This window comes from Acanthopagrus latus, chromosome 11, assembly GCF_904848185.1.
Source record: "Acanthopagrus latus isolate v.2019 chromosome 11, fAcaLat1.1, whole genome shotgun sequence".
NCBI lineage: Eukaryota > Metazoa > Chordata > Actinopteri > Spariformes > Sparidae > Acanthopagrus > Acanthopagrus latus.
In genome coordinates, this window is record NC_051049.1 from 23,814,857 (window position 1) to 23,875,483 (window position 60,627).

General features: G+C 41.7%; 2 protein-coding genes across 7 annotated transcripts; one reads left to right on the top strand and one right to left on the bottom strand.

Annotated features, from left to right (window-relative positions):
* The first annotated feature begins 5,366 nt into the window (after positions 1-5,366).
* LOC119028415 (transmembrane protein 125) lies at positions 5,367-22,630 on the top strand. Of its 6 annotated transcripts, none has more exons than XM_037114351.1 (4): positions 5,367-5,626; positions 12,619-14,129; positions 15,213-15,331; positions 19,665-22,630. In XM_037114351.1, exon 4 carries the CDS (start codon positions 20,004-20,006, stop codon positions 20,697-20,699), a length of 696 nt encoding a protein of 231 aa, XP_036970246.1. In that variant the 5' UTR covers positions 5,367-5,626; positions 12,619-14,129; positions 15,213-15,331; positions 19,665-20,003; the 3' UTR covers positions 20,700-22,630. The 6 variants fall into 6 exon arrangements, with proteins under 6 accessions (XP_036970246.1, XP_036970248.1, XP_036970245.1 ...); XM_037114353.1 differs by having other exon boundaries at positions 15,229-15,331; XM_037114350.1 differs by lacking the exon at positions 15,213-15,331.
* Positions 22,631-25,815: 3,185 nt separating this feature from the next.
* ap1m3 (adaptor related protein complex 1 subunit mu 3) lies at positions 25,816-59,474 on the bottom strand. Its single transcript, XM_037114349.1, has 12 exons — positions 59,249-59,474; positions 52,439-52,595; positions 51,736-51,803; positions 51,072-51,202; positions 43,973-44,120; positions 41,800-41,926; positions 36,583-36,725; positions 34,774-34,845; positions 34,346-34,504; positions 31,592-31,717; positions 30,077-30,152; positions 25,816-27,373 (listed from the first exon to the last, which is right to left on the bottom strand). Exons 1-12 carry the CDS (start codon positions 59,288-59,290, stop codon positions 27,351-27,353), a joined length of 1,272 nt encoding a protein of 423 aa, XP_036970244.1. The 5' UTR covers positions 59,291-59,474; the 3' UTR covers positions 25,816-27,350.
* Positions 59,475-60,627: the final 1,153 nt, after the last annotated feature.

Genomic DNA, 60,627 nt, shown 5'->3' on the forward strand with positions numbered 1-60,627 from the left:
AAATAAACAAGTCTGCTGCTAATGTAACCAAATGATGGACTGTTTTCCTCAGCCGCCCCTCCACTGCAGCCACCTTTACCTCCCTCAGAGAGTTTGTCAGCTGGATCAACAGAGAGACACTGCGCTGAGTGTCAGCACAGGCTTAAAGGGATGAATTCATCATCCGGCAACACTAGCTGCAGATGCAAAAAAACATTAAAGGTACAGTTCACCCCCAAATGTAAGAATATGCAGTTTCCACACCAGCTTTGCTTTTTGTTCACCTAGATTGCTTTGGCGTGCGAGGCGACCTCCTCTGCAGACCTGACTTTCTCCCCTCTTCTTATCTCTCGGTTTGTACCTCCTCGACTCCTTTCCTCGCCTCCTCTCCTCACATCTGAGTCCCTCACACATGAGATGCGGGCGGAGGAGGCCAGGAAGAGACAGGGAGAGAAAGGAGTCGACGCAACAGGCGTTTAACAAAATGAGACGTCCGTCCCTCAGAGCCGTGTACTAAAAGAAGCGTCAATTAAATGTGACGTGTGGCACAGCCGCATAATCTGTCCATTGTTTTTGTCACAGTCTACCACTGTGTCTTATGATCTCCGTCAGATGAGCAAACCAGCCTCCATGACAACTTATATATTTCATTTAATGCGACTCAAATCACGTCATAAATTGGCAAAAATGCTGTCAACATGAGACGCTACACGGACGGGGGAAGAGCAGGAAGTTTAATGGCACATTTGATCATTTAAAATGAGGTACACAACTTATAAATAAAAAAAGGAACACATTTGTAGAAACCCACCTTCACCATGTAATAAATATTTCAGCTATATTTCGCACCTCTTTTGGTGATGGGAGCCCAAAAAAGAAAAAAAAAAGAAAAAAAAAGAAAGAAAACTTTTCAAGAACTGAGATTTATGAGTTTGGCTTGATCCGTGAGTAGACGCACAGTGCTTTTTGTACAGTGATACGGCGGGCGTGTAGTTCAGTAGGAAGAAAATAGCTCCAATGAAACTACTCACAACAAGGTCTGAGGATTATTTTGAGTAACCGGGTCATGATTTCTGGAAAGAGCCATTGCTATTCAGCTTTTCGAACATATTCTTTTGGGCACTTTGAGCACCACAGGCAGAGTGTCACAGTTCAGCAGCTCGCCCCAAACAGTCTCGATGAATAACTAGCACTGCAGATATTTCTGATTTTCTGATGAGCTGTCTCTTCAGCAGTCCATAAGTCATGTTTTGCTGCTAAATCAGAGCGGGAAGTTGCTCTTCAGAGCCCCCTCAAAATCAGACATTCAATCACCACATCCGGCACAAGAGGCAGCGAACTGTCATCCGAGACCCAGACAGAGAGACTGAAGGCCGGGCGCACTTGAAAAGACATACTCCGTGTTGTCCGACCACTTCAGAAGACAAAATTGTTTATGGCTATTGCAAAGAGCCACACTTGAAGGCACGGTGAAGAGCCTGTCATCACAGTGAGGGGTGACGCGATAATAATTTGAGTGTGAGGATAAAGGCGGATATTTCCATGCAGCCTCTCCGAGAAATTCAAGCGTTGTGCTCGTTTGTGCGCGCAAAAAGTGGCGGAAATGTTTAAAGGATGAAAAAAAACCCTGCTCACTGTCTCTGTGCATCCATATTGTAAAGTTGTGAATGGGCAGAATCAGATGTTGTTCTTACATCCAACAAGCAGTTTTGGTACATTTTATATTTAAGGGCATTTAGCGGAAGTGACTTGCAGTAATTCATACATACATTCATACACTGATGCCGTTGGCTGCCATGCAAGGTGCTAATCAGCACATCAGGAGCAGTTTTGGGGTTCAAACTCTTAGCCAAGGACACTTCGACATGCATACCAGGGGAATCAAACCACCGACCTTCTTATATAAAGACTCTGGTTCTACCCCTGAGCCAAAGCTGCCCTGGTAAAGTATACAGACAAGGTCCAGTGTGGCATTTAAGGAGAATTTGAGGTAACTATGGGCAGAAATATAATATAATACCAAAGATTAAGCTTTCATTATCTTGTAAAATCAACTAAAACTAACGTGCAACAAGAAATGTTAACCAACATATGAGATTAAATGAATTTTGATGCGACATTATGATTTTTTTTCCTGCCGTTATCATCTACTCTGGCCTCATACAATCCCCTCGTTACCTTGCATAAAATCACATTATGCTGAAGACCACTCGAAAAATGTTGTAGCCTTTAAGTCCCGACCACTTTCCAACACAAAGTTTCCCTTGGCCATATCTACAGAGAGAGTGAGTCCTCTTCCTCGGGAAATTAGTGTCATGTTTCTGCTGGCCCAGAACACACACCAAACACGGGCTTTTGCATTGTTCAGTCTTTCAGACATTGTGTGCAACATGACCTTTCTGCAAAACTCACAATCCAGAACAAGCATCTAAAAGTGTGTTTTGCCAGTCCAACACACACATGCTCTTTAGCTGCACAACAAACCTGTCAGTGCTCCTGGGACATTCTTGAAATGCTAACAAACATCTTAGGGCCTCTAAAACATGATATAAGACTAAAGTTATTTCAAAAAACACTCACTTCATTTTAACACCATCGTCAGGATTAACATGATTAGTTCACAGTGAGCTGTCAGACAATAAGCGCAAATGGCCGTTCTTTCAAACAGTTCATTTCACAGCTACATTTACATATCAAACATTGTGGGCTGTTTCAAAGACGGACATTAAAAATAGAAATAATAGTAGGGGACAAGCTTAAGATGGTATGGGGCGTAATTAGAGTACTGTAGCAGCTCTATAACACAGCACAGTACACTAAATCTGAGCATGAGTCCATCCTGGTTATGTTAGAGTCTGGTTCCTTTTTCACCCATGGAGTAAAACATATTTAGATCAATTCCACAGGTTTAGGCACTAAAAGCATAAAACAATATTTTTACATTAGCCCAGTTATGGTGCATTTCCAGGCTACAGAGTGAGGATGTGAGGATGTGAGTAAATGGATGTGAGGTACTCTTGGCAGAGCCAAACACATTCAATCAATAACAGCCATTGTGTCAGAGATGCCATGATCGATGTGTTATGCCACAGGGAGGCTATTTATTAGGGCAAACAATTAACTGTGAGGGTATTTTTCAGCAAAAAGTTGAAATGTTTTACATGCTAAGTGTTGGCTACACGCATCGGTGGTCCTGCATGTAGAATGTACAAATACAGACATATAGATCTGCAGCTACAGTTCAGACACATTCTCCTCACACACTATATCCAACACAACTGTACTGATGAGTTCTCTATCTTTGGTCTATAAATAAGACTTCTCTGTCTGCACATGCCACTCTGTGGTAGCACCACAATGTGCAAGTGACTAACTGTGAATGAAGCACTTGATCTAATTTTGGATCGCAGCCCTGGTGAGGATGAAAATATCGAACCTGGAGAAGTGGTGGAGGAGGAAGTGATTCTGAAAATGATCCAGGTTCTCAAGAATCAACAGATGAGGAGGCAATGCAATTGGTTTGAAGTTATTTTGAGGATTAATTAAAAATCATTTGTGAAGACTCATTGTTGTGAGGATTTGTAGCTTGTCCCTGTGTCCTAAAGTACGAATCAGCTTTGATAGCGTCACCTATACGATCATTTTACATGATTTCTTTCCATTTTGCACACAAAACCACAAACAGAAAACAATTGTTAATGGCAGTCCCAATCATCTTGTGCAACTCATGTCTGTTAATGCTCCACCACTATGAACATGTATGCACACCAGGTCCTCTGTGGAGAACAGTTGTGAAACTTTTACAAACTGAGAACTATAGAAATACAATTACGTGATACTAAACATCTTTTGACTTTGGGGGAATATACTTGTTTTAAAACAATTCAGTTTACAGTCATTTTTTAAAGGGGAACTCTGTAGTTTTGGAGATTAGCGAGGTAGTAAAACAGCATAATTAGAGGAAAGTTATCTGCTAGATTTGAAGAAAAGGGATCAAATGCTATTTTGTTAAAACCAAAATCACAGACCTATTTTCAAATCAAGCATGAGTTTGGCACCAAATATGTTACAGCAAGCATCGAGGAGTCAGAGGTCTTTGGTTACACCGCTGAGAACAGGAATATTTCCTCTGGCCCTAAAAAGTTGGCAGATTTAGAAACAGAACAACAGATCATGTGAATAATGTAAATGTGTGAGAAGTAGTTGTCCTTATTATGATGGGTTAAGAATTCCCTCACTGAATGAAATGTCTTTGCACCATCTAGAAATGTTGTGGTGCACGGACGCTTACAGAAGAACTGACTGGTTGTTTCATTTGAATGTTTATAAGTTGGCTACTTTTTTTCTGAAAGCTCGGAGAAAACGTCAAGATGGTATATTTGTTCAGAGCTGTTAGTAGTCCACATGTTGCTGCTCTGGTCTGTGGTCTGTTTGGTGTCTTGTAAGCCTGTTCTGACCGGGCACATCATTTGTGAATGACACGATATTAAAATGAATCAGTCGATCATACAAATGCAGAAACATTTATTTTTCCATAAGTTGATGTTCTCAGAGGAAAACGAGGTCCCCTGAGCACTGTCTGAAGCTAGAAAGGTGGCAGGGTCCGCCACATATGGACAAAGTTTAACAGTATGACATTGTGTTGTCCTTTAAGGTCACTTTATTTTTTCAGTCATGAAAGTCACAAGACCGTTTGTTTATTTAGTTTGTTAAGGCATAAAAAGCAATCCTTTTACAAATATATTTCTCTTCTGATTAAAAGAAACTACAGAGTGCTCCTTTAACAATTACGGAATGAGGAACGCACAGTTTGAATAGCCATGTTGGACACATAGGAGGAAGACATGAATATGACAAAACAATCTCTTTATGCGCTCAGATTTTTGACATCGTGCCCTTCCATGAGCGCTGGGCACGCTCCAGCTGCTGAAGGAGATCACGTGATGTCATCACTACAGGGACCTTGCGCTCGGACCGTTTCGTCGCTTCCAAGGTCAAGAATGAACTCTTTCAATAACACATAAAGTTTCCGTGCGTGTGGACCACATGTTCTGACCTCATTGGTAATAAGCGATTGGTATGAGTCTATCAATAATCACTGTGGGGGGTATTGATGAGCCCCGCGCGCCGACAGATTGCATTTGTTCCGTATTGGGGGAGACCGGATGGGTTAAACCACATCTGCCCAGTAAACAGATGAGCACCCAGCCCGTCGGCGGACATCATAATCACAGAGTGGCTTTTATCTCTCACCCCACACCACGTGTCATATGCTGCGGTTCCCCCCACGGGGCACCCACGGCGGTGCGGAGGTCGATCCACCGGCTCTCTGTCCCCTCCCACCGGCGTCCCCTGGCTGCCGCCGTGCGCCGCGCGGCCACACCTGCATTAAACGGGGGAAGTCCGTCCGGTGGAGAGGCAGAGCGACCGAGCGGAGGCAGGAAGAGGAGCACCTTCAGCCTTCTGCTGCCATCGCATGACTCCGGATCCCGGACTCCTTTATCCGAAAACCAAATGAAGGCGTGCAGCGGTGTGTGTCGAGACTTTTCAACCGCGGACACAGTCTGCTGATCGGGATTAAAGGCGGAATAGATGAGCACGATCGGGACAGAAGAGACCGAGAGAGAGAGAGCAGCTGAGCGCACAGGTAAGATCAGCTGCTGATCAACTACACACACACACACACACACACACACACACACACGCACGCACGAACAATCCGCTCCCCTCTAACTTTTTGGAAATCAAACATTTTCTAAATCTTATTTTCTTTTAAACAGTCTCTTTTTGTTTTCTGTATTTTTATTTTCAACTTTTTGTGCGTCATTTGTAGGCGCTAAACGATCCCTTTATTGGTTATTCCCCATGAAAACAACAGCAAGGAACACAATTTAAATAATACAGAATGTAAAAACAGTTAGCCTGTTATCTGTGAATTATAAGAGCAGAATAATCATTTGTGAATTCATGTAATCTATAATTAGGCGTTATTAAATTGCTGTTATAGCTACAAAATAAACCCCGTTTTTTATCTCTATTAAAAGCTGCTGTGGCATTTTGTATGTTAATGTTTTAATTTTCTGCTGCCAAGTATGTGCTGTTGTCTTTTCCCCCCTTTTATCTATTTTTTAGGCAGGTCATTTTCTTATGTATCCCTGTTTTCTTTCTTACCTTTTTTGTTCTGAGCTGCATCTAACTCAACCATAGATCTCATGACCTTTGTGGCATCCAAAGTTTTGGGATGAAAAGCAACCTCCAGTTTTTTTCAAGGACTTCCCTGAAGGCTCAATTACGACAAATGTTGACAGAAAGTGCAAACACAAAAGCCGCAGTTTGTTCACTCGCTGTCGAATGTTCTTCTTTCCCTCTGTTTCCCTCCAGTGACTGAATACTAAATCAATTTTCTTAAGTATCAAATAAGCTGGCGAGCCTGTGGATTCGGAATCAAAACGCACATCCAAAACACATGCATCCTCAGTGCATCCTCTAAGACTAATCCATGAAACACAGGGTTTGTGTGCTTGTGCTTTGTGTTCCAACTTCGACTTTATTGCTCTGGACTTTCCTCACAGTGAATTGTGATGCCATTAACAACAAGGAAGTAAGACGTGTTGACGCTGGGTCACACCCTAACCTTTGCACCAGGGGGATGACGGTTAACAAGCGCACATAATCTGCCCTGTAGATCATCAATACTCAGGGCTGCCCTCGTACACTGTGAGGTCAGTTTCGCGGCATCGTGGAAAATTCATAAACCACCGGCGAGAGGACGTGTTGTCTGCGTTGGAACGGATCGATGCATGCAGGACCTCCCCTGTGCCTCTTTGTTCACATGGATCCGTTGTAACTAATCTGAAGACCACAGACGAACGGTGGCAGGTCATCCGAAAGCGCAGAGGGGTGACATGCTGTCACTCTCACCACAACAAATAGATCTTTTAAGATGAAGGCTGACTCTTAAAAACAGGTCAGGCTGAAAACAACATGAAGTCCTGAAGTCGACACGGAGCGCCAGTTGAAAGAGCAGGAGGGGGGAAACAAAGATGAAGTGGGTCTGTAGATGAACGTGCAAAGTGGAGTTATATGAGAGCCCTGTATAGGTAAGGTGTGTGTGTGTGCGGCTGTGTGTGGCTGTGTGTGTGTGACATGGATGCCAGACAAAGGGTGGAACAGAGAGTTGGCCAGAATCTTAAATATCCCCGAGAGGCATTTTGTTTCACAGTCAGCAGATACACAGAGTCAGGCATGTAGTGTGTCATTGACAGCAGCTGTACTGACTGTCCGCTCGTGTCCCTGAGCATAAAATGCGTCCACCTACAGCCGAAGCATAATCAATTCAGTTCGACCGATTTGGTGCGGGGAGAGTAGGTGAAAGATTTCGTAGACATTTTTTTTGTGTTGCAGAAAGTCCGTCTCACCTCCGTCCCTTCCTGCCCAGTCCTGGCAGAATGACTCCTGTCCCATCTCGTTCCCGTGTTGCATTTCCCCGTGGCTGCAACCAAACAGGCAACCAGACACCAGAGCAGACAGGAGAGCATCAGAAGTCATTTTAAAAGGATGACAGAATGAGTGACTGACAGGATTCCCCCAAAACTCTTACCTCTAACGCCTACCTGTCTCCAAATGCACAACTTCTCAGGGTCTGCAGCCACGCCAGCAGCTTTGTGTGGCTGTGCTGTGCTGAATGCTAACATTGGTAGGCTAAGCACATTCACAGTGACAATATCGTGCTGATGTTTTGCAGGCTGCCATGTTTGAAATCTAAGTTTTGCTTCTGAGAGAGCGAACATTTGCCAATTAGCACCAAACACAAGGAATGCACGATAAGGATTTTTCTTCAGCAGATACAGACAACCAATGATTACCTCATTTTCATTGCACATTTTTCAATTTCAAAAGAAAGCTCCTTTCCTGACAGCTATAAGTAAAATGTGTAGGATATTTCTCTTCTCCCTGAACTCCTGTGGAACATGTTTTGCAAATTGCATATTGCAATCCTGTTGTATTCCTCTGAAGCTGTAAAAAACATTCAGACGGGCCACCATGTTTTTGGCTCTCTAGTATTCTTCTTTCTTCTTCTTAGTGTTTATTGTTATTATCTACACAACTTTAAAGGTGTGTGGATGCTTTACTTGTTCAGTCAAAGAAAGCATTCGTCTTCAGATTAGCAGCTCGATTGAATTTCATTATGTGCTGTTAAATGTCCTAGTGTTGGGCTGATGTATATCCTGCAGTCCTACTGCACTCAATGTACAGCTGAGGCTGACTTGAAAGTCATTATTTTTGCATGTACAGTATTTAGCTGGTCTACTTCTTAGCCAGGACCAGTTGACAGGCAACTGGGGAGTTACGGGTCTATAGGCCAAGTAACAGTCCAGTACATCACCTCATTTAAATAGCAATTTAGGTCCAGAAAAAGGTGTGTGGGAATTTTTGGGGATTTATTGTCAGGATATAGAAGAATATTCACAATTATGTTTTTACTGTGTATAATCCCTACAGCTAAGAATCATTATGCTTTTGTTACCTTAAAATGAGCCTTTTGTGTCTACAGAGGAAGTGGATCAAAGCAAAAACCAAACAGTGGCCACTGTAGCGGAGGGTGAGGTGAGGAGTGCTCAGCTGCACACAGTGGTTCTTTAAACAAATGAGATGCAACATGTTAATTGGTGAACTATAGAGGGGCTGGCAGGCAGATACCTTTGGACAAAGCCAAGCGAGCTGTGTCATCCCTGTTTGTGCTAAGCTAAGCTCATCAGCTGCTGGTTCCAGCTTCTAGCTTAGTGTACAGTTACAAGAGTGGTATAAATCAATCAGTCAATCAATTAATCAATCAGTCAATCAATCAATAACAAGTAGGTTCTTCCTACTAACATGTTTCTTCCAAATTTAATTTGGAATCAATGCGATAGTTGCTACAATATTTCACTTAAAGCCATAAATGTCGACTTCATGGTGGCCCAAGAGAAAGTCAGTTCTCAGGGGAACATGAATGTCTGTACAAAACTTCACGGCGATCTGTGCGGCTAAAAATAACTGAACCCCCCAGTTTTTCAGCTTAAATGATAAGGTGCTGCTGCAGTATAGAGACATCATTTCAGGTAGTCAACAGGATAAGATAGACAGCCAGACGTCGAGCCAGCCATCTCATTCATTACAACCATTATCACCAGACAGCCCATATCAAATTAGAATATGTGGAATATCACCTCTGAACCCACAAGAGGAAAAGGAGGGTTAAAAAAAAACAAAGACTGGAGGAAAAAAAGAAAAGAGAGCCTCTTTCCCGTCATCAGCAGGAATGAAGCAGAAGGGGACCAGCATGTTAATTGGCGATTTGATTAGCGTTTTAATATTGCAGCTGTGCACGACAGAGGAAAGCAGCCGGCTGGTTTTCCAGAGGTTTTTCTTTTTGAATCAACAGTCACTTCTTCGGTGCAGGGACCAACACAGCTTAGTCATTATGCACGTCATTCAGTTAATTTCCTCCTGACTTACAAAAACGTTGTTTTTTGTTGGTCTTGTTTAAAAATGGAGACTTTTTGATGGATTCAGGAATGTTCAAGACAGTTTGAGTTGGGCCCAGCATTTAAGAGGCCCATTTGGCTGCTGCCACTGCAAAGGGGCTGAATAGGGTCCACAGCCTGTGCTAAACTGAACTAGATTGGGCCGGGCTACATTTTTGTCAACAGCCGTGTGAGAGGAGGAAGCTAATTCAAAAAGAAGGAAATACCATATGCCATATTCGATAACAGATGGAAATTGTGCATTTTCATGAATCACGTTTTGATTATGTGGGCTTATATTGTTACTGTGTATTTGTGTTGAGGGTTGACAATGCTGAGGAATTTTACCGAGCTTGATGAATAGCTGGATTTTCTAATGCTGGGAATGATGGGGGAGCAGATACAGGAGGGAATGAGGGGGTAATGACACCACAATCTCGCTGAGAAAACGGTGTAAACACCACTGCACGAGGGCAGGTGCAGCACATTGTGTGTGTGTGTATGTGTGTGTTTGTGCGTGTGTGTGCTTGCATGCATTATGGCACAGGGGCTTTGAGTCAGACAGCATTACCTGGAGCCAGAGGGGGATCTGTGGCAAAGACAAGTAATCCCCCCCCCCCCCATACATCCGTCTCCCCGACACCGAAAATGCCAGCGCAGACAGCAGACGGGAGAGATAAGAAGTTAGCCAGATAAAGGAGCACTGGTGGTGAGACAGATGAGGAGAGAAGCGAGGTATAGAACAAAGTAAGGAAGGTGTGGGAGGCTGGGGAGATAAGGAGGGAGAACAGATGGGTGTGTGTGTGTGTGTGTGTGTGTATTTGTATGTGGATAAGGTGTCAGGGGGGCAGGTCTTGGCTGGTCGCGGCGGTCGGCGTGATGCTGTGCCATAAGCTGAGAAATGAGCTCGCTCAGAAGGGGTGGAATTAAACCAGGAGCCAGAGAGTGAGAGGGAGGGTTGAAGTGGGTTGAAACAGGGATCAACCAATGTGGCTTTTTCAGGGCCACCACAGGTTATTAACAGTCATGGAGACTGATAACCAATATTTGGAGCCGAAAATCATAACAAACAAAAAACAAAATGCAGAATATCCAGTGATGGAATGTAACTTACCACAGTTTCCTCAAGTTCACTTTTGAGGTACTTGAGTACTTCAGTATCCTGCTCCTTTGCACTTCCACTCCTCTACATGTATTTCAGAACTTACTTTGCAGGTTCAGATTATCACGAGCTGTTAGACTATTACTTGTGACATATAATGAGTCAGATAGTGACGTGGGTGGGACGTTGAGTCCACAGCGTGTTGACCACAGACAGAGAGAAGGTGCTGCACCAGAGCCAAAGTACTGCATTAAAAAAAAAAAAAAACAACATTTATTGTGTTGGCAACAACGATGATTGAAAAATGCAGAACATCTGCAAAACTAATTGGCCAGATCAGTAATTGCCGTCTAATGCTCACAGTGACAACACAGATGTAGAATGTTTGTCCTGTTGATTATTTTAGCATGCTGCTAAGTACAGCTGAGGCTCGGGGAATGTCGTGTGTTTAGATTTGGTCGTAAAGCGAAGTAGTTATAACTTAATGATGGAGCTTAATGAAGAAGTCAGAGGATCCCCAACGTGATTATAATTCATCCTGAGGGGAACATGAATGTCCACATGTCTTGGCAATCCTCCCACAGTTGTCCAGACAGAAATCATGAACTCTATATAAAGATGACTATCACCTCTCCATTTCCTGTCGCTGTATGAAACTGAAGCCAAATGCACTTATAAAAGAAATATATAGTGAGCTCAAAGATGGGACCTTTTCACTCCAATCAGAAGTTTCTAGCTTCCAGGTCTACCTCCTGCTTACGCAGCCCACTGAATACACATAGCAGACTTTATCCATCTGGCCCTGTCCGCGAGTTCTGGCTTGGCCCATAGACTTTATATTAAGAGATATCATACATTTTTAAATCATTCACTTTGGGTCAAGGAAAGGTTTACAAATATGAAATCGCCACGGACCAAACATTGATAATAGAGTCATAACTGACCAGTCCTCCTCTCAACAGTTTTACAGACTCCTCTTGTATGATGGTGGTCTATGGAGAACATGCAATTTTAGTTTTTTTTGGCCTTTGTATGGCTTTACTGACAGGATAGATTGTGATATGACAGGAAACAGGTAGAGAGAGGGGGGGTGACACTGCAGCGAGGACAAAGCTTCTGTACATTGGGACGCCCGCTCTACCGATTGAGCCAAACTGCGCCCAGAAAATGCTATTTTTAGCTGCAATATCGCAAGTGACCACTGTGTAAGATTGAAAACGGACTTGCTTTATTTTACACTTATTGTCTAAACAATGCACCCTCACTGCCTTTACATTCAGTAATCATATTTGTGTCTGGTGTACATACATGTATAGATAGTATCCACTGTACGTGTGCCTTGTCCCTGTTGTCCTATATTTTTGAATCTGTATACTCAAATGACAAATGACAAAAAAATCTTGAGTCTTGAATTTACCATATGTCAGCAAGAACAACATAAAGTGACAGAAACAGTCTTTTGGAAAAAACTCAGTGAGTACTTTGAGTTTTGTGTCTGGCCCACATCCCGTCTGCCAGCTTGGAGGGGGCGGTGTTTATGACCTACATTTCAGCCACCGTAGAGCTTCACTTTTGGGGGCGTTGTCACGTCGCCCGCCTTTATTTAAAGTCGGCGCTCAACAGTTGCAAAGAGATTTCAGCCGAGACCAAAGTGGTGCACTTACCAACAAGTGGTGCCTTCTGTGATGTCCCGCCACCGTCACGTCTGAAAAGAAATCGTCTGTTTGTGACGTCACTGCCAAACGATTTAAATGATTCCACTTGAGGGGCACATCTGTGTGTTCTGTCCCTTCCTAAAGTTTTAGTGGCTTTCATTTTGATCGAGCCTGTAATTCAAATGAATGATACGATGACAGACAAAGGACATACAGTAGTCTCTAGAGATGAAGCGTGTTTGGGATTTGAACAGAGCGATGATGATGCAGCTGGAGGGGTCGAGGTAAGTCCTGCTACAGCGAGCCATAAGGGTGACTTTACAGTACAGTATGTGCAGCTGATGTAAAGACCTTTCTTCCTCTCTTCCTGTCTTAGGTTTTCCCTTGTGATCCCTGACAGAGCGAGGACAGTGACACTGACTCGGCCATTGTCTGCTCGCTGCTTCCTGACAGAGTGAGGCTCCCTGGGTGTCTCTGCTGTCCATTGTGATTGCGGAGAAGAAAGAAAGATTCCAGCTTGTCTGCATAAAGACCCATTCAGCATCATTTCTCTTTGCCAGCCGCACTCGCAACCCCACGAACAGCAAATGAAGTCTCAGCACTATCCCTAGCCGGGAGCCCGTCCCTCCATCCCCAGCCCCCTCTCCTCTAACACCCCCAATCCCTATCCCACTCTCCCCGGGCCCCGGCTTCAGCCTCAGCCCTCTGCCCCATTCGGAGTCCCAGATGACAGCTCCGAAACATCCGTTACCCTCCCACTCCACACGAGCCTCCTTTCCTCTCTCTCCAGCCCCCGTGGCGCTTGGCACCAATGCCCATCACATAGACAGATGGAGCCAACCCTGACCCCTCTCCTCGCCCGTGGGGACGCCAAGAGAATCAACGCCTGACTAGAGGAGGGGGGGGGCGGTGTGTCTGTGTCAGTGTGTGCGTGTGGGGGTGAGACAGGAAGGAGAGCGTAGGAGAGTATTGCTTTGTCACCACGGCAACACATCGCCTTGTCTCCCGTAGACTCCCCTTCAGACCAGCCCAAGGCCCTCGGATAAAAACGCGCACAGCAGGAAATTCAGCAGCAGGACCACTAGGGCCTTTTTTTCCCCCAAAAATTGTGCCCGGTGTATTTTTTGCTTTGGTTACTCGGCAGAGTTGTCTCGTCTCATGTTTGTGTGGAGGGAAGATGTGAGCATTGATACGATTCTGAATAAAGAAAACATCACGTTCGAAGGAAACAGGAAACCACAACAAGACTGATTTTGAAGGGAGGACTGCCCCTCAGTCTAAAGTGTCAGCTTTAGAGTTTTCTGAACACGGCAGAAGTTTCATACTTCACACACACTTCCTCTTACCCCTGGCCTCTGCGGTCTAAATGACAGTAAGAACAACCACAGTCACCTGGCAAATATATATTGACATTTTTACTTGCAAATACTCAGGAGGGATTTTTTTTTTTTTTTACAGCGGGACATCCACTTTTTTTCTCTCTGCTTTCTAAATTGAAGAAAGCAGAAGAAGCTTTTTCCTGACAGCAAAACGGAAATACACGCAGGACTTCCTTGGGCGTGCGTCTATGCCTTTCTCTAAGCTCTAACGTCCTGCATTACCTACTGCTAACTTCTCCAACATCCACCTCATGTCGCAAGGGCATTCACAGTTCGACTGAGAATCCCAGCAAGACCCAAGATTCCAGCTACCCCACGTTTGCTGGATGTTGTTGCCGTCTTCTAACCCACTCTGCTGACCACCGTTCTTGATTAGCATAGAATGTGAGACAACCAATTTTAGGAGAGCCACGAATCAACAATGAAATGAGACACTAATGGTTGGTGAAATGAATTCAGCGGGCTGACATAACAGAGGGGGGAATACCGGAGTCCCAAAGCTACCCAGGTAATTGGAGTGCAGTATAGTGTTTTTTACTCCAAAGCACAGCTCCTCTGGTGACCTTGCAGGCTGAAAACTAAAAGGAGGCACATACAGAAAGAGGAAACGAGAGAAAATGATCCTCGGTGTCCACGGTTTATGATGCTATTATGATATTTCCATTATTTCTCTGGTGCATTTGCATTACACAGACTGTTTGGACGGTTAGTGTCATTCTGTCTTCAGTCACTTTAGGTTCGACGGCGAGGCTGAGCGGCCGGGACATTCTTATTATTCCCGTCACTTAAAAGAAACCCATTTAGGATTATCTTCAGATACAGCACCCGTTTCAAATAAATTGCGATAATGATCATGGGCGCAGCTTTCTATAGCCTCTGTGAGATACTTCAGACAGAGGAATATGCTGATATAGCGTCTGTTTTCGATGGCGAAGTTGCTGTCAGACACAGTCGTCAATCCAAAACTCCATAATTGGGCCAAATGAAGGTATAAAGTAAGGATCATCGGTAATGCTTTTTAATGCGTTCATAGTTTTTAGAGGTATAGCGGATACATGTCAGCGCATATTTTGTGAATAGATGCAAAGAACATTGTGGGAGTTGTGTTAAAATTCACAGCTGAGGTGTGATTATTCGCTGTCTGACGTTATGAACAAGAGGTTTTCGGTGCACAGGTGTAGAGGAGCGAAATGTTTTTATTCTTGACTGATGACGCCCTTAGAATGTGTGACACAATAACAATTGTACGAGTCTAGTGCATGTTACACTCAACGAGATGAGTCTGATAAAATCTAGGCTGTCAGACTGTATGACATCAATTGTCAGATTGTGCGATGAACGCACGCTGAGTCATAGAGATATCATTACAGTCTATATATATTATCAACAGAGCTTTGTGGTCTGAAAATTTAAGCCAGTACTTAAATGTTTCTGATGATGTGCGGGGGGTTTCCTTTAATACAGCATGGCGTTCATTTTGTAAATTATGGTCCCAATTACAATTCAATCAGGAGAGACTGGTGTAGTGTGTGTATGAAGTGTTGTGAAATGTTTATTACAGGAGAGGATATGTAATAATGTGTCTCATCAGAAAGTCTTGATTCAAGGGCGTGTACTCTGAGTAGAAGCAAGAACAATCCCCCACGGAGCCCAGACATTGTGGTGGTGGTGGCTGATGACTCTTCTGAGACAAATGGGCTGATGAAGCTGGTGAGTGTGCGACGACCAGGCGGGGATGGGGAGGTGGAGAGCGCGTGATAAACAGCAGCACGCATGAACTTGTGGCCGGAGACGATAAGCTAACGGTGAAGGCGTGTCGCAGCAATATTGGACGTGGATGTGCCCGGCTGATGTGAGCAGCTGGTATGAATTGACAGCCCCGGATGATGATGAGTGTCATGAGTGAGAGGCGTGAATGAAAGGATGGTATGAGAAATAAACATAAAGGACCAAGCATGCGAAAGAGAAGTCCTCCTGTCTGAACTTTCACTAGAGCCTTCATTAAAAATAATTGAGAAGGCAGGATGTGAGTCAGGGCGTGGCTGCCTTGTGATTCAAAAGCTGCAGGGTTCTCAATCAGACCTTATCAGGGTGTTCCTCACAGCTCCACCCTCTCATCCAGATTTGGTCACCTCTGGCTCAGAAAAACCTAAAATGGCAACGTAGTGTGCTGCCAAACTGTGGGCTTCAAAATGACACCCGACGCCCAAAAGAGAGCAGAGGTGCGTCACCAGCTCGAGTCGACAATCTGCACCACCACAGCTCCACACAAGGTTCTCATTTTTGTCCATCAACTGTTATCTTTGCGCATGTGTTCATCGCTCTTTGGTTGTTTTGTAGTGTGGCCAGAAGAAGCAATCACATTGTGAGTGCCTGAAGGTCCGCTCATGCAGGACTAGTACTCGCAGGGGACCTCATGTGATTCTATGACTAATATTATCACATGACCCCTAGAAATATATTGGGTACTATGAGGTGGAACTTTGCAAATTAACAACGTGGCAGAGGACTAAGATCACAGACGTCCTCCACTTTTATTACAAATTGCTGTGCGAATAAGGCTGAAGTTGGGAGGATTTTACCGGGTCGCTCTCACGGTTGTCAACCCATGACCACGCGGCGTCAACATGCCCCCAGCGCCAGAATGCCGTGGTCCTCGGAAAAACTGAGTCACGTGAAGTTGACTAAATTGTTTGTGTCTCTGTACCTCTCTCTTTGTTTTTATGACTTAAAAGGAGGCCAGTGGAGAGTGAAGCGGTGAGTCAGTGCTTTTGTAAAGATATTTTACGAGGCCAATATGACACGGCTGATATGACAGAGTCTAGAGGTCACATAAGTGATAAAAGAGGAAAGGCAGACATGGTCCGGCAGTTCTCCGTGTGCATGTGTCTGTGGGGATCAGACACAACACAGAGAGAGATATACTTGTGTCGTTAAGGCTTCGATTTCATCTTATGATCTCTGGTGCGTGCCGTCGCCTCCCGCTCGATCACCCGTTTGTGTCCCTGCTTCACTTTACTGTGAGCCACTGTATCTAATGAAACGGAAAATGAGCTTTCATGAGTGTGCACTGTCTAACGGACGGGGATGTTTCTAAAACCTAAACAAGACAAAGAGGTGGATGGTGGCGGAGGACCACATATATTGTTTTTGTCACCTTTTTGCACCTTTTGGCGCCTCAGCGGCAGACACAGAAAACACACAGACACACACCTCAATTACTGTGCTATTTCTGCGGCGCTACCTGTCAGTGACACGGGCTCAAACCATCTGGGATTAATTAGTGACTTCACAAACACACACGCCCACACACACACACGCACGCACGCACAGTACATACTGTACGCACCTTCATCTCTGTCTTTCTGTGTAAAACATACACGATCACATCACAAAGGGAATAAACACGCATGCCAACACATGTTTCATATCTTCACCCACTTATTTACCCTTGTTTACTCCTGCTCAACAAGCACACACACACACACACACACACACACACACGCAATCTCCCGTCAGATACAGGATATGAAAAGCTTCCAGAACAGCATGCTGCCAATAAACACCCCTCCTTCTCTGCTGTAATTACCTCACCCTTCATTTCACACCTTGCGCATGCACCTCATACCTCCACGTGTCACGGTGTCACCGCTCCGCCTCAGCACAAGGCGATACCCGTCCGCACTAATGGGAAATGTGATCTTGTATGTAGTTTATAGTCTTTTCTAAACAGGCGGGAAGAAAAATGCGATTGAAAATTTGTTTTCCGTCGCTGCACTCAAACTGGTTTCTAGAGGTGTCAAAGGTTTTTAAGAAAATAAACTTTCCCATCTGAGTGATAGCTCATGTTCTTCGTGCTCAGATTATATATATATATATATATATATATATATATATATATATATATATATAATTTAACAAAGCAACATTTTGTTAACAAAATCTGCGGCTGGTGAGGACAAGCCCTAAACTCCTGCCAGCTTGTGTCGCAGCGCGTGGGCTTGTGCCGTGCACTGATGACTTTGATAGAAATAAAGCCGCTGACAGGTTTTAAAAGACAAGCTGTCGACAGTCATAACCTTCGATGTTTGTTTCTGTATGTGTGTTGGGGGGAGGGTGTGCATGCTGTATATGTGTTATACAGGTGTGACGAGGTTACAAACTACAGAGAGGTTAAATATGCTGAGGCAAGGGACAGAATGAAGGAGGAGAGGAGGGGAATGGAGCAGGATGTGCATAAAAATATTTGCAAGTGTATTAACAGTATTTATCACTTGTGAGGTAAAACATATACAGCAACACAGTATAGACACATACAAGAAGGTTAACTAGACTTGAAGTATCAGAAAGTTAAAACAAGAAGGATTCATTCAGTGAACTTGTGTGGGTGTGTGTTTGGGAGGATGTGAGAGAGAAAATGTAAATTTCTGCATTAGCTCTTTGATTGTGTGTGAGTGCGTGTGTGTGTGTGTGTGTTTGTGTGTGTATGGGCACTGTTTATTCTATCGACAGCTGATGCTTGTTTTATCCAGCCACCTCTGTAGTGGCAACTCATTAGCATAGTGATAATGAGAGAAAGAAAAGGTTGCCAGTGTCAGCACACCAAGTTTTTCACACAGTCAAACAGCAAGTTTGGATGTTCAGAGAAACTGTGTGTGTGTGTGTGTGTGTGTGTACGTGCACGCACGTGTACATGCACTTCTTTGATGTGATGGATTTTTATCCACACTCACTGCAAAAATACAAAAACTGAGAATCTTAAGGAGTAACTTGACACCCAGCTGCAGAGTTCTGCTTCACTGACCTGTCTTTGTTCAGAGAGCCTTGAACGGTCAGAACAAAGAGGGTTTGAGCTCCAAATTTCAGTTCTCATGTAAAGCCATCTCTGTGTAACTTGATGTAACCGAGCCCAGCCTAGACAGCACTGGTTAGTCAGAGAACTCCGAGTCTTTGCATTGTGCTGTCATTTCTGGTCTCCTTTAGTCATCGCTAAGCCACTCCATTATATTCTAAAGAAGATTTTTTTAGGCATTTACATCACCCTCGTTCTCTCGACAAATAAGCTCTGTGGCAAACACAAGTTTATGATGCTTAGAGGTTTTGTTCAGCAACATAATCTTCACTCACGAGCACCCCCTTTGTGATATTGAAGCATAACTTAAGCTGCTATAAGTAAAAAGCTAATTTTAGGCTACAAACACACTATATTGCAGTCTCATGACTTAAACCTCACCACCAATAAGCGTCTTGCTACAAAGTAACCATGCATGTTTTCAATGACTTGATCAATGTACAAGTTGTAAAGTTAGAGTTAGAATAGTTTGTAACAAATGTCGGCCTGTAAGGACGGACAAGTGAGTTGATGAGTCTCTGTGTTTGAGGTGAAGATGTTTAATGTCTGTGACCTCTGTAGTCTCATTTAGCCACCAGCTAAAAACTGCTGTTTTTAAAACATGTAAGCTCTTTACAGTTGAGCTGTGGGACATTTGATGGTCTGATTTGTTAAAATTGTCCGTCGTATGTCAGAAATATGTTAAGCCTTTGGTAAGCTCAGACTTTATATCAGACATTTCACTAAAAAAGTATTCAATAAACCCACTGATCATGCCGAGGATGCCATTTCCATCCTTGGGAAAAAAAAATACTGCATACTCACGACTCGTACAGAGAGCCTGCCAAAGTCCTGCTGGCACACTATAAATGATCGAGTTAATTAGCCCAACAGCTAGCTAGCTAGCTAGCTACCTTGTTTGCAAAATGCACTTTAGATCATGAGAAGAATTTAGCAACATTTTATGCCTTACATCTCCTTGTTACTTTTCTGAGGAGCATTTAAATAAGTCACACCGCCACAGGCTCACAGATGGGAACCAAGCAGCCTACTTAAATCTGTACATGCATCTTAAGAATGAAGGACACAACTATCAGAGACAGGACGTGTAGCTGCAGCAAACAGAGCCACACTACTGTATGTGTATGGCAGATAGAGTCACTGTTCGAACCCTGTTCCATCTACCTTACATCTGTCTGTCTTTTCTTCCAGGCGAGACCTTCTGTGGATGTTTGGATTCTGTGCTTTGGATGTTGAAGCTATAAGGCAGATCCAGTTCATGAGAGCTAAATCATTTGGGACCAAAAGACCAAGACATCATCAGTTTAGAATAAGAGAAAGGTGGAAAGCTACAACACACTGAGCTCAGACAAGTACATTTGGTGTATTACAGCCGTGTCTTGTGTATTGTTGCCACCAGTTCTCTGTTGGTCCTGACACTCTCACGGTGACTGCTGGTGAGTGAGATAAGGACATAAAGGATTATCACGTGGATTCTGTCTTCTCTGTGGTGGTGGCGACCTTATTCCGAAGGGTGGCAGTGGTATCAGGATGCCTGAACTGGACAACTTTGCCCCCCTTAGGGCTTCCAGAGGCTCTGAGCCTGCCCTGAATAGTGCAGACCCACTTCGGATCCAGCACAGCATCCTGGAGGAGCAGGTGGAGCTGTGGTGGTTCAGAGATCCTGGGAAGTCTCTGCTCTGCTACTCCGTGGCTGTTCTTCTAATCCTGGGATGCGGTCTCGGTGGCGTCGGCCTTCTATCCACCACCACCAGCGTCTCAAGCGAATGGCGGCTGGGCGTAGGCACGGCCCTCTGCCTGCTGGCCCTGGGAGTCCTGCTCAAACAGCTGCTCAGCTCGGCTGTGCAGGACATGAACTGCATTCGAAGCCGGCAGCGGATCAACATGCTAAAAAGTGGCGGTTTATCGGACCTCCTCGTGGTTTTAATTACTGGGTTGTCACTGCTGATCTGTGGAGGGGTCCTACTACATCTGGCCCTGGTCAACCACATGCCGAAGCCCGGTCAAGCCCTCAATGACATGTACATCTCTGGAGTGGTTTTGCTGGCTGGAGGAGGGGCAGCTGTTGTTGGAGTTGGGATATACTCTTTTGTTGTGCTCCTGCTTGAAAGGACAAGGCACGGACGAAGGCTGATGGACCGAGTTTTGAACATCTTCACTGTGTCCGGACACATGGACCGCCAGGGTCGCAGAGAGACTACCTCCAGTCTGGCTAATCTCATATGAGATGTACGACTCACTAACATTCAGCCCCAACTAAATTAGAGCGGGCTGTATACCCAAATATCACAAGAAATCTGATTAGACAGGATTCATCCCTCCCATGCTTCTGTCGCCAGCTGATTAAACTATATGAGTTGGATTCGTAATATCTGCTTGGTGAGGATGTCAGCAATAAGCAATCAAATCTCAGACCCAGGTTGAAAAGAATCACTCTACAGCTCACAAAGCAGCAAAATGCCCAGTTCAGATTTTTTTTTCCTTGTGACAAGGCACAAATTGCTCTGGCTTATCATTAACAGTACAAATGAGTGGTATTTGAAAGCTTAAATCAGCATTGAATTAATGTTCGGTAACTTTTAGTCCATTCACACTGGACAGATGCCAAAATGCTGGTGCCCGAGGCAGTTTGGCAGAGACAGTTTTGCAGGGCACCAACAAAAAGAGCATGGAAAAGAAGTTAAAAAAAGAAGTTAAAACAAAACTTGACTCAAGTGGTATTTAGGGAGATCTGGTGGAATGAAAAGCACACATAGTAGCTGAAACACATCTAAAAGGGATGTGGGAGAGGTGTTGGTTCACAAACAGAAGGGAAGTCTTTTGATGTTATTGTCAGTGGATAGTTGAAGCAGTCTGGATTCCAACACAAACGCCTGTGGTGTAAGCACAGCTTAAAATGAAATGACTCATTTCATTTGTATATAAAGCACTTATCCACGTGATGTTTAAACTTGAAGTTGTAAAGGAATAATGCCTTCACAGATGAAGACACAGAAACCCATCTTGTTGTCACTAGGGTCGTGTACAAATTGGTCTTGGACAAATACATCATCCGTGTCCTTGGGCCACACATCTGACCACCACCTGCTCAATATTGAAAGATATAAGAGAAACGGCTGAAAGGCAACAATTGAAGTGGAAGGTACAGAGTGACTTTTTGGAGAGAACATACAGTATATATATGGGAAAAAACAAACAAATAACTTTTTAATTTGTTTTTATTCAATGCACCACCCTCAATCTGTCTACGTTCACGTGAAGAAGACAATATTCAGCTGTCAGATTTGAGGGACTGTCTGACTCTGGGTCAACGGGGGAAACTCCGGCTAATTCAAATGACTTCTTCTGATCCCATTTAATAATTTGACATAATACATGCAATGGGACTGTGGTGTCAGAACCTCACAATAACATCTGTCTGTGTGTATGATACAAGACAACATGATTGTTGGAGAGTTATATCACAGCACTTTAGAATGTATGAATTACTGGTGTTTTTTGCGCATCAAAACATTGTATTAACTGGTAATCTTGCAGCACTTTGTTTTCCTTGAACCTGCTTTAATTTATATTTTTATATTAACACTGATCCAAATTACTGCGTGTAATGTAAATGGTCATCCATCGTGCTGAAATCATGAAACACCAATCGCCTCAGCTCTCTTGATCTTATCAGCTTCCCGGCTTATTGTTCTATCATTTGTTTGAGTCTCATCGTTCTTGCTGACAAACATTTCAACCATAAAGCTCTGTTAGACTCCACTGTACACCTGGGCTACCAACAACCAACATGCATACAATGTGGCTGATAAGCTACCTAGCATCCTGCCTAGCTAATGACTCAGATTTCCCTCTAGGAGTTGGTGGGTACCGAATCAGAGCTGAGGAGACAATAAGCAGCTACTGGACTTTATCTGAAACAGAACTCTATATAAACACCATTGTGTCTGCTTCGTTGGTCGACATCCATCAAGGCTATTTCATGCCATCTAGTCTGCTCCCAGAGCAGTGGACGGACATGTCACAAACTCTTCTTATTTCAAAAAGAGTTTTTTTTCCGACAAGTCGCAGACACCCGAGGCTGCACTGGACACAAGCCAGCAGTGGACCGTCATAAATCAAAGAAAACAAATAAATGTATTTCCCAAAGCGTTTAACTATTTCTTTCAGCTAATTGTTTCTTTATGTTGCAAACTTTATGTCTCTCTCTCTATTGTCACAGCACTGTGCTTGTGGTCTCATTAGGTTCAGGCACAAAAGAAAAAAACACTTGGTTAGGCTTAGGAAAACATCATTGTTTGGCTTAGAATATATTTTGGTCACCACGATCACTTCCACACATTAGCTGGTTTGGGTCACTACAAAATGGCTTAAAATGTCCCAAAATGTCCTTCAAAATATTCAGCGGTGTGACTTGGCTGTTTGCCTTGTCAGCATGTAATGACACAGCCACCACCACCCTCCACCCCCACCTCTTGGAGTATTCTGGGACAGGTTACATTAATGACGTCGAACAGTCTTAAAGAACATCTGAAAATGCTTAAGATTACATAACAGTGCTCTGGCTGTGTGTCAGCTTGATCACATGCACCCTACTGACCAAAAGTGCAGCTTTAACGTTGCGTGCAAAAGAGCAAGATGAAGGTTTTATTGTAGCCATGGCAATGTTAGGACAGTGTTTTGTTTTGGTTTGGTTTTTTTTTACCAATTTTGTTCAAATTTGGCACACACTCACAGAAGATGGTCACCTGAGCCAAACTCTGAGGTTGAATCAGCAGCACATTGACTCTGATTTAGGTAATAGTGGTAGCTGACTTTAATGAAAGTATCTTCCCTGCAGCGCTTTAGTGAAAGACAGAAGAGTGGACATTATTTTATTAAAGGATCATGTTGAATAAGCCCAGTTATATCTCTGAATATGACTCATGACGAGCAGTTTGGCTCTAATTTCAGTGTGAGGCTGACAATTGTGGTCCGAGCACTCCTGATTTATCAGACGCATTGTTGTCTCAGATAACAGCTCATTATCGTCCCTCGCGAAGCAGAAAACGGAGAAATAACTGTTAGGGGAAGAAACTCAGGGAAATTAAATCCATTACATCAGAGTTGCCTGTGATAGAATTTCAGTGCACTTGCAAAAGTTTGAACTGGGTTGTCAGCATGCTTCATCATCTTTACGTAATAATACCTGACCCTGGAGTACAGTGTGCTGTTATTGCTGCATTATTATTAAGCCTCATTTGATTCCAGGAGTTCTAAAACGTTCACTTCAAAGCAAAAATGTCCCCTTTTCTGTTGGAGAAAAGACATTCAAGAAAAACTGCACAGTGACATATGAAAGTTGTTTTTGTTTGTAAAATGTGTCCAAAGCCTTTGAGAGTCCTTCCTCACGTTGCCCTGCGGAAGAACCTCAGGAAAAGGTCCTGCATTGTGTCTGGATGGTGTGTGTGTGTGTGTGTGTGTGTGTGTGTGTGTGTGTGTGTGTGTGTGTGTGTGTGTGTGTGTGTGTGTGTGTGTGTGTCAGTGACGCCTATTTATCTTTCTGCACATGCCCACAGCCTATTGCCTTGAGACAAAAGGGGTCACACAGTTAAACATTGTTGGAGTGATGACGGACAGTACACTGAAGGCACAATGCACAAGGCAGCGATCTGCAGGGACTGGTATAGACTAGCACCACGCTCTCTAACAAACACACACACACACACACAGAAACAAAAAACAAGGTTCACGCTGCATTTTTAAACAACCGCAGAAATCCTGTAATCCTCACTTAACATGAAATCTTTCTTTTGACCTACAGTTTAAAGTCGCAGTGTCAGGTTGTGTTTTCGTGCATGGCGGCGAGACGAGGTGAGCAGACAGAAGAGAGAGGCAGGTCTGATACTGAGGAGAGAGGAGTGTGTGGGAGGAGAGGATTTCAAAGCTTTTCTGCCAAGCCAAGACAGGGAGAAGACTGGAACATAAACAATTCAAACCAGACAAAATGTCTTCTGATAGAACCTATCCTGAGTCCAAATGAAAATAAGATATATTTTTCCCAAATGAAAGTATATCTTTAGTATAAGACGCAAGTTTTCAAAATGTGTATTTGTACCATAGGCTATGGCAGCACACCTGTGACAGACTTTAAAACTGAACTTTGGCTTTTCTAAAGTGCATAGTTGGCTCTCATTCATCAGCTGTGGGTGTAATATTAGTAAATTATTGAACATAAATCAAATGTATCTTTTTAAAGCGATCTTCACTGGTATGATCCTGTTTGAGTTATCTACTGTTTAGCTTGCATAATGGCACATATGATTCCCATGTAGTATCCAGTCTACCTTTCAATGCAAGCTAAGGTCAAAAAGCATGAGACGAAGTAAAATAGTTGTAGTTCAATGTTTGTCACTGTCATTAGTGAGCTTTAGAGATGATGGAGGGAGGATTTTGTTATCAGCATACCATCAAGGAGGGATTGGAAACAGTCCCTCCTTGATGGTATGCTTGCAGCTGGTTTTAGCTTCATATTTAGCATACAGACCTGCATTACTAAGATCTTCGCCATGGCCAGTCTTATCTCTGACTTTGAGGGAGGTTTTTGGTGGTCTGCCAGCGCAGGACCTGCCATGGATCCCTAACAAAGCCTTTCTAACACCGCAGCCGCTCAACACTTCAGCAACATCGCACTCTCACTCCACCTCAACGAACTATCACGAACATCTCACTGATGATGTTGCCCTTGCTGGTGAAACATGTAAGTAACGCTGCGATCCTACCCTCTCACTGAAGTTACACAGTGCAGAAACAAGTGATGGCGGGGTGGAGTGGCTGAGACAGATATACCTTATTACATGACACTGTACCATCAAAATGAATATGATGCTGATATTTTAAGGTAAAAAAAAAGTTACATACTGTTGCTTTAAGTCTATAACAGGAATGTGAAATCTGATGGAAATGGTGCCAGGTTGCCAGTCTGACCTGATTGCCAGTCATCCGTTATTTTCAAGGGAGATTTCGTGCCCTGTGGCAGACAATTCTGCACACTGAATGTAAGGTTTATAGGGAACCAATCTAAATGCCAGTGGTGTCATTATTCCATAGCTATTACAGTGTGAAATAAAACATTTAGTTAGTAATGACATTTTAAAGCAAAATCCTGTCTATTGCCACTGTATGTTCCAGGTGTTAAATATCGGGGTTTAAGGGAGCTCAAAGTAGATCTACCCTAATAGGTCAAATTGTTCTTGTGCTACATTTCTGAGCTGCAAGTTTATCACATTTGTCATCCATCATAATTTGTTGAAACACTCTAGAGAATTAGACAGAAAACAAAAAAAACAAGAGTATTCCAAAACAAGATACAAAAAATTGTTTATTTCCAAATATATCCCTTTGCTTCCTATTGACAAATAACCACTGATAAATTAATGACAACACGTGGAAACACACAAACGCATTAACAATCCTCATTGGTGTCTGAAAAATGTCCCCACAAGAGATGATGCAATGATTGTAACAGAAGGTTTTATACTTAACAGCAGAGATGCAATAAATCGACACAGGACTCTCTTCTGTGCTGCTGGCAGTGCAGCTGAACTGATGTGCTGCAGTGCATGCACATCAGAGGGAGTGAATTACACCACCAACTGCTTTGAAGACATATAGGGGCCTGCAGAGGTTGACATGTAAAAAAGAGACATGGAGAAACAATTACCCCCCCAACATATTGTCAATATTCTCAGACTCTGAAAAGAAATCCCTTCAGGTTATTTCACCTTTGTCCTGCCCACACTCCTCCTTGACCCGCTGTTCTGTCCTTCAGACTCGTCCCACAGGGGACTGACTAGTGCAGTATAAACAACAGATACAAATATGACAAAAAAAATTCTGCACTGTGCTCATTCCCTCAGTCTCTGACTCAAAAGCTGCAAGCCGATTTCGAGCACAAGGACAAGGTTACAGGCCCCAAGGGAGTGCGTTGAAGGTATTAAGTTACACTACCAACGCCTCTGACAATATTGTGCCTTATTAATCATTGATCTGGTCGCTGGTGTTAGTTTCACTGCACTGGGGATTAACTTCACAGTGCTAAAGGTAAGGATACACAGGCAGTTTTTTAAGGCAATCAACATATAATATAGAGGTGGCAGTGAAATGTATGCCTTCGAGAGGAGTGGAGATTAACAGCCGAGTTAAAATGGGCTGTATATGGATAATAAAGCGGATATTAGGGACAAAACATAGGGGGAATAAAACCCCTTACAGGTAAAGATGCTGACAATGCTAAAATGTGGTATAGTGGTTTCAATCCTGTATGGAGCGACATGTAAAGAAACAAATCTGATGGTTTCAATGGCAAACTTCGGATTTAGAAAAATCACCCACACTCAATGTCACGGCCCTTTGAGTATTAAAGTTACTGTAAAATGGCATCACATAATCTGTCACCCTAAAAAAAGGTTGTATTTGTAATATTTAAAAGTTTTCTTTTTCTGAAATTAAAATTAACGTCTTCTTCCCCAAATTCTGCTCAAATTAACCTTGAGGGATATTGCGTTAAAAGCGAGGGACACCAGAACTAAACAGCAACACAAAGTCATCAGTTCATTATTCACATATTAAAATGTTTTCCTGCAGTCCTGAGGAACCTTAAAAAAAAAAAAAAAAATTAAAAAAAAAAAATCACAGGTCAAAGGTGATGCAACAGCCTTTCCCGTCTGAGTTGAGAGGAGATGATGTCTTGTTTCTGTTCAGGGCGGGAAAAATATCATGTGTCCTCCTGCACTTGTCCTCTGCTGTCCAATGCAGACCAGGGAGCCAGAGATACAGAGAGAGAGGAAGACAGACACAGAGAGAAGATATCCATTCGTCTAGCAGCATCTGTGCCCTTTAGTTTGTCCGGAGCTGGTAATCTGCCAAGAAATGTAACAGCAGAGCATTAACACAGCTTTCTTCCCCTCATCACCTCAGCACATCACATCACTGCCAATACCTGCCCTGTTAAATCCCTAAACAAGATCAGCACAAGTCCTGGCTACAGTGGCAGTCTACTAAATCATATTACCAATATTTAACACATTCCTTTCTTTGATAGACAGGTACCTCTCTGCAGTGCCAGACTTTGGAGCATAAATGTCACATTTAGGCCTATTGCTATAAATATCATTAATATTACAATCTTCAAAGGGCAAATTCTGAATAAAATCTGATTTACTGTGGTGTTAAGTTGCATATGTGCATCCAGGATTCTCTAATAATAAGATCACATTACACTGCCAAAATCATTTGTGTGTACTCTCTGTCTCAGGTAATTTTTTTAATGATTTGTCACCTTCCAATCAAGGGAAATTATTATGCCACAGCATACCGTGATATCTTATTTAATAGTTTGGGTCCAACTTTGTGGTTTTGGAAGGCAACTTTCTTTTCCTGGTTTTGTTCCAGAGGAACAGTAAGAAACCCTCACTCAAAATCACATCAACATTTAGCCATTGAGCAAAGACTTAGTCAACACTGTTGTGTAAATCTGAACATTTTCAATCGTTCATAACAAGTGGCACGGAGGATGCCAATTTGACTTAGAATATGAACACTAGCATCCAAGACCAATGAATGAAATGCTCAGTGAGAGATTGGACTGAGATACAGACGCTGGTGGAACAGACGTTGGCTCAGAGATGACGTCAGGACTTTGGCTGTCTATAAAGTAATGTTTTTCCCAGCTTGTGTTGGAAGAACTTGACTGGCCTGCACAGAGCTCTGACCTCAAGCCCATTCAATGTGGTAGAAATAAACCAGAAAGCCAACTGCGAGCCAGGTAGAGATTCAATGAAAATGTAGATTGATTCATTTTTTTTCCTGTAGTAAAGGAGTAAACAGTGAGGGAACGCTATGAGTTATGAGGTATGAGAAATGATTATCTGTGCATTGTGATGCTGCCTTATCACATGCTGACCACTGACAGTCTGATATCCGTGCTGTCGTCAGTCGTCACTGCTGTAAAGTACGGCCGCTAAATGCCTGTTCATCACTCATTAATAAGTCAGGACAGTCAGTCTACAGTATCAAGATATTGTTTAATCAGTGTGAGTGTGTCTGCATGTAGCGCTGACTGAAATGTGATCACTGTCACCGTCTGCCTCTCCCTTCGTGTTGCTGATGGAACAGTAAAAGAAAGGTGATACGCCTTCTCTCCCGTCCGCCTAACTTCATCACTTCTGTTCTCTCTTCTCTCCTCCTCCTCTTTCCTGTGCTGCTCTCTCTCCTTTGCGTCCTTGCTGATGTTACAGCAATGCGATAGTAACCTTGGCATTCGGTGACTGCCACCCTGGGAGCCTCCTGGCACTTTGTGGCATCATTCAACCTCCGCAGCCCCTGAATCGTACCTGACACATCCAGGTAATGGATATGACTGATGTTATAGAGTCAGGTTCATTCCTGGGGCGTATGGCAGGTATGGCACTTCAGGATTTCTGGCCGTTGTCCAGTGAAGGTATCTCCATATCATTTCCATTTGTCCCCTATTGAAACTAGTGAGCTAGTAAGGAGGATTCTGCTGCAGTCTCATCAATATACTGTAGGCGTAATGCGGCGATATGCAATGATGTGTGATCTGTCCAAATATCACGCCTGTGTTTAAGGCAGAGATGTAGCTTCTTACTCTATTCCAGTTTAAATGTCTAGTCAGAAGCTGATAAAAGTTCAAAGCTCACAAACACAGAAATAACTCTTCAGGATGTCACCCTTGGTGTCACCCATGAGTATAACAGATGTGCTGCAGAAGGGTGCATTCCCAGGGCAGCGTTTGAATCTACAGATCCCAGGTGCCAACTTTGCAAACTGCATTCTCTCAGCTTTACAGTACCCCTGTTCAAGTGTGGACAACTGAGACAAGAAGAATTTTATGCCACAAGCTAGCAGGCTTGTAAAGTTTCTATCTTCTGCATCCTGGTGTCAGTCTAAGCCCCTGAGGCCATGACTCATGGTGATAGCACCAGGTAATGGATATGATAGATGTTTTACAGCTGGGTTCACTCCTAGGGCACTCACAGAAGAGTGTTGCAGAGAGACTCATCCTGACACTGCTCTCGCAAGTGAAAACATCATATTTAACCTCGTGCTAACCTCCGATTTGCTAATGGATTTGAACTTTGGAAACAGCAACAGCTGAACTGGAGTTCATAAGTCCAACACAGTGTGGGTACATGATATCTGTTATTAACATTCATCTTTCATATATTTTAGCATGTGTTGTTTTTATGTGTTCTTCTCTGTGGGAGATGCCACTTATCAAAGCACACTCACACAGTCCTGATGAGGTAGGCTAGTAGAGTTTTAGAGTGTAAATAAATAATACTAAAGGACTTCAGCTGAACTTTTGATTGTTAATTTTTAGAGAAACACTTATTTGAAAGCAGCTTTTCGGGGGATTAAAATTCAACAGGCGGCTGCCTTAGTTTTTTAACAGCACAGTCCCTGACCTCCTGTCACCTCGGTCAAAATATCATCCAGAGTGAGTTCAAAACAATCAGAATCGGTAGTGTATGTGTGTGTGTGTGTGTGTGTGTGTGTGCGTGTGTGTGTCTCGAAGTCTATCTTAGGGTGTTTGTTCTCACCTCCACTTTGTGTGATGTAGCGCACCCATGGCAAGGCCTGGTAGCCGCTCTTCTCTATGATCTTAAGGTAACGCACCTAGTGAACACAGAAAGATTAAAGCAACATTATGCATACATTTGCAGTGCAACACCACTGTCGTAAATACAAATCCCAGGTCTGTAACAATGACTGTTACATCATAACAATGTTATGTGTTGAAAACTTGTATCTTGAAGTAAACACGTATGTAAGGCTGTGATCACTGAAGTTACACAGTGCAGGAACAAGTGATGGGGGGCAGAGCGGCTGAGACAGAGACACTATTCACACTATTATAATACACTGTCATGTCATGGTCTGTAACCGCTTTATCCTTTTTTCAAGGGGTCGCAGGGTTTGTTGCTGGAGCCAATCCCAGCTGTCTCCGGGTGAAGGCAGGGTACACCCTGGACAAGTCGCCAACTCATCACAGGGCCCTCAGGAGCAATTTGGGGTTCAGTATCTTGCTCAAGGACACTTTAACATACAGCTCAGCTCAGCCTGGGGTAGCCAGGATTTGAACCAATGACCTTCCGATCACCAACCGACCTGCTCTACCTGCTGAGCTACAGAATCTTAAAGGAACAGTTCCCCCAAAATGCAAAACTGAGTCATTATCTACTCACCCCCTTGCAGATGGAATGACAGTTTTGCCCTCCCAAAAACATTTCTGCAGCTTCACAACATGGCTGAAAATAGGGCTGCCCCCAAATAGTCGACCAAAATCTCATTAGCTGACCAAAATTGCATTGGTCAATTGGTTGCAGGGAAAAAAAAAACAAAAAACATTTGGAGCCGTGTCTTGTCAAAATTAAGTCAAAATCTATGTGAGTGGCGGCTGGCCTGTGTATAAAAGGCTGAAGGGCTTTTTTTGTTGAGAAGACCGCAGCAGCCCACAAACACCGGCTATAAAGCAGATAACATTGAAAATGAGTGTAGTGGCGCTGAGCCCTTGTTCCACTGTCTGAGGAGAACCCTGTATATGCCTCGATTAGTCGACTAATCGCTCTAAACGACGACCACTGGTCGACCAAGAAAATCCTTGGTCGGGGGCAGCCCTAGCTGAAAAGCTGTATGGAACTATTTTATGTTTTGTTTTTTTCAGTAGCTTTTGAAATATTTTGAAACGAGTCACCATCGACCTCGGCTGTTTAGGAGAATGCTGCAACGCTGTCTGGTGTGAAGGTCCGGAAATATTTTGTAGACTGAGACTTTCAAAGAATAGTTAATGACTGATTTTTAACTTTTGGGTGAACAGTTCCTTTAAGCATGTTACAGTCAGGGAGAGATCATATATATATTTCATATATGTTCAATTGTCATTATCATTTGATGGAATTTTTGCAGCATGCGAGGACTTAGCAATATATCAAATTAGTTTAGCAATAATGGATGGCCATTTGCAGCCACTCTGTAGTGCAAAATGTGTGTAGAACAGTTAAAAAACAACAACTAAGAAATGAGACTGTGTAATGTGTGTTAATAAAGGGTCTGACCTGAATCCCGGACACAGTGAAATATGGGATCTCAAAGTTAACTGTGATTGGTCGCTTCGCCTCCATCTCTTCACTCTCCACACTGGGAAGCCCAAAGTGTGCCCGCATCATGTACTCCTTACCACCCTACACATGTGAAAACAGAGGAGAGACAAAGCTGTTACTGCATGCGGTGAAACAATGAATTCTCTGAGCCTTTCAGATAGAACAGTTTAGTTTGTTTGATGAGTTCTGCTCCCAAGCGTGTAACTCCAATTAATACAGGGTTGTTCAGTTCGAAAAACAAAACAAACTCTATATGCGTGGCAACGTGAGACAACTCCCCAGTCATATCAAGGTGAATCAGATATCAATTTATGGGATTTAGCATCTGGCAATCACATTCAGGCTATAAACACAAAAACAACACGTTAATCATTTCTCATACCAGCAAGTGCCAGGTGTTAGGCACTTGCTGGTACAGGGAATGATTGTACTTTGGATTTACTTTCTGCAAATCAGTTATCACTTTCACTTCAAAGCTCCTCAAACTTTGGTTTTAAACGACTATTTCTCCTTAAGATTTGGGAGTAAATAACAACAATCAAAGGTATCATCTTGTCTTAAAAACAAAGCTTTTTAACAGGACTGTGTTGTCTTATCGGTGGCTATAGTCTTATCAGTTTTGATTGATAGTAACCTGGAAACAAAAACAACAAACCAGTCAGTACAGGTTTTCAAATGCTTGTTGTTGTAAGTAAAATCCTTTTCCAGCCTTGCACACCAGTGAAACCAGTGAAAGGAGCTGACCAAGTGTAAAGTGAGATCAACATTGGTTTCCAGACTACTTTTTTTTAAAAATATTTTTAATGAGGCAGAAGTGACCAAACTTCAGACAAGAGGGTGGAGCTGGGGAGGATATCTTGACTAAGAGCCCAAGGACACACCATGGTAGCGACACTGTTTTACTCTAAATAGGACTCTTAAACGACTTAAAACGACCATCTGTGTTGAAAAAGACCTGAGACCGTAAACTACCCAGACCATAAACTCATGAGGAAACCATCCATATTTCATACAGTCAGTGTTTGTGAGAATGGCAGATAACCGTATCTCATGTGGAACCCCATCTATCAAAGCCAGAGGCTGACTGGGAAAATACGTTTTCAGAACATTTAACGAACTGAAAAATATTTTAAAAACATTTTTTTTCCCCTTGGGATTATAAAGTTGTTGTGGAAAATCTTATTATCCATATCCATGCCAACAGCTGATAAGAATTTTTTTTCGGGATAACATACCCATTACATACCCATTATTAATCTGTAAACGATGTAAAGATTTACAATTATGAAATAGCTGATGGCAAACAGAATTATACTCTATAAGTTCGGTCCGATCAGTCTGTTCATCTCTGCTTCCCTGGACTTACAGCAAACATTACAAGGTAAGTATGACTTCCTGAGAGAACATGCACTTTTATAGAGTCCAAAGGTTGACAGTGGCAGAGAAAGATGCACTGCAGTCATACACGAGCCGGATAACAATACGTCACCAGTGATGGCAATTCTTAACCCTCCTTGACAGGCTGAAGGTGTAATGAATTACTGAGGGGATATCAGAACCTGACAGATAAAAGGAAACCCGACTGAATTAATGCTCGACGAGTTTTTTAAATTTCCCTTTGAAGAGTTTGGCGACAGCGGAGACTAAAGACAGAATTATGAAGGGAACAGCAGGAAATGAGAGATAAGATGTGATTGTGTGTGTGTGTGTGTGTGTGCTTGCGTGCGTGGCTGTGTGTGTGTGGGAAGGCTGATCATGATGTGATAAATAGCTGTTTTCTGATACTTGTCAGAGTCAAGATACAACTTAATTTCTTGACACTGGGGTTTGTACAAGCTTATGTAAACGTCAGGTATCGTCAGTGGTGGAACGCCTACTATGACCTGTAAGTACAGTATGTAAGTATAAGTAAAAGTAGCAACATCACAGTGCAGAAGTACTCTGTTGTACAAATGAAAGTCCCACATTCAAGTAAAGTTAGAATAGAAGTACACATGATGACGAGTGGATAGCCCCGTTTCAGAGTAATGTACACTGCTGCTCAAAACTTTGAAATGCCCTGTTGGACTGGTGTTTTTTCTTCTTTTCTTTGACAGTGGAATCTTATGAACTGCAAGGTAGCTTATGCATTTACACTGGCATCAAAACGTTAACTCATAATCATCCATACATGAGGATTCATTATATTTTGTATTTTTATTCTGCATCTGCAAAGTAACTAATCACTAAATGGATATTTTAAATATATTTGCCTCTGAACTGCAGTGGAAAATAAAAATACAGTAAAACAAAAAAAATGAAATATTCAATAAATGAAAAGTACCTTGTAAAAAAACACAGTGTATCATATACTATATATTTGTATATTTTGTATAGTTTTTGTCAGATCTATCGCACGCTTGTCTGTCCTGGCAGAGGGATCCCTGCTCTGTGGCTCTTCCTGAGGTTTCTTCCATCTTTCTTTCCCCTGTTGTTTTTTTTTTCCTCAATATGGCGAATCTTTCCTCAGTCGAATCGAGGGTCCAATGACAGAGGATGAGCTGAGGTGATTGTGATGTTGGGTCATCTAAACTGACTTGATTTTGATTAGACATCAGATTAAGGCTGCCCTGCCTTTAAAGCCTGATAGCATTAGAATAATAGTGCAGTTAATCAACATACACTAAATATGTAACAGGCTATGAACTATGGTATTTTGTTGACACTAACAGGGAAAGACTTGATGTTCCACTGCACCACGTTCTTCTCAGGCACCCACTTGGTGCTGCCTGTGCTGGTCTTGAACTTGGGTGAGTCAGCATCACTAGGCACTGGCACCAGAATGGACACATTGTTGGCAGTGGACCGGCTCTTGAACTGACTCCGAGCCTGCGGAAGGTGACAGAGGACAGAGTTCAAATGTCATCAGAGACCTGAGCAAGCACATCCAAATTCAAATCAAGGAGGACTTTATGACTTTATGCACAGCGCAGCTTGTTATTCTGAGTCTGTGTGGCCGTGACTGCCGCAAACAGATGGTAAGCGTTAATCCACCCTAGAAGTGTGTGTCATAAATACTAAATAAGTTTCGGTGAAGGGACCAGATGAGTGGATAAGGACATGGTGTGTGTGTCTGTTTGTGTGTCGCTCATCATTACCTTCACCTTGATCTCCACGCGGCTGTGAGAAAACTTCTCAATCACGCTCTCGATCCATATGAGAGGCTTCACCTGTCAGACAGAGCAAGGGAGTGGACAAGGTCAGAGGGGTGATCGCTGAGCTGGACTGCATCGCTACGACAACACATCACCAGAGTGACACAGTGGAAAGGACAGAGAGAGATTGTGTTTGTACAAGGGAGACAATAACTGTTAAGAAGACTCACAGGCACAGAAACACCAATCAAGTATCCTTGGACAACATGCATACAAGTATGTGAGGATGAGTGGCGAAATGTAACTAGGAAGCGCACTGAACAGCTACTTATATTAATCATATTAGTCTTCATTGTACCTGGACGTATTTTTACAGTCATACTGTTGATTTCTTAGTGTTCAAGTTCAGTGTAGTTGTGGAAACTAGGAGCATTCTGAGTTTGTAGTTTGGCTGTACACTTTATTATCGTTTGAGACAGATACCTGATGTTGTACTGACACCCTTTGGACACAAGACCTTGTCCATATCTAACTGATTGTGTTTCATGTCTTACATTATAGTTATACATACATTATAGTATTAGTATTGTCTTACGTTTGTTTTTCTCTGTTATTCTAGAAACCACACACACGAAGTATAAACCTGATCAGCCCTCTAGTAAAGATTACCATTGACATTATCATCAGTACTACTACAATTTAAACATTAAAACATGCTGCTGGAAAACAACTTGAACATGACCAGAGAGGTAATTTTTCCTCTGTTGTACAATAGTCTTAGTGAGATTGCTGATTAAAATTTGCTAAGGTTTTTTTCAGAAGAATAAAAACCTGCCTATGAAGACATGAGTGGGATCTTCATGATTTAGTGTGAACTTTTTAAAAATACCATAGTGAAAGAACAAGAAAGCAATGAGGGATGTAGGCCTGTGTATTTTTAGTAAAATAAGAAAAAGGTAGAACTTTCCTTTTTAGAAAACCTTTGTGGCTATTCACATATCGACTCATGAGGTGAACATGAACGCACCATGAAATCCCTGTCAGCCCAGCCCAAGCACTTTGTAGTACAAAGCGCTGTTAATTTCAGAGATCTCCAACTGCTATCACATCTGAAATTAACTACAACTGTTAATAAATAATAATAAGAACATGTAGTAGTATCAACGCAGTAAAAGAAACCTCCTGCTGATATGGGATTTTCAGAAGACTGCATCAAAAAAACTTTACCATCATAAATGGCACTAACAATAAATATAAGACTATAATATATTTCACACAGTTAACTTCACTGGGAAGAGAATTAGAACAAATAACACTGTGCATATTAAAAAAAACAATATGACAAAAAATGTTTGACATAAAAAAATAATATTAGGCAAAAAAATACATATATCTGCATACTTTGAATTATATTTGCCTGTTTGTCAACATTTAATATTTGAATTTTGTGTACTGTATATTTAGATTATACACAGACTGTGTGTATATGCTTGTTAGTGCATTTATAGTTGACTTCTGTCTTTTAGCCAAAAACGTGTGTGACAACATGAATTCTCCTTTGTGGGATGATGAATTTCACCTCGACCTCGACCATTAAATCAACTCCACTATATTAGTTAATTGTTTGTGATAAGCCAATGTGTACCCTTGAATGTGTCATCACTGTGCACATGCACACAAGAAGATGAGAAAATAAGATGGAACATCTGCGCATACACCTCACTGTGAGACAAATGGGAAGTGTGTTCTTGGTGTGTAGGTGGCTGGAGCGCGTGGGTTGAACAGAGATATTTGTCAGCGTGTCCCACTCACTGTAGTGTTGAGGCGGTAGGACATGAGCTCGCTCTCGCCGTCGGGGGGAATGAAGGAGATGGTGCGGTCGTTCTCGAAGCGTGACAGACGGACACACTGATGAAACTTCACATCCTCCAGCTCCACCGTCTTACTTTTCTCTCCTGACACACACACACACACACACACACACACACACATACACACACACACACACGTAAAGAACACACAAACAAACACACACAGAAATACACAAAGAAGATTGAGAGCCTTCCAGGCAGCCTTGGGGAAATCAAGGTCAAGGTAATGATGACTGACAAACATTCACTCACGCACGTACACACACTGTACGCACAGTGTGCTACCAAATCCATCTGCCCTCTTGTTGTCCCCCACTGAACAGTTATTCAGCTGCCACACACACGCACATGCGCACACACATACAAACATGCACAGCTGGCTTTCAAAACTTGCTGCCATCATCTTCTCTCCCAGTGAGGCCCATTCAGCTGCCTCACAAATACATCTACACCTGCACTCACGCAAACGACTAGATAAATATTGCACAATCAGCCAGGAAAAACTCTTCTGACAGAGGCACACACAAGATTTTTCATTACTCTGCAAAAAGAAATAAAATAAAATAATTAAAAGCTTCTGTTCTATTTTCTGTGAGATTAATCCTACACTAATACAGGTCTTTTGTTATGGTCTTATTTTGTGAAATACACCTACACGGAAGTCCCATTGCCAACATGAGATGTCACGCTGTTTTTCCTACTATATCATTAGTACTGTGACTGTTTCAGTAAACAACCATTTATGTCAGCCAAGGTGTTATTAAACACCTCTAAGCTGGACAAAAAGTCAGTAGGAGTATTAGAGATATTAATTCCTTGTCTATAAAACAACAGAAAAAAATCATAATATCTCCATTGAACATGGTAAACTTCCTTGTTTTGAGATTATTATTATTATTTTGAGTTTATTATTATTAATAGTACTTTTATTATTATTGATCAGAACATGCTGTAAAGAGTAGCTGGGTATCAAGATCATTGTAATACGTTGAAATGTGTGTTAAAGAGAGCATCATAATGAAGTTTATTGTTAAATTATATATAAACATTTATAATCACAGATAAGAACTTTTTCAATATTTTAATACACCCTTGTCAGTTTTTCACAAGTTTAAAATGCCATAACAAAATCATAAAAAAAATAATTAACTTGTCATTTATGTTATTGTAAAACCTTTACTAAGCTTTTTTTTGTTGCTTTATTATGATCAAAACATACTTCATTATGTATTCATCAGCAGTTAAGTGTAGTTATTAATAGTTAACTATGCTATTTGCAGCTACCAGATCCAAAACATGAACATGCATTATTAATACTAGTGCAGTGCTCATCCAAAACATGTGTTTGGCACAGATTATCTGGTAATGTGAGGAGTTTACAGATAAACCTTGAGATTAAACCTCTCAAAGACACATCTGGGCTGCCTCTGCAACATCAAACATTACTATTATGACTTCAAATGTGAATGATTACATCCATATTTCCCAAGCCAGACCACAACAACTAGCAAGAGAGGCATCCTGAGCAGCTGAATGGTCAACATTCTAGCTCTTGAGACTAACATTAACTAGTGTACTACTGCTGATGGAAATGTGAAATCACACTTCAGCATATTGCTGATGAAAAGAAAACTTGTGTTGACCACATCATTACTCAAAATGTATTCATACTGAGCGTGTCATGTGTCCAGTTTTACCAGATTGACACGGCACTACCCTGGGTCCTCAGCAACAAGTGCCAAGTGTGAAATTTGGATGAATGGTTCCTGAGATATGCATATGACATCCAGACAGACAGAGATTCCTTGCTTTTTGGCTAGGTAAAGCATTACAAGCTTAAAAAGTGAGTATGGGGCATTTTTGCTTGATATCTATGTGACTTTGTGGTTGATTGATTCTCTGTAAATCGATGAATCGAAATAGCATGAGAGTATATTTACCAAAAGGACTACCAGCATATAGTTGGTGCTCTATCTAGTATCTAACTTCTCTGTCTCTAGAACCTTATCGGAGTACTACAGAGGCAGCTATAGACTGAAATCAGCAGACTGTGTCAGGTTGATCGTTTTCTCCGTGAAACAAAACTAGACCTTCCCAGACTACTCCTCTCCAGGGTGTAGCAACAGGCAGATAAAAGCGCAACCTCCTCAATGGCGGCATCAGTAGCCTGCCGGAGAGAGGCTGATGTTCTCCACCCTGGTTGGTTAATGGAGGGTGCTGAGCAGTGGAAAACTGCTCTAATGACTGTGGGCCTGTGGACCCTCAACTAAATCCCTCATTCAAAAATCAACTAAAGCCTCACCTGCTCTGAAGGCAACCAGGGACCAGCACTGAGACCAGTCTGACAGAATGTGTGTGTGTGTGTGTGCTTGTGTGTATTTGCGTAAGCGCCTTCCCTGTTCATTGTTCTCTCTCGAGTGTGTGTACGTGTGTTGATTTATGCATGTTTGCCTGCTGCTTGCTCGTTTCTCAATTGATTTTGCTTCTGTGTGTGTGCGCTTGCGTGCTTGCTTTTGTGTGTGTGACATTTCCTCATGCGTGAATGGCGACTGGTTAAGGTTAAGTCTAAGGAGAGGACAACACACCTATACAAGTAAAGCAGGGAAGCCCTTTAAAGCGTCCTCTCTCTCTCTCTCTCTCTCTCTCTCTCTCTCTCTCACGCACACACACACACACACACACAGACACACACAGACACACACAAACACACAGGCTTGCGATGCAGCATTATCAAGAAGACAGGAAACAAAGGTCATATGGGACACTCTCCATCACTGCTAGGACCTCAGGGGCCAAAGGAAGTGATAGGTGTGTGTGCGTGTGCATGTCAGGTGACGATTGAAGATGCAGCGGTGTCCCATGTGATCACCTTTAAAGCTGCTCTCACCTGTTTCTGTGCTTTTAATACACAGCAGCAGACAGGAGGAACCTTATCTGTTTTCTGTCTGCTGTCGCACGGTAGAAAACGAGACAGAGGGGGCACAGGGAACTGTTTTTATAATGACGTTTGGTAAATGCGTCTGTCCAAAGCCTTTTACAGTGCTGTGATGTCACTGAGATGGAGGGCAGAAAAGACAATTTAACAGAGGCATTTAAAAACTGAAAGGACAGGGAACAACTTATTTTATTGGACTTTCTGAAAAGAAAATTAAGTAATGTTTCAAGAAAAAAATGCTTCATATTTATTGGGTCTGTCTTCTCAAAAGCAAAGACATGATGTGAAAGTATAACTGGAAATATCTGCATCTTGGATTGTCAGTTTGACAAAGAAATGATAAACTGGAGATGTCACCTGGGGCGTCAATTATATCTGAGACAATTTATTGGAAAACAATCTGCAGATTAATTGATGATTGAAATGATTGTAAATAGTCTACAAATGTGCTCATACAGGCTGAGAGTCTTTGGAAAATCATCCTGTGGCAAAAAACAAACCAAACACACTCATAACATTCAAACAAACAACTAATCAGTAATGGTTATTAATTTTAGGGACACTGCGGGCAGGTGGAGTCACTCAACCGTTATAGATGGCCAGATACTTTAAAAAACACATTTGTCTTGACTGAATGATGTTTCAAAACTATGCTTTTTGTTCACTCTAACTTCACACATCAGTTATTCATTAGAACATGCTCTGGATGTAACTTGTATGATATTTCTCTCAGTTCCCTTTAGTAACCATACTGGACTTCTGCCAGCAGAGGGCAGTGTTAAATGATTTATACTCCTCACATTCTGGCTGCGTCCAGCTGTGATAAAAAGTGCAGATCAGGCAAATATGATAAACACTAAATTACTGCGAAATGATATGTAAAAAAAACTGCTGAGGATGAGAGTGCAAGCCCATTTTCATATTTGTATAAACAGCCAGTGGGTGTGTGTTGCTGTATCTGCCAGTGTGTTTGTTTGATCATTATTTTCTGATCGTTTTCTTTCTGAGGAAATGTTATTTCCCAGACTGCAACACACAGCGGGGGGATTGTGGGCTGCAGATACAGGATATACACAGACCCTCACCTTTCATCTGCAGGGCTGTAGCCCGGGGTGAGGATTAACTCACAGGCAAAGAGGCTAGACAGCGATGGAGCCTTTCCCCTTCAGTAAGGAGTGGCAGGGGGGAAGAGATGTAGGCGAAGGAGAAGAGGGAAAAGAGGCAGAGGGAGGAGAGGGTGCAGGAATAGACAAGGAGAGATAGAGCAGTGGGACACATTAATGGGAAAAATTTGGGAAAGTAGGAGGGAAGGAAAAGGAAGATGAGGAAGGATGAAAGCTAAGCTGGGTGTGGGATTTGCAGACTGAGGGGTTTAGTCAGAAAGAGGAAGAGAAGGTAGAGTGTGTGGGTGAGTTCAAGGAGTGGAGACTAAATAGTCAAGTGTTCGACCATCAACCAGCAGCATAGTCACGTTTTTGTTTTTGCTATTTAACTATTGTTCTCGCAAATTTACTAAGCAAATGTATGTTTAGGGTGAATTATTACATACAGTATATCAAATAAGAAATCATCCACTGTTGGGAGTTTACAAGTTCAGGATCAAAACTGTTGAATCCTGGCCCCGTGAGATAAAGAAATCAGAGAGAAATCTTGCAAATATTCCTCTCGCATGTCGCGAACAGTTTGCCACTGTCAGCTCAGTGTGTGAAACAAAATGTACAAAGTCACTCTGATGGAGAAGGCAGACAATGAGGTGAACTTATGAACCCTATCTGCTAGCAGATACGAGGAAGTACAAGTATTAAATGCAGAGTAAGACGGTGCAACAAGATGAAGTAATTAAAAGAGCGCCAGTGGAACTTTAAATGGTGATAAACAGGCCACATTGGAAATGGGACATCGTTGTTTGGTTCATGAGTTAATGTGAGAAAGTTTAGATCAGATGTGTGGAGCAATCTGGAGTGGAATCTTCAGGGGGCGGAAGCCACATGCTTCACGAAAAATGATCAAATCTTCGTCATATTTTGATCGTATTTATACACAAACTTTTCCACTTCAGACAAACATGACATTACTCTTTTATGTGCATATGTAAAATTCACACAAAAAAAAGTGAATAAAGATCCATCCACCTTCAATGTGACCGTACTGCCTCATTAAAAATGCTTTTACACAAATAAGACATGCATAACTCTAGACCTTGAGACTGACTCTGTTACTCACTGCCTGTAATTTCGAAGAGCACTTTGTCATTGAGGCCCAGTCTGAGTTCAGGCATCCCGGACAGGACCACTTTGAGCTTGATGGTGCCCACTATTTCACTCCGTAGGACGCTGCCATTTGCATTCACCTACAGACAAAAGAGCAAAGCATTATGTTAAACATGAAGTAATAATTTAAAATCAAATCTGCTCAAAGTTCACCTGGAAGTAAACTAGCTTTACATGAATGTGGACTTTAGGTTGCCTTATTTCCACAGTGATACACAGATCAGATCAGCAGTAAGACTTCTCCTTATAAACTGGGGGAAATAAACAAACCGGCCGATACCCAGATCCGACTGCAAAGCTCTCAGCATGCAGTGCGAGAAATATGAGCGAGGCATTGATGTGAAAGAGGGTAAAGAAATTCTGAAAACATTAAATACAGTCCCTGGTCACAGAAAAGGCAATGGCGACTGCTCTCCAGAAACATTTCAGTTTTCCTTTGACTCAAGAAAAAAAAGAAAAAAAAACTGCAAACCTGTTGTCCTTGTTGCTTGAAGGACATGAAATTTCAGAGGAAAGTCACTCTCTCCCTTTTAGCTCAAGAGACAAATCATGTTCATGCGGGATATCTGATACTTCCTCTAAATTTGTGTCTCATGTAGCCTAATAATGTCACATTAGCACACATTGATCAGTGAGTATTACTTTGTGTGTCTATGTAATAATGTGATGTTTATCATGTGACGTTTGTTTAGCAAAGCTGTGTATGTTGCACAGTCACATTTTTGAGAATTCATTCTCGCTTGCAGAAAAAGGATGACCCTTTGAGATACATTACTGTATACAGTAGGTCACTCCTGGCTGCACACAATGAAGAAACAACTATGAAAAAATATTCTGTGGAAGAAGAATGGAGCATTGTTGATAATTAGAGAGTGTTTCCTCCACAATTCAATTCAAGGAAAGAGAGCCACTGTTTGGAGGAGTCAAAACAAGCCAGACTTTTGAAGTTTTGAAAGACTATTTTAGCAGCGACGCACCAACGGGGCCTCAAGGAAACACTCAACCCATCTATTCTGCACAGAGCTGGTAATTAAAACTGATACTCATCTTATACTGGATGGGACGGGATGAGTCTCTCATATTTCTTTCAGAGTTCGGGATAAGTGTTTGCTGTGTGTATCTACAGTATACTGTTTTGTTTTGCTCCCTGTGACCTAGTTTTGAAAACCAATAAAAAACAACCACAACAGAGAGCTTAAAAAAATAAAAAAAAAATAAAAAAATCAACACTAGTTGTATCACAATGAAGGCAGTGTAACAGGTCTGCCATGTTACGGATCTATGCTGCCCAGGCTGAAAGCAGCAGACAGGCAGCAGATGAACTCGTAAGGCTTCTGTTGTTTACCTTGCTCAGACAAACAAACAGGTAACGGCTTGACTCTGTGGCTGTTATTAGCTCTGTAAAGCATACAGGTTATCTCATTAATATTAAGTACTGAAATGTTTAAATGTTCTTAAATGTTTAATCCTTTTTTAGTAACAATGAAGACTTTGCATCCTTTTACAGTTTATATGTCAGTAATGCATGTATCGTCACTAATGTTGCTATAGGATTTGTAACTACAGCTACAAAAATAGATTAATAATTCACTCCTCTACAACAGTAAATGGAATAATAATCCACAGATGAATCATCAATAATCGTTAGTTGCAGCCCTGTTTGCGATTGCTACTTATCAATATCAGCCTCAAATACCTAACATCAGTCAGGCTCTGTATCACAGGACCACATCCTGGCAGAGTCTTTCCTTACTGGCTACTGAAAGAGTAATATCAAAAACAAATAAAGCACGCTGCAGCGATTATCTACAGAATGGTGCACCTTTTGTATTAAGTCTGCAACATGCTGCTGTTCACTGATCTATACAATTTAATCTGATGGTAAATTAAGCGTTTTATTTGAATGATGAGATAAATCATGGGCACACCGCATTCTGATAATGGAAGCAGTCTGATATTGTTCAGGCTCCATGCTAAATATCAGCAGGGAAAATCATGAATGGGTTGATAAGAAGACACATTTGATAGACATCTAGGATGTCTGTGAGTCTTTCTGTTTCTTTGCAGAGTCAATATTTTTAGATTTTTAGAAGATATGATGTTGACAAAGCAAACATTGTCCTCACCAGTAGATTTACTGACTCAATGACATCCATAAAAACTTCGTTCTTCCTGTACTTGATGCCCTCTGACCGCCAAGACACAGCATTAGTGACGGTGGCAGGAGGCCGGGGAGCCCCAACCTCTAACTTATGACCCTGCTGGGTGATGTACCTGAAAGAAACACATGGCAGAAAGAAGTTGTGACACATATCTGTTTTCAAATTCCTGCTGAATGAAATACCTGAAAAACTGATGGGTCATAGTCCTCACTAAGAAGCTCCATGAGTGTATTTGAAGAACCCCTTAATAGGAAATGGCAACAAACAGTGTATATGTATATATATTGCAACTAGAGCTAAATCTCTCTTGTGCAATATTTTTATCCTTTGTATTAATCACCCTTCATGATTTATAATAAATGAGCATTTCCAGAGATAAAAAGTTAAATAAGCTTGACATTCATGTTGTATGAAGATTATTCATGGGTGTAATTGGAAGATGGGGATTTATATAAACCCATTGTGACCAAAGCCACAGAGGATAACGCATTTGTTTACATGATACTAAACAATTAAGCTCCGCTTGCGTTACAAAAACCACAGCATGAGAGAGGGTATTTAGCCAGCAGATCGGATATGCCAGATCGGCTTCATGAGGTTTGGATTTTTCAGATTTTTCAACCTTTAATACCTTACTTTCTGTAGGAAATTACATCAATTTATTTTTGGTGATGGTGAAAAAATCAGTGTTTAGGTAGGCTGAGATTACAGTGCAGTGATGAAGGTAAACAAAGGTAGAGGTTTCAGAGTTCTAATGCTCATGAATCTTTTTTTTTTTTGGCCCAGTCATGTATTGATTTACATTATCTGACAAATGCCGTGCAATTTAGTAAAATTCCGTCTCTGCAGAAGTGACTGCTGTCAGCTTGGTTGAGTTGAACCACTGGAGCAAAGCCTCTTTAACTCCACTGAGGCATGCACATATCCAACATGTCTCTGGCAGTGAAGTTTGACTGAAAGTGATGCTAAAGTCAAAGTCCAAGCTATTTCTGTTACTTGGCCACTTGGGAGCAGTACAAACAAGCTGTAAACAACATTCAAATATTATTATCTTATTAAGTTCATAGGGTAAAAGTGTTAGCAGTGTGGTTATACGTATACAGGAAACAACATTAACATTTACTTGGAGTAGTGTTTCTGGCCATCTGGCAAATTTAGGTTTACTATTCAATCTCTTTTTCAGATTCTAAAGGCAAATATGTCCCTTCAGCTGCAAGAGCTGCCATCTACACCTGGAGACGATAACGATTAGAGCAGGGAAACTGAACCGAAACACTAAAAGCTGGAAAAGAAAATGAACCAGTATTCATTTAATGCATTGTTTTACAAAACATATTGATTGGTGCATTTTTAAAGTGTAAGGTGCAAATTAATAAATAATGAATCTAAGAGCCCTATTCTCCATCTTGTTAGGTTTGTTTACTGTGATATAAACAAATCAGGTTTGATTCATTTGTACATCAGATATATCAGGGAGAGTATTTCGTGTCTATCTGTTGATCCATCCACCAATCCCCTTATTTACTGCACAGTACTGTTGGTTGTTTCTTAGCATCTTTCCAATCCTCTGACTGTGTCCAGGGACACATAATGACTTGTCATGAGAAAAGGAGGAGCTGTACTCACACAAACAACATGTGACCAGGCCTGTTTTTACCCTCTGGTTTTACACCTGCCCCCGCCACTGTTTACTTCTCACTGGCCATATTTCCACTGCAGGGCTGTTTTCTAATTAATGCTATTCAGTGTTCCCTGGAATATAATGTCCAACAGTTTTTTTTTCCCCAGTTTTGGTGTATTACTTCTTTCTTACCTTGTATAATGTACAAGTGTATCTATCTATATCATCAAAAAAAAAAAAAAAACATCTGAACAAAATGAAATACAAAATTCAGCTTCAGTTGAGTTCGTTAGCTCAGGTAGAAAATTTATTGTGTGTTGGCAATGTGGATTGTGTATGACAAACAATAAATCAGATGTATTAGTGCATGATTGTCTTGGCACCCACTAACAGTTATTACTAGAGATGAGCGAGTACACAATTATCCCTAGGCGCTGTATGTTGGCTGCACACTGCACCCTGGGGATGCAGATTACTAGTTTCACTAGGTTGTACATTGTATGACAGTACGTGTTGGAATAAAGATTCTTCTTTTGAAGTGTGTCGGTTGAACTGAGTAATTGTCTGTATCCAAACCCGAGGGTGCTGCCTTACATCCAGTGTCACAGAGTGTCCTGTGCCTGACTTTTATTTTTTTGTGACGTGAAATCAAAGGTGAACATTGACATTTTATTTAAATCCAAACCATGATCCTAAAACTCACAGAGTTGCTTTGTTGTACTGAGTCTGAACATAACATAACCTAATCTAAAACCTCAACCAACACACAGGACGCAAACTCCTGTCATTTTCATCTTCGTTCATCTTTACACCATATCACCTGACTTCCTAAAGGCTTTCCACCAGAACTCTTCTCATAAAACCACCAGAACGGTCTTACAAGGCAAACTATCAGTTTCCATGCTCATAGATGTAAGGTTAATACAACAAACCTAAAAAAACCATGCCCATCCAGATGAAACACTGGGTTTTTAGTGAGACACATATCTTAAACCTTACGCGGGTGGAACTAAACAGACATTAATTTAAACCTGAAGTTGATCAGAAGTTATTATATTTATAGTTTAATATCTATAGCACAGCCTCAGAATTGAGCTTCAGTTCAATAAATAGTCATGTATATCGGACCTACTCCATCCTGGATATTACCCAAAATTACACAAATGACTATACCATGATTTGGGCAGGTATTTCAAAGAACCAAACGGTCCTTTCATCACATTGTTATAAACATTAGGAACTGATGCTGTTAAAATGCACATGGACCTGTGGCTATTTTTCAGGAAAATGACAGGATTCAGATGTTTTGCAGTCAGCAGTGTGCCTGTGCTTTAATTCAAGTCCATTAATTGTGCAAACCCAAAACGTCACACTGCTAACACATATAGATAGACGCAGATTGACAGCGACCTGAACTGAGCTATCGCTAAAGCAGTCTCCTGTCTCCTCTCTCTGTGTACTTTCCACTGACCTCTTTCTTATTTTAAGTTGCCCCTCACCTGTTTGTCCCTCCGAGAGGGCCTGAGTATTTCCCCCAGGGAGTGACCCAATGTTCCATGCAAATCTGCTGTCCTCACACTACTCTTTCACAAAACAAAAAAGATGGGAACTGCAAAGTCAGCCATCACACAAACACAATAACAATGCCATTCTCATAACTTAGGATATGATTTTTGGGGCTGTATCTGCTTGGAAATTATGCAGCCCCATGAAAGTTTGTCTGTAACCAGGTGGATGAAGTAGGGCCACAGATAAAATGCATTAAAGCAGACAATGTGGCGCAGTTCAATTTAAGTTAATGTTGGCAATATATCTAACCACCAATCTCAGGTTTGATGTCTCGTGTGTACATGCATGTATGAGGTCTTTCCGATCGGTAGACTAAATACAGCAGCAGGAACGGTATGTGTGTTCCATATGCGTTTCTAATTTGAGAGATGGGCTTTGTGTACTTGTTCACAAGTCAACAGCGTGGGTATTAATAATGTCTCTATCTTGCTCCAGACTCATTTCCAGATTGCACCATGCTTCTGGTAACCAAAACTGCAAAAATCAGTCCCACTAACATGGACACAGAGACAGAGGGTGTACTGACTGTAGAGCCCATAGAGGCGCCATTGTGATGTTGGGCTATATAACTGACTTACAATTGACTTTAAAGTTGAACTTTTCAGTTAAATTGACCCATCTGTGTCACTGATTGAATGTATATTCCTTCTCTTGCCTTTTTAATTTCCAGACACATAGCACCATGTTAGCGCTGGAAAAAGGTCTGAACTGTCTCGGGTGGTGCTTAACCCTGCAAGAAAGTCGAAGAGAACTTGTTTCTCACCTGATGGGCAAGCTCTGGCATTAAAATGACTAAAAGATTGCAAAAAAAAAAAAAAAAGGTTACAGCTGCCAGCCTGCTAAGTTTCACTGTGACCAGGTTAATTTGGGGGTAAAAAGTAGTTGTTTAACAAGTTGCTGTTTACTGTAGCAACAGGGGTTTTTGAAAACAGTAACATACAAATAAAACCTGGATTGATTCCTAATTTTTTGGCAGATTTTGGGCAGCTAAAAGCAAAAAGCTTTTCAGCTAATAAATGCTCCACTGTGCTCTCCAGCTAGTCTCTAACTGTGTCTGTATGTTGGTTGGAGCTGAGCAAGTAACATACATTCAAGCAGCTGTCTACTGAGGCTGTGAGAGAGGTGGGAATTAACCCTAGCAGTGAACTCCTGTGCCACCTTGTTGACACATAAAATAAAAACAGTGACTGTGACAGTTCTAAATTGAGTTTACAGTTACTGTTCAGGCGTGGGCCAAGTGTCAAGTGAAGCCAATAAGATCCTTTAAAGAACAAATAGGAAACTCAAACACAAAACTCAAGGGTCTTGTTTTCATTCCTACTGTAAATTTACAATGTCAACAACAGAAAGTGCTAAATAAACAAATTTCAGATTGATTGACGGATTGAGGCGGCATTTTCCTCCCCTAGTTTTCCGTCCCAGTTCCTCCCACCTAGCGAATGCATGTTGACACATACAACAATTTGAAAGGGCTGAGAGATGAAAGGCGGTGACAAGTGGGCTTGGGGTCGATGTTGGGTTGTTTTGTTGCTTTGCTGTTTGTTTCTGTTTTGCCCTGATTCTCCTCAGAAATGCTAATGAAAGGATCTGGAAGTGGGGGCTGGCAGCAGACTGACAGATTAGCATAACAATAGCAATCATAACAAACACACACGCATGCAGGTTTCTACTAAGACATACACATGAACATGCATATGTATCTCTCACGAATTCAGTCTCTTGCCACATACACACACACACACACACACACACATTTAGACATTACCAGGTAGTATGTGTTTTAATTTAAGGGAAAAAGAAGCGTTTTCGTGGAGCTCAAGGCATGAAAAGGTCAGAGAACTGCAATAGACTGCAGACAGAGAGACACAGTGAATGTGTGTGTTTACTGTCTGAGGGAGTGTGTGTGTGTGTCTGCGTGTATGCACAAGGGAGAAATGACACTTTTGTGTGTCTCCTTGGAGAGGAGAAGAGCATGGCTTTTCTGTCTCAGAGTCTCGAGTGTGTCCAGCTGACGGTGTCATTGTGTTTGAGTGCCAATAGGAGCCTGGTAATTATCAGCCCTATTCAGACACCAAACACACATACTGTACACACACACACACACACACACACACACACACACACACACACACTCAGCCAAGCTTCAGCAAAAGCCAAAACAGCACACAACATTACACGTCAATCACACCAATCACCAAAAACAATGTGTTATGCACATTTGACCATTTGTTATTAGTTTTTATATCATTCCATTCACTGGAAGCAAAGCTGAAGAACTCGTGTTTCTATGGTACTGTACAGTGAGCGCTGAGCTTTTCAGTGGAAACAAGTGCCTCCCCGAGGAGCCATGAGGAGGGAAGGGGCAAAACCACTCCGTGTACAATGTGAACACAAAACACTTGTCGACCCCGAGAAGAATAGTGGCTCCAACTCATTTCACTCACTGAATAAAGTTCAGCCAGTCATTATAGCTTTAGCCACCAGCTGTACTTTGTTGAATGAATCAACAAATAAGCCAATGGCACTTCAAACAGGATCATCATGTTCTCTTATTCCCATCTCTTCTGATCGCTTACAGGATGAAATACAAAGCTTTTAACTCGCTGAAAAAAAAAACTTGAATGTTTTGTTCCCTGATAGATGAAACGGGCACTGCTTGAGCTAAAATGGTTGCATTAAAATCAGACTGGAGTGCTGAATTATGGCCTTTGAGAGTTTGTAACTCTAAACTTTATCAACCTGATTAACATTATACCTAAAATGCCAGAACACAGTGCCAACACACATAACTGAGTTTTGTAAAATAAAAAAAAGACTTTCCAAAAAACAGTTCTACTGTAATTAGGTTTGTGTAGTTTTTTTTCCAATACGTTTTGGGTGTCGTCCAAAATAATCACCCTGTACCAAGAAGTATCTAGACTTCGACATGTAAACAATACCTGATTTTGATCCTTTATGTACCCATTTGGGGAAATAAATGACAATTTCTACAGTTTTGGTCAGCCAATCAATGCAAGAACTGTCTGATTTAGTGCAACATGTGATTGGCCCACTACTACTATTGCTGAGATGCCATCAAAACATTTGGAAGTGTGGCTAAATTACATGTATGCGGCACATGGTAGAAAGACAATACGTTAAACGCAGAAGAATAATTTCACGGATAACTGAGGAGACGTGTAACATGTAAAGCACATCATTGAGCATGCTGGAAACTTTAGTTTGGACAGCTGCATAATGTCTGCAAGGCCAAGGGCTTCTTCAACACCGGTGTCATCTTCTCCTCAAGAGGACACAACGCTGCAATGATTTCAGGTAAGATAAATGGACTTACATTAAATTCAATCAGGAAGATTATTTATCCCATTATTTATACCATGCATCAGCTCCATTCCCCTCTAAAACTCGATGACATCATGATGTCTAATCGCCAAAGAATATGCACAATTCCCAATTTTATTGTGTGAGTAAAAAAAATGTGTGAATTTGTGAGGAGAAGAGAAGATGAGAGAGAGAGAGAGAGAGAGAGAGAGAGAAGTGCCTCCTGAATGAAAAGCTAAAATACTGTTTAAATCTAGTTTGGATTTTACTGAAACAAACATCACTTTGAGCAGTCTCTAGTGCTTAGAGACTTAAAATATATTCAACAACTTTACTGTAGTTACCCTTACACAGTAGATAAAAAAGGAATCAAAGTACTCTATTGGTATCACTGTCACTGACCTAACTGTAACTGCTTCACTTTTAAAGACGTATCAAAATTAGCCACTTTTGTTATCCCATCTCACACATGAACATGTAGACATGGCAATCCATACAGTCCTTGTATGGAGGCTACAGCCCTGCATGAAGGTTGTGTGACAGTTTCCTTACTCTTGTAGGATCTTGCTGTCTGTTGTCTGAGGGAAACCGAAGTCCATCACTTCGTCCATCAGCTCGTAGACTGTCACAAAGTTGTCACGGATGCTCTCCTCCTCGAGCTCCTTAAAATATTCCTTAAACACCTACAACAAACAGACAGAAGCAGTTACACACACACACACACACACACACACACACACACACACACACACACACACACACACACACACACACACACACACACACACACACACACACACATTACATATTGTATTACAGTAAATAAATGATTATTGTCTGGCAGTACTTTTTTTGCATTGTGTATTGGTAGAAAATAAGTAAATTCATTCTATCTACAGGCTTTACAAAAGAAGCAAAAGCCTATTCCATTGGCAGACGCAGCATGAAACAGATAAATGCAGTGACAAAACAGCCAATGAAATAAAAGGTGCAGTTGCACCCCAGATTGTGTGGCGATAATCAAATCGTAATGACAGAAAAAGCTCACGGTTATCGGTGAAGTGTCTTCCTCTCACATAGTTTTAGATAACAGTTGAAACTGCACATTATCACTTGACAACAATTCAAACGGGCTAGGTGGGTGCATAACATGTCTTAAACACAAGTAGCAAGTGGACAGATGTTAAATATTTGGACTCTCGGGAAACAGACGCACCTGCACAATTTTGTAAAGAAAGGAGTACACCAGAGCAGCGTTGGCATTCTTCTTAGTCATCGCCACCACTGTGGAAAGGACTGTTAAGAAACGACTATACGTCTACAGGTGACAGGTAGAGTACATGAGTTCATAAACCTGCAAACTGTTATGAACCAGAATGGTGCAAGAAGGAGACATGTGGTGAACATCACTGGGATACTGTGGGTGGTTATGAGATGAATGCAATGACACACAAAGTTAGCAGAATGCATCACACTCGCTAGCAATTGAGAACATGGCCACAGGGAGGTAAAGCAGCTCAGTTGTCTAATGTGGTGCAGTGGGAATACCACTTACTCACAACTGCTATGCTGAATTAATAATGTGTAAGGAAGTTTGACTGCCCAATCTCGCATTAGCAAAGGAGGATATACAGTGCATAACACATCACAGTGAAACTGTGTTAAATTTTTCAACTGGCTGTGAAACATGCTGCGATGAAACAGAGGCTGAGAGGCTGCAGAGACCTGATGAACAGGACTTCCTATGGAGCTGAGACAGCTAATGGAAGATGCTACGAATAGATGCTGAGAATTTACTGTATTTTTGCAGGAAAAAAATAGCGACAAGATTCAGATTCAAACTCCAATCAGGGCAATAAAGGCTCGTTTTCAGCAGACACAAAGGACCCCAGTATTGAGACATGATCTTGAATGGATACAGTAAAGGTTGCTGTGTTTGATCCACAGGAAGTGCGAGGAGCCGTGGCTGACCATGGGTGTCATCTCCGCCTCCTCCTCTCGCTTCATCAGGATGGGCATGAAGTGGTCGATCTCATTCATGTCCATATTACCCATGTAGTTGCGGCAGATTAGCACCTGGATCCATAAAGGAAAGAGCAAAATATATATAGAGAAGAGATTATTATAGAGGCACTGCCCAGTCATTAAATATGCATAGCTTTTGGTGAAGATACCAGCGCTGAGCAGTCAGGCTTCTTTAAGAACCTCTGGCTGACTACAAACCCTCTTTATATGGATGGAAATGACACCATTTTTCCAGGGTCATCTCTGCAGGAAATGTGCAAATTGTGTTTTAAACTCAAATCTCTGAATGTGAATGATAAATGACCAGCTTCTCAACATGAAACAAGAAGTTATACAGACTCCACCGAGTCTGCTCACTCAAGTGATTGTCAGGTTTGAAATTATAGCAAAAAGAGGTTACGCAAACTTAATTTATCCATCTACCCAACTTTCACATGTTAAATGAAAGAGGACATGCAGTTGGTCACTGGTTCAGTGCTTTTGCCCTTGTTGTCAACTACACAATAAAAGCAAATGCCTTATATTCTATTACAAAGATCCATTTGTGCAATCATTTCTAGCCATACTACCTATCACAACAGCTGCAACGTCTGTCAATAAGTTGATGTTCTCACTGGTGACTAGTCAGTACGGATTTCTACATTATTATAAAAGTGCACACTCCTGTAAAGTTTTGTGACCATATCTTTCATGGTTGTGATTTTGCCAAAGTGACAGTCAGACAGACACACAAACACCCTGTTAAGTACACACTTCTGTGGTCCTGCCACAAAAGCTGCCACCAGGACCACAAATATGGGCCAGGGGAATAATGTGGGGTGGTCTATGCCCCTGCTTCCGGTGGCCATGCTATAGCACCGACAAAAATGTGCTCACAGACGGACATACAACCAAATGACTCTTAACCAATTGTGTGGTAGTTCGATAGGTGTATCCAGAACCATATTCTGCCATGATGAAACACAGCGGAATCACTTTCTGCAAATAAACTCTTTTGTGGATGCACTGACAGTAATAAACACGAGAACAACACATGTCAAAACAATAAAAAGATGACCCAGAAACTCAAGTTACACTGCAAACAGGGCTTGGGGGGGGATTGGCCTTGGCTTTAAAGAGATGACAACATTTACTGAAATTGACAGAAATGTACTCGATTGTATCACAGAACTGCATCACTTTTGTACAAATTTTTCAACAGATTTTGAGTTGATCAATATCTGGGACTGTGACTCAGATGAGAACAGCATCAGCTGTTGTCTTGACATTTACAGACATGGTCACAACTGTGGCACACACACACACACACACACACACACACACACACACACACACACACACACACACACACACACACACACACACACACACACGCACACACACACACACACATTCCGAACAAGATGAGTCAGCAGTCTTGCGAGAGTCTGGACACACAGAGCGAAGTGAAGAAAGAGATCAAAGCTTCAACGCTTGAGGGATCTAGACTACACACACACACGCACAAAGCTTCCAGCATCTTTAATAGAGGGGTGTGTAGCGCAGGGGTCGCACAGGGGCAGATACAACAAAGGCAGGAGGAAATAAGAAATGAAAAAAAGGAAATGCCAGCAAAGTAAAGTAATCTGTGGGGGGGAAAGGATATGAACAGGCCACTGCTCAGCTTGTGTGAGAGGGGAGTGAAACCACAGAGCGAGGAGTTCAGAGGTCAGCAGAGGGAGAGAATGAGGTGTTTGATGCAGTGCTGAGGGCCCATGGAAAAGTATGCAGAGATTCACTTTGTAGCTGTGGAAAAGAATTCTGATAGAAAAAAATCACACAGGCAAAAATGCTCTGAACTGCAAATTCTGGCCAGCTATTATCACCACTGGTTATTCCATCAGAGGTTTGTCTTGAGGACATAAAACAAGATCAGCAGATTTACATGAAGGGTGCTGTCTCATGCAGAGCACATACACACAATCAGTATGAATTACAGACATCAAAGTATGAAGGGTTCATGCTGGTATACAATTAGTGCTGGGCTAATCGACTGAAAAGCAATCAATTTTGATAATCGAATAATTGTTTAAGCCGTTTATTCATCAAGGAAAATGGCAAATATTCGCTTATAATTTCAAGATTCCTTGACTGTTAGGATTATCTGCTGTCTCTGTTTTATTTCATTGGAATATCTTTGGGTTTTGACACACTCAAAAGTATATATGCAAAGTATATATGCACCGACAGGGACGTCATAGTGCACCTCATAAGAAATGTCAAAGTCAAATTTTGCAGAAATGCTAACATGATATGTAGCCTATGACATATACAAATGTGTACGTATGGTTTGCAGACATGTTCACTGGCAACATCTAATCCAGGCGACGACTGGACTGAACACTCACAGAAATGTGTTGTACAGAAAACCGTTCATTTCTGCTGATGACGATACATAGATGAATCATGACGCAGCATTATTACTATGTTCCGGTATTTCTCTGAGATTAAATTAAACACATTTGTGATGACGAAGTTGACACAGATTCTGCTGTTTCTTAACTTTCTTTTTTTTTAACTTTTTTACTTCAGCCAACCTTGCACCAGATTACCTGATGTGAGGATAGAAGCACAGAGAGATGTTAGACTCATCCTTTGACTATACAGGCTTCATGGGGCTGGCAGCTACAGTCACAATGATGATTTTAGAATAGCTTATGTTCCACCTTAAGGACATTTAAGAGCCAACATATCACTGTCATGTCATGTCAGTTCGAATGTGTGTCAGTTAAGCCAAAAGGAAAAAAACAGATACTTCAGCAGAGGCAGAACACATCAAACAGAACACCACACACACACAAACAGTTAGCACATTTCATGCCCCAAAGCAGAACGCAGCTACTTAATAATCCAGGTCTCATTAAATTCTACTGTGAGTGTGTTACTCACAACTCAAGACACTGTACTGTCTGATAAAAACATATTCCGGTAGGTAATATCTATAGCAAATATCATTACATCTACATCCATCCATTACAGTGAATGACAAGTAGTGCAAAGGGACATAGAAATAAATTACAATTAAAAAGCTTTGTGGTGAGCCATTATTGATGGTCAAGAGTACAAAAGAACAACCATGTTCGATACTTTGCCTAAATTGCAGTGAAATAACAAAAAAGTATTTTCTCCTAAATCATAAAAAACTAGACAATGGATAAGGGATACTCATTCCATGAGTTTAGGGGAAGCTTGTTACTGGGACACGCAAGGCAATCAGTGGCTGTTAACCATGTGTGAAATCAATAGGAACCACTCGCTCCTGACCTCTAAAGGCAAAGAGCAACAAGAAAAAAACCCTCACCGGAGTGTGTCACCGCCTGGAGGGCACACAGAAACAGAGGATAACTCTACAAAGCTATCTTCAGTTTGCATCGCTCACTGACTCAGTCTGGCAAACATTCACAGCATGAATCCGAAAGTAAACGTCCATAATCGCTCTGAGAGAAAATATCACAGGATAATGATGATATTCTAGAGTGACACAGCTGTTGGGAGTAAACAGAAGCTGACTTGTGGGTGAAATAATGGCACATTGAAGCGAACGCAAGAGCGCAAAAAGACGCCTCGGAGCTGGTCTGTCAATTGGAACCATTTAACATTGTGTATCCTCACAGAGCCTCGCCTTCCAAACAGTGAGGCTCCACTCAGTGTATGTATGTAGCTGAGTGCTAACATCAGCATGTTCATGTCCATAGTAATGCCAAAATGCTGGTGTCTAGCATGTATTATGTTCACCATGAAGGTAGAAAAAAGTGTTGCACATCATAGTGTTCGGCAGCTTAGCAAGCAAGCTAACATTTGCTAAATAGCCATACATGCAGAGCACAGATAAGGCCGATAATCTGGCTAAATGACAAGTCAGGGGATCAAGTCATCAGGATTTATCCTCTGGGGACCACAAAAACATCTACCAAATCTTAGAGTAAGCTACTTGTTGTCAAGATGTGTTGGGGCATCCCAAGAAATGAGAAAAGATTAAGTATAAACCAACTGAAATTTTATGTCTAACTTTATATTCCACCTTAATATCGCTTAAAAAAAATCTTCTTGTTTTATCAAACTTAAGAATTAGCAACTACATGCTACCGATATCAACTGTTGAGACACTGGCACAGCCGTCCGCTGTTAAAACATGATATTTTATTGTATCTATGCATGTTCGTCTATGCAATGTCTGTAGTAAAGTTTGTTGATTTGATCTTGAACTGATGAAAATGAGTCCGTCTTGACTAAATCCGGCACGCTTACACTCTAATGTTGATGAATATGCAGTGTTCCCGATTTAATAAATAAAGACAAAGTAGAAAAGTAAGAGCTGTATCACTTCTGGAACCTCCACCGTGAAGAGGAAATGTGCTGCTGCTCATGACAACCCGAAACTTCTGCTTTAACATGTTCCCTTTTCAAATATTTCTGCAGGGGAGGCACTGGGAGCAAATGATGCCACGCTGATTTCAATAGTCTGACATTTCAGTCTACAGAGCCGGTCCCAGCAGCCAGCAGTGTGCGGTCGAGTGCCCAGGAGCCACAGCTGAGAGGGTGGAGGGATAAAGGGCAGAGGTGGAAACTGGCTCCTGTGACGTAAACTGTGTCTAGAAGTGTGTATGCTGGAGTGACTGGTTTTGGGTTTTTGTGTCGGCAGGGCTGCTTAAACATTTGTTTTCATCCGTGGTGTCATTTTGAATATTTTTGACCATTCTCTGCACTCCAGCTTCAAGGACGTTTAACACAACAGCTGATTTTTCCACTCTGACTGCCTCGCGTGATCAGGACAGAGAGAGCGAAGCGACTGAAGGTGAAGAGCTACTGACTTGCCTCGAGGCAGGGACGGGTAGATGGGGGCAGAGAGAAAAGAGAGAACCTTTAATCTGTACAATCAGACATCCAGGCTATGAGGGACTGATCCCTTAAATTCCCTAATGGGCATTGTGAAGCATATAAGGCTTCCTCAGCAATTCCTTTTCTTGCCCTCAGTTAAATTAACCCTGTGAGGTTTAGATGTAAAACCTGACGAGGACCGGGTGAAAATTCTGTGTCATCTTTTATTCATCCCATACATAACTCAAATCTAAAAAGCATTTTAGAGAAATGTTTTAAAAGACACAGTCATTTCCGTACACTATTTGAGGGCTAATTTGTTATTAATTAAACTGGCAATTAGTTTCTCCATTAATCATTTGGGCTACATAGTAAATGTCAGAAAATTATTCAAATGTGCTGTTAAGAATAATAATCCTAAGGTCTTTATATTGCTTGTCTTGTCTGACCAACAGAGCAAAAGTAAGGCTGCACCACGTGGTAAAAAAATGAATAAGTACACTCCCATTTTGACAGATACTGTGATTGCAATATGACTCATGATGAATGGGAATGATAATTTTTGCATCAAATGTAACATTTTCACTGGAAAAAAACATTAAAATCATAAAGGTGACATTTGCTGGGGACTTCACCAAACTTACAGAATTGCAGTTTGAGTGATTTAGATATTGCACTTCACGTACTGAGATTTCTATCACACTTTGATTAATTTGCCTTGTTTCGATAGCTGATTAATAATTTCTGAATAAAAATGCAAAGACAGTAAGTGGTTCCACCCTCTCAAATGTAAACATTAGCTGCCTTTCTCATGCTTCTGACGGCTGAACTGAACACCTCTGTGTTCTGGACTGCTGATTGAGCATAACAAGCATTTTTTTTCAAATCCTCACATTTGAGAGGCTGGTATCAAGTAAGCTTAACGTTCAGCACTTCACTTTCATGTGTATTATAGTTATCAAAATTCTGTCAAGTTACTCGTTAACTGCAGCTCTGAAATCCAAAGCGTACAAGTGTTTTAGACGTGGCTTCGTACCTCACAGTGCACTTCTGATGTATGTTATCCACATGTGTGGAAACAATATTGTCAGTGTTTGAGTGTTTCTATTACATTAAATTAATCTTCATTGACCATACTAATCAACACACTCTCCTTGTTTCATGACTGAATGAACAAACTGACCTTGATGGACAACAGAATTTCATACTGTTTTACTTTGTTTATGTGTGGCGGACCCTGCCACCCTTCTAGCTTCAAACAGTGTTCCGGGGACCTTATCTTCCTCTGACAGCAGCTCGTTTATTCACTTATAGAAGTTCCTATTCATATCACCTCATTAATATTATAAACACTAAAATTCTGACTTTGAATTTCTTCTCCAAAACTACATAGTGTCCCCTTTAAATATGCCTTTTTAAATAAATAAATAAAATAAGATAAAATAAAATAAAAATACATATAATGGGATAACCTGTGGGTGCTCCAAAAGTAAACTTTGAAACTTTGAAACAGGACACATGAGACTCCGCAGCAGGCTGCATCGCTGCACAAGAACAAGCCCTCTGTGTACACCCAACCTTGGAGGAACGAGTTTGGCAAGTTGAGCCTCTCTTCCTGACTGCTCTGTTACATGAGGCTCACAGTGCTCAACCTGTAGGAGGTCAGCCCGACTCTGCCGGCAGCACTGGAGCACTGTGGAATATCAATGTGCAGTTGTTTCACAAAATGAAAATCAGCCCTTAAATGTGGTGACGTTTCTGTACTTTCTATTTAGCGAGCGCGCTCTTGTAGCAGGTGCTCACGTCAACTTCCCCCCGCCTCCAACAACAAGTCGCCTCAAACTTACCTTTCCCTTCAGGTCCAGGATAAATATCGCCGACGCCGACATCTTGGTGGAGAGTAGAATCCTCGAGAAGAAGAACCAGCCTGGTTAATATCTGGGTCTACTGTAAGATATGGGTCACTTGAGGGGACTGATATCCGCTCCCATCATCCTCCTTCCTCCTCTCCTCCACTCTGTTCGGTTGGTGCGTTCAGCCGCAGCTCGCTCCTTTTCCGGAGCGGAGCGTCAAGCTGGCTGCAGTGGAACAGACACGACTTCCGGCCGCTAGAGGCTGGGATTTATTTCCCTGAACCCAAAACTACAGATGGCTGGACTGGAGTAACTAACTGCATTTGTTGTTTATTTTAGGCATGTGAACTTAACTTGACTAGGCCCATTTCATGCTAACATACTTTTGACTTTTTATTTGCTTTCTTTTAAGGGGTGGAAATATTACAGCAGAGGTTTATTTCACAGCTGTGTCACCGCATGGGGCCTACACAACACATGGTCAGATCATAGGCTGCAGAAAATTTTCTTAACTTATATTTAAAAAAAGATATATGTAGGCTTTATAATAGATATTTACATTGACCTTGACCACCTAAAACATTCAAATATATGTTAATATTTCAGGTAAACACAGCATACTTTTGATTTGTCAAGCACATTTAACGTAAGGAAAACATCTTAACGAACTTTTCAGTGAAATATTAACTATAAAAGAAAATATTGTAGCTTTTAAATCGATTCGTTTCATTTACATGATTGTCAGTCCCTCGCATGCATTCTGTCTTACTGGATTGTCAGTCAGTTGAGGAGCACTTTGAAGTACACTCAAAGTGTTGTATGAATAAACTTTGATTGATGAACCATATTGGTAAATGCAAACCTAAGTGCATTGTATATAGGCTGCTGTGTATATAGCATGTATGTATTCATGCTTACACTGTATAGAACCACAGCACAACTTCTTGGCCCTATTGCGTTCTTTAGAACCTACACTTTTGTCGTCTGTTGTTGGTACATTATTGCCTTTTTGTTGATACTATATACATTTATCTATACACATTTTAGGTTTATTTGACCATCTTTTTATATCAGTTCCTATCCTCCTGTAAATTGTCCTGTATGTCACATTGAGCACAGCAATTTTGTCAAGATTTTTGTTTTGACTGCCCTTTTTTTTTTTTTTTTTTTTAAAGTAACATTTTAAAATACATTGTGTATGCTGTGAATACAGGACTTTTACTTGTAATACAGTATTTTACAGTCATTGCTACTTTTACTGAAGTAAATTACATCATTGTACTTTTCACTCTACTTCCCTACTCTCATTCTCATACTGCAATAATCTGAAAACCTTAAAAACTAAATTGTCAACTTCCATATGCAGAATCAGT

What these genes read in the sequence shown, in the direction of transcription:
- LOC119028415 (XM_037114351.1), top strand. Translation starts at nt 20,004, where the DNA reads ATGCCTGAACTGGACAACTTTGCCCCCCTTAGGGCTTCCAGAGGCTCT.
- ap1m3 (XM_037114349.1), bottom strand. Translation starts at nt 59,290, where the DNA reads ATGTCGGCGTCGGCGATATTTATCCTGGACCTGAAGGGAAAG. An exon ending in TTCTTTACAAAATTGTGCAG is followed by an intron (nt 51,203 to 51,735) that starts GTGCGTCTGTTT and finishes TGTTTGTTGTAG; the next exon opens with GTGTTTAAGGAATATTTTAA. An exon ending in TTGAGTCAGTAAATCTACTG is followed by an intron (nt 41,927 to 43,972) that starts GTGAGGACAATG and finishes TTTTGTCTGTAG; the next exon opens with GTGAATGCAAATGGCAGCGT.